The sequence below is a fragment of the Acomys russatus genome, chromosome 15 (genome assembly GCF_903995435.1).
Source record: "Acomys russatus chromosome 15, mAcoRus1.1, whole genome shotgun sequence".
Classification (NCBI taxonomy): domain Eukaryota; kingdom Metazoa; phylum Chordata; class Mammalia; order Rodentia; family Muridae; genus Acomys; species Acomys russatus.
The window spans coordinates 9551682-9623770 of record NC_067151.1 but is presented as its reverse complement, the minus strand read 5'-3'; the positions used below and the strand labels follow the sequence as shown (position 1 = coordinate 9623770).

The 72089-nt window shown below is 44.2% G+C and overlaps 1 protein-coding gene and 1 pseudogene across 7 annotated transcripts in view; one reads left to right on the top strand and one right to left on the bottom strand.

Moving 5' to 3' along the window:
- Positions 1 to 4706, bottom strand: part of Mecom (MDS1 and EVI1 complex locus) — a 565452-nt gene extending 560746 nt beyond the window's left edge. For 4 of the 7 annotated variants that reach the window (XM_051157015.1, XM_051157013.1, XM_051157017.1 and 1 more), the window contains exon 1: positions 4542 to 4705. In XM_051157015.1, coding sequence (XP_051012972.1) covers positions 4542 to 4578 — 37 coding nt within the window. In that variant the 5' untranslated portion in view covers positions 4579 to 4705. Of the gene's footprint in view, positions 1 to 4541 lie in introns of all 7 variants that reach the window. The other 3 variants (XM_051157010.1, XM_051157012.1, XM_051157018.1) reach the window with 2 other exon arrangements.
- A 27478-nt stretch (positions 4707 to 32184) lies between these two features.
- On the top strand, positions 32185 to 59462 carry LOC127199611 (40S ribosomal protein S25-like; annotated as a pseudogene).
- The last annotated feature ends 12627 nt before the right edge of the window (positions 59463 to 72089 follow it).

Here is a 72089-nt window from a genome sequence, read left to right as displayed (position 1 = left end):
GAAATGATCTCTGTCTAGCTCCCCCCTTAGCTTGGGAACCCAGAATGTGCCAGTGACCAGACAAGTCAAGCCCCTCCACCTTGAGGCTCCCTTGCTTTCAGCTAGGATAGGCCCTCTGGGGAATGCCAGGAGAGAAGCAGGGAGCTACTAACTGTGCCCTCCTTTTCTCTGGCCCAGGTTAGATCCATGCAGGAGTGCTCAGCTGTGGCTTTCCTGTTCCACTCCATGCTGTAGCCTCTGTTAACCTGCTCCGTACTTCCAAATGCAGAACAAAATAAACTCTCAAACGCTCAGATCCTTAAAAAGAAAGTGCTTGCAAGACCCATTACTTTCAACGAGAGAGAGAGAGAGAGAGAGAGAGAGAGAGAGAGAGAGAGAGAGAGAGAGAGAGAGAGAGAGAGAGACTTGTTAATTTCTATTCGTTAATCTTCCAACGTGTTGAGCGTCAGTACACGCCGGTAGGCCCAGGCTGCAGGGAGAGACCTGCCTAAGGAAAGCGTGAGATGGGGCTATCCTCAAACATTACAAACTCAGTAAGGCACAGGAACAGAGGCACACAGTCGCTGAGGCTCCCAGTCGGCGGCTCACTGAGGCTCTGCAGCTGAGGAACCATCCTCTTCCCCCACAGCGTTGGGGATGCGGGGAGAACAGAAAGCGTAATTAACCTTCCCCTAAACACAGATCCAAGAGGAGGTGCGTGCGAAACGCGGCAAAGCGGTGCCTCAACATGCCAAATGAAATAAAAAAGCCCTAAGCCAGGGTAATGATCAAATAATGGCAAATGAAACGCCTTCCTAGAAGGGGCCTCAGCCTCCGTCGGGAACAATTTTTTTTCTTTCTGCGAAGCAGCCTGAAATAAACAAATAAGCCTGCACTTGAAAGCTAGGCTGTATCTGGTTATGCGAGTCTAGTGTAAGGAGCCGGCCTAGCCGGGCTATGAACCCTCATTAGACTCTTAGGTGCTGGGCCTCCAGGAGCGAGTTTAAATACGGGAGGCTGAGCTGGGCTGGTGTGTGCCTTTCCTACTTTGGAGCCTGTTTTCAAAGATGAAGCACAGAAGTAACAAGTGCTTGCCCTGCGCCAGGGTTTTTGATAATGTCACTGCCTTCTGTGTTTTGGGAGACTTCTGGGGTGGGGTGGGGGCTGCAATAAGGGAGTTGCTGGATGCAACTTGTTAGTTGCTTTGGTTGAAACCCTGAAGGCTGGTACTTTGGCAAAGCGGGGTGGGTTTCCTTTCCCTATTCTGGACTATAGATGAGCACGGCAGACCCTGCCTCACTTCCTTCCCACCCTTGAGAAGAGTGACAACTGGAATTTCTGGCAAGGTCCAGGTGCTTCTCCAGCTGCCCCCCCCAACACACACACACCCCAAATTAAATGGCTGAGAAGTCTCCCAGCAGCCAGAGTGGGCTTGCATTACTTAGTTTTCTTTTCTTGAAGATGGAAACGTAAGTGAAAGGTTTAAAGACAGTGCACATGTCAATTTTCTTGCTTTTCCCTTTTAAAAAAAAATGTGGTTTTTTACATTAAACCTTTATATCCTCCTATACGCCTTACAACGAAATTATCAGTTTCAAGTATTGTGTAAAAACAAATCCTTATAAGTTAGACCCAAGGTGGTGCGTTCAATCTGTCCCAATTAACATTAGGAAATATGTTCAAGGTATGTGATCTCTGGACTACTATGCTTTAAATAAAACCGAGCTAAACTGGCATCCACCAAAAATGTACACAAAAAACAGAAAGAACAATCAACTTATCGGTGAAAGAACTATTTGTGCATGGTTTGTTCCCCGTGTAGCGCTTCCATTTGCTGCAATTTACGGCAAATCGGTTTTGTCTTGTTTTCTTTCAGATATGCTGGTTATTTTGCCTCTTCCTAACTCATGGGGGTGGGAGGAAGGCGGAAAAAAAAAAAGAAAAGAAAAGAAAAGAAAGAAAGCACCAGTGCGGGCAAGCAGCTAAGTTTCCGTTGGATGATTGCACCGCAGGGGTCAGCCGCCACCTCTGCCACGCGCAGTTCGGCGGCGAAAGGAAATAGCGCTTTAAAATACAAAAATCCGTAGTTTTGATATGATTTCCTTTATTGCTCAGACCGTAGCTGGAAAATTGCACAAAGCAGCGCCCGCGTCTTGGGGAAGGCAGTAAAGCCCTGCTAGTGGGAACCTGGGGCTCAGCAGGAAAAGTTCCTAAGGCTGGGGTCCTGCTCTTTAGAAAGCAGACGGGCATCCTTACCCACACCAGATAAAAACCAATGTGTCTCACATGCGGTGACAAGTCTCATCAGATCAGAAAAGAGGCTCAGCTTCTAGACCGTGAGTGGGCTGCGTGGTGTACAGCGTGCTCAGCAATTAAAATAGCTAGGGCGCGCGCGGGACTTGAGGTGGGGGGTGGGGGTTGCTTAAGAAAATTCGAAGGGTTTTGCGTTCTGCTTTCGCTTCGTCGGATGCCAGGCAACCAGGCAGGGTGCAAAGCCTTAGGCTTTCATTTCACAACTTACTGCTCTGTTGAAACGATCTCCCCGCCTCCTCTCAAACACACACACACACACACACACACACACACACACACACACACACATACACACACACACACACACACACCTAACCTTTGAAATCTTAAAGCCATCAAGCATGTGTGCATTTATTCCCTCTCAGATGAAAATAAAAAAGGCATCGGGCTCAATGAAAAGCCAACGGGAAAAACAGTTCCGTTGGCGCACTTTACACTGTTGCAACGAAGTGAAGTGAGCGGTATTAGCCGGGAAAGAAGCAGGCTGACTGATGATGAGGCAGACGGCCCTGTAATAAGGTTGATTCCTGCAACCTGAGTTCCGAGGGAAAAGATGCCGCTAGGGAGTGCGTGAGTGCACCACTCCGGTGCGGGGAAGCTGAAGCTCGGAAAGGCGCCTGGGAAGACTGCGTCTCACCCGGCGTTACGACGTATTCTCCACGCTGGGAACGCAGTGCACCCGGGGTGCTGCGACTGCTGCGGGCGCCGCTGTGCCAGGATGCGACCGGTGGTGCCGCATGGAGCGCCTCCAGCCCTAAATTCCAATGAGCAAGGGATGTGTGGGGTGGGGGCTCTTGGGGACATCACTAGGGAAAACATATTACCCACATCCTATTTTTCGTCTCTCTGGTCCGAAACAAAACAAGTAAGAGAGTTTGAGATTTCGCAAGTCCAAGTACGAGGGCCAAGGGCCGCACGGTCTGTCCCTCCCGAAGCAGCTCTGACAACCAAAGGAGTACGCTACAAGCTGCTCGCCGGGTCCCCTTGACTCTGGGCAGAAGCATTTGAACGGACCCAGCCGAATCGCCAATTAGTCCGTGCTAAGCAACGCTTCCTATCCAACCCTGTCTCGGCGGCGTGTCACCCAAGCTCTTTGCTGAAAGGGTGGGGGATGGGAGTCCCATCGACCCTGGCCCCAAACCCCACTACCCTAGCCCCGCGTGACCAAGGCTGCTCTGTTCCGGGCAGGCAGAGGGCGCCGGGGAGATTGAGTGACCCGGGACTCCGGCTGCACCCAGAAAGTGAGCAGCAGGCTGAGCTGCGCCTTCTCGACGGCCCCAAGTTCCGACAGCCCGCCCCCTGGGGGTCACTCGGCGACCTGCCAGCGCGGGGTTCTCGGGTCGGTGCGCGCCTACACGGCCTGGTCTGTGCAGCATTCGCGGCTGGCCTCGCGCCTTCTACGCCCGGGCCTGACCCTGCTGGCGCAGCCTTCTCTCTCTCCACCTGCCGAGTAGCTCTGCGGAGCCGGGAGCTCAAAGCTGCCAGTGCCCCAGCCCCCACCCCCAAATCCCCAGGACCACGGCCCCGCTCTGCCTTCCCTTCTCCAGGGCTCCCGCCTCGCCGCACACGCCGCCGCGCAAAAGGACCAAGTGCACAGCGCCCACTACCGCAGCCGGGGCTCGGCGCAGCGCCGATCGACCGCGCAACTTGCAAGCGGCCGCCTCGCAACTTTTCCCAACTCCAACCCGACCGCCGGCCGCTGCGGCTGCCAAAGCCACCCCGGCTCCGTCGGAGCCCGCCACCCATCTTAAACCCCAGAAACAAACCGAGCCTCGGAAAGGCGCCCTTTCCCTACTCGGCCCCCCACCCCCGCTCCCCCGCTCCCCCGCTCCCCCCCTCCCGCTCCGGGGACTAGCTGGTTGGCCAGAGGCGACTCTCCCCCGCCTGGGGGGAAGGGAGGGGAGGGGGACACATTCTCCTCTCCCCCCACCCCTTCGCGCTCACTCGCGCGCGCTTTCCCTCCTCCCACCCAGCTTTTTGCTGCCCCCACCCCCACCCCGGAGTTGCCACAGCTGGTCCTGGTGCCGGGTTTAGGACTACCGCGGCTCCTCTACGCCCAGAGCAGGAGCCATGTCGCGGAGGCTGGAATCGGCAGGTTGCTCCGGCTACAGGCTGCCCTGCGCCTGCCTTCCAGCCACCCAGAGGCCCCGCGCCAAAGCAGCCCGCGCTCTCTCCCAGAGCGCTAGACACAGATATGCAAGATGGCAGAGGAGGGGGAAAAGCCAATAGAAAAGGGATATTGCACCTACTTGTGGCCAGTTTCCTTGCCCTGCCTTTGGATCTCATGCTGTGCCCAGTCCTGCAGCCGCTGCTGGGTGGTTGGGTTTTGTTTTTTTTCCCCCTTGGATCTTTTCCTTCTTTTGGTCTCTCTCTCTCTCTCTCTCTCTCTCTCTCTCTCTCTCCCTCTCTCTCTCTCTCTCCTCTCTCTCTCTCTCTCTCTCTCTCTCTCTCTCTCTCTCTCTCTCTCTTCTCCTTCTCTCCTCTCTCTCCTCTCTCTCTCTCTCTCTCCTCCTCTTCTCCTCTCTCTCTCTCTCTCACGCACACACACTTCCACACTCGGTCTTTCACTCTCTCTCCCTCCCTCTCTCTCTTTCTCTCAATCCACACTCGCTATCTCTAGCATTGTCAGTTTGGACACCTTCGCACATGCGCGCTAGACGCCCCTCCAACATCTCAGCGCCGCCAAAAAAAGTTTGGAGCGATTTATCACTTTGATTTGGAGATCTTGTCAGATGGCAATCGCCGAGGAGGCGGAGAAAGGGAGCTACGGGGAGGGTAGCAGGGGGCGGGAGCGAACGCGGGGAGCTGGAGGGGAGCAGACAGTTTGCCCAAAGGAGGGGGGGGGAGAAAAAGAAATGAAAAGTCTTGGACAGAGAATTGATTCGTAGGGCAAAGGACTGTGTCTGTGTGGGAGTCAACAATAAACCTGCATTATAATTATTATTAATGTTTTCTCCACCATAAATTATACTGTCTATAGGGGAAACAAGAGCGGAGTAGGGGGAAAAGAAAAACTTCAGGATAAGTCTTTCCCTCTACAAAAGAACTAAGTTGAGGGCTGGACCGTGAACTCATTATCCAGGGGGGGGCGCGAGAAGCATCTGGAACTTGAGAGGTCTGCTGTTGCTGCTGCTCTTCTCCTGAAGTTCCTGGGACTTCCGCTTTGGATGAACAACCGGTTCTCGATTTTAGTTGTCACACGAACGGTAGCCGCTATCCTTGGAACATTTCAGTAGTCTGTTTCCATGAAGTAGCAACAATCGCCCTTGATTCCCAGGTCCCGGCGGGCTGGGCGTTTGACATCCAAGACCTCCTGCTTCGCCTAAGGTCGGCTGTCACCTTCCGGCCTCCTGCAGCAGCACAGCCCGCCTGCCATTTCCACTCACTCACTGAAACCTACAACCTCTGGGGTTACCAGAAGGAGGAAGGGGAGAAATTCCATACGCATACCTAGGAAATACAAAAAGCACATTGTTGAAATGTGCTTAATTACAGAATTAACTAATGAAGTGTGCAGGCAGAAATGAGGACGCAGAGGCTTAGGTGTGTTCTATGAATCACTCCCAAACCAGTATGGATTTTTTTTTCTCTTAGTACAACCTTCTTGCACTAAACAGTTGTGCTCAATACCTTCCACGTGCTATTTACGTCGCCATTAATATCTGCCGCCAATCCTGCCAGACACCGTAAAAGAGAATTGCAATCTTTTCCATGCCAGTGCTGCTACAACGCATCCTTACACTCGAGTCAGAAGAAACGGAACGGGAAAGCTGGTTCTGGTCTCCGTTCTGAGAGAGAAGTGGGGTACTAGGGGGATTGTTGAGAACGAGAACGCTCAGTTGCACCTGTTGACACTCTTTTTGTCGGAGCTAGGACTGCAGCTGTGAGAGAGCTAATATCTAGGTTCAATTCCCAGGGGCTTCAGAGGAAAAAAAGAAAGAAAGAAAGAAAGAAAGAGAGAAAGGAAAAAAGAAAAAAGAAAGAAAGAACGCCCCAAAGCTCTCTGGACCTACCCTAGCTAAAAAGACCCACCACCTTTCCTTCTGCAGAGCTGTGTAATTCCAGGGGCATTCAGATGTAAAATACAGGTCCCTAAAGAACCAAGCAACAGTTCCCAAGGGAGACAGATGTGTTGCCTTGAAATATGAGGAAGAGAAAGAGGAGGTAAAGACAGAAATGACCAAGAGCAGGAGTGAAGCCTTCCAGAGGAGAAAGTTCTGGTGCCCACACACAGGAACACCGAGGAATTCTGCCATCTCCCCTCCTCCACAGAGGCACCTGGGATTTTACAAGACCCACTAGAGCTCCAGTTGCCTATTGCATGCAGGTGTGTGTGTGTGTGTGTGTGTGTGTGTGTGTGTGTGTACACGTTTAGTATGTACAGAGAACAGAGACTACTGTATGTGTCAACACAGATACACAAACCTAAAAATCCCCCAAGTCTACTAGCTCCTCTCTATTTAGGGGTGTCCCCCTCTGACCAGTAAATGTTTGCATGGGAAAAGGAGGCGCGAGGCTTGAGAGTGGTTTGGGAAGGTCAGGTTCTCTAGGGGAACACATCAGGCTGACCAGCAAGGGGTTCATACAACCACTTCTTGTCCAGAAGCGATTTTTGGGGGGAGAGCATGACTTAGGCCAGAAGACAGGGCAGACAGTGCAAGAGGACCCCAACTTTCAGAACCTAGAGGTCTTTGACCTCCCCAAAAAGGAGGTAGAGTTCTCCAGGGCCTGGCACCTAGGGACAGCAGAGTATCCTCAACACAAGAAAGTTCTGGCTGGGATATTTCATTCACTGGACCCCAGTGGAGATTTAAAATTAAAAAAAAAAAAAAAAAAAAAAAAAGACACGGTGAAGCAGCCACCAGTGTCACCTCCTCAAAGGTTCCCTTCACCCAGCCCCTAAAGAGTCTTTCAGTACCTGGCTTGGATCTGGTGGAATTTTCAAAGAAAGGAAGGGACCGTGTTGCCAAACTCTGAAATTATAAACAAGACCCACTTGGACACTGGACTTGTTTGCACTGCAAAAGTATAAATCTTGTGGTTGAGTACAGAACAGGATGGTTTCAGTGAAGAGCAATGGGCAGGACCGAATCAAGACTATCCAAATCTCCAGATGCAAATATTTCAGTGTTTTAAACTTTTACAGAAGGCCAGGAGATCTGGGCAGTGGTACGTGGCTGGGTGGTACCCAGCCCTTCTGATGCTTAAAGCCCCATCTTTCAGTGTACCCATCTTTCTCAACGGTCTTTCTAAAATTTCAGAAGTGGTTGAATCCAGCTTCTTCTAAGTAGCAAATACAGCAGTTGTGTCCTTAAGCCGAATCACTATGAAAAGAGATGTGGCACCGTTTGTTTTTTTTTTCAAAACATAAAAAATAAAATAGCTGAAGAGATAAATAAATCAAAGTATTCACAGTATCATTTTTTAAATTTTCAAACTTCAAAGTTGGTTTCTGTTTTCTTTTCTCTCCCTTTTCTGCCCCCTTCTCTAGTTTCTTAACCTAAGTGTGCAGTAATAAAAAAGCTAAGATGCTAGTTCAAGTGTGTTCAACCTGATGGAGCAAATGCCCCTCAGACTGCTGTGCGCCACCCCCTTCTACAAGGTGGTCACCCCCGGGTCCCCAAGGCTGCCCCAACAGTTCCATTCCCAAGCTCCTAGTCCGGTGTCAGTTCCACCTGTGCCTAGTCCCAGGCGTGAGATCACAGCAGGTGACTTTCCGCTGTGGCCTCTGGAGTTGCTAACACCTTCTGACCTGAAGTCTAAGCCGTCCCTGGATAAAGGGGGTGGGGTGGGGGAGGATTGGGGGGGGGCTGACAAACTGTCCCTGCAAACCCACCGCCTTTCCTTCTACTCAAATTCGTTGCCTGGGGCAAACCTAAGTTTTCCTTGCCTTTCCATCCAGAAAAGCTGACATCCTGGAAGCTGTGACTCCTGGGAAAAACTCACGAGTCTACTAACTGTTGGGGTTTGCTTGGGGTGTGTGTGTGTGTGTGTGTGTGTGTGTGTGTGTGTGGTGTTGAGTTTTTTGTTTGTTTGCGCAGAAGCGGGGAGATAGAGGTGGGAAGGAAGATGGGCTATTTAGAAGGTAGAGGCAGATCAGTATGCCCCTCTCCCAATTATTTTTTATTAATCCTAGAAACGGCGAATAACTCATTTTCAAGACAGTACATGCAACCGGAAATGTTCCTTTCCTTTCCTGGCACTACAATTGAGCCACCCCACAGGACCTTTAGAAGAAAGTTTGAGCTCTTTATGGAGGTATTTCTTGGCCTATTGTCTTTGTGCAGTGAACTTTACGTGCTATTGAATCGAAACCTATATTTGCCTGGCTACCAGCAAGATTAATTTAATCATTGTAATGTAATTATTAATACTGTTTACCCAACGCTGGGTTTCAGGTTGGCTGTTAAGAAATTAAACTCTTGCTGGGTGACCAGAGGTAGGCAGGAGTTTCTTCATGTTGAAAGGAAACAGTTCTCTTTATTTAGTCTTAGAGCCCAGCTTTCGGCCAGGGGCTCAATTAGCCAAAATGGAAACAATTTTCATTCATTGCAATAACTCACTTGTTCTAGGGATCGCTTTCAAAATATACACTTTATTATTATACGCTGACCTCGGTGGCGTGGTGTGGCAATAAAAGAAAGAGGCAGGGAGATCTATCTAGCCCCCTTGGGCTATAATTATTAGAAATTAATTGGGTTCAGGACCCTGGGTAGCCTAGCTAAATTAATAGCTTGTCTAGTGGTTTAAATCCGAATTTTCAGTCCACAGGAGAGAAAAGGAGAGCGTCACGGACATGAAATGCAGACCCAAGGGACGCCTGAGTTTACTTGCAAGACACTCATCTATTAAACAGTGTCCAGAACACATTGGAGCTGGGGAGAGGGGGCAGGAGTAGGAGGGGGCTGGGGCGACCAGAAAGAAGAAAGGAGTAAAGACCAGGAGGGAGGCTGCGAGTGTACAGAAAGGTCTCGAGTTGATTTTATTCGATTTTTTTCTTGTCTGCATTGTTTTCGGGAGGGGTTGCATTTAGGGGTTAAAATCAAAAATAAAGATCCCGTGCATTCGGAGCTGTCGTACTGGAGTAAAAGTGAAAAGGGAGCCTTAGGCAAAAGGAAATTACTGCGAGCCCGCGTGACCTTTCAGGGAGGTAATCAATCAAGTGATCAACAGGGATATTTATCATCGCTATATAGGACGACTTCGACCGGCAAGGGCGGGGTGGGGGTGGAGGGGAGCAGGAGAGGGTGGAGACACGCGTACATTCACACACTCGCGAAAGTTTGAACAAATCCGATGGGCCTCCAGAATGCGGAGGTTTTCGGAAATGTTCAAACTCTTGGTTCCGTGTGGGCATCCTCGGAGAAATGCACGCATTCGTTGGCGTCGCCAGAGGCCCGGGCTCGTTTCTCCCCGGCCTCAGCGCTTTACGCAAAGGTGTTAGCTCTCAACCACCCGCCCGGCTTGGCCTTGAACACGAAGCTGCTGGCAAGGAATCCGCGCTTCGCACCATTGCAATGCGAGAGCCTGGCGCCAGCTGGGCTTTCGCTTGCATCTAACCAGAGGCCTGAGGATGCTATGTCGCCCCTCACGGCCGCAAGCAAACCTTGTGCCCTACAGTCTCCTCTTCCTACGAAATCCTCGCCCTGTGCCGGGACCACAGCCGAATCGCGCCTAACTACAGGGCCTCCAGCGCCGATCACACAAGGCGGCTACCAGAGGCCGGCCTTGGCTGGTCAGCCACCTCCTCCACCTTGTAAAAGTCGCCCTTTTGTAAACTGCGTTTTTTTGATCCCTGGCTTCTTAGCAAACTGATCCTCCCCCTTCTCCCTAGCGCTGCAACATCCACCTGACTCAATTCCAGAAACCTACCAAAAAAAAAAAAAAAAAAAAAAGGGAGGGGGGTGCTAGTGTGTAGGAAAAGTGCGGTGCTGGTTTTAAATTGTCAATGTATCATCCCTAACTTCCCAGGCTCCCCATCCAGCTCCGGAACGGTAACCGGTTCTTTCTCAAAGCGTGTAGGCTGACTACTGGCCCTCGAGGGTAGAAGCTGTGCGCCTAAGGGCCACAGATCCAAGAAAATACGCGCCGCCTCCTTGGTGTGATCAGCGACTCGTGAGTTACCCGGCCGCGCCAGGGTGGCGCAGGGACCTCTCGAGTTGACAGCCCACGCGGAGCTCGCGCTCCCCCGCGCGTCTCTCTGAGCTCTCCGCGCGGGGCGCGGTCTCCTCCCGCACAGCCTAGTCTGCGGCGCCCCCGCCTGGTTTTCCCCACCGCCGCAGCTTCGAAGCTCCAGCCACGAAGGGCTCCAGCTGTGCACAGTAGCTGCCTAGGCTTGGGGGCGGGAAACAGCTGGGGCGCCCCAGGGAAGCGCGAGTTGGGGTGGGAAGGAACCCAGCGAGGAGGATTACGAGGCAAGCAACTCCCAGCGCTGCTACCGGCTTAGGATGAGGAGGAGCTACTACGCGGGGCACAAATCTTTCTGCCCTGGGGGATACCGAGCCCAGAAAGAAGCCAGACTGCTAGCGTGCAATGCCAGAGGCCCCCTTTAGGCCTTTGCACTGAACAAAGAATCATCTAGAAGGATGTTGCCAAAGTTTAAAGTGCGCACGAATCACCTGGGGATCTTGTTAACTCGCAGGGTCGGATCCAGGAAGTCTGAAGTGCTATTCTAGCACTCCCCATTTCTGAGCTCACTTGCAGGTTGTGTGGATGCTCCTCGAAGCCCAGAGTTACTTGGACTTGATTAGAGACTCAAAATCTCAGGCCCCGGTTTAGCCCTACCAACTTGAAAAGACATTTTCCCAGGCGATTCCCCCGAAACAGTGCAGTTTGAGAAGCACCACTCTCCTGAAAGTCATCTGGCAAGGTTTTCTGTCCTGTTGAATCAGGGCACTTCTGCAGCTGAATTCCTTTTTCCTACGTTGGTCACTTGGTCACGGAGAGGGTGTTGGACCGTCTGAAAGTATTCACTTAAAGCCAACGCCTCCTCTGGCCTTTGTAGAAATCGCCGGTCGCCCAGTTTTGTCGCCTTTGGGTCTTAGAAGCCAAAAGCCTCTAGAGAGGTCTCCCGGATCCCCTCCCCCTCCCCCACTTTCCTTCCTTTGCCTCCACATTTTTTTCTGCTTTTAACGCCCTCCTCAGCCTTAAAGTTCTATTTACTCATCATTCTTTCTTCTCTTGGCTGTGGCCACCCTGAACCGAGCCTTAAATTGGCCAAATTTTGAATTTTTCATCTTCAGCATGGACGAAAGTCACTCTTCTCTGCGTGGTCCTGCTTGCTGTTGGGAAGAGGTAGCTAGCCATATTCAGATAAATCCTCAGCCAGCAAGATAGGTCTTAAAGGTTTTTTTAAAGAAATAAAGTCACACTATGTAGCCATGGCTAGCTCAGAACTCACAGAAATCTCCCTGCCTCCTAAGCACAAAGATAAAGGTGACAGTCACCAGACCAGGCAAATGTTAAGGTCTGAATACAGTACTCCATTTTAACCAACTGTGTGAATTCACACAAATGACTGAGTTCTTCTTAGTCCCCACTGCCTTCTTTGTTTGGTTGTAATAATTATGTACATCTTGCACAATTGTTGTGGGGGACTAAGGATAATTTACAAAGCACCTAGTGTGAAGCTTGCTTTGCGGAAGAGACGTAATAAGTGGAACTATTTATAATTCTGATGCTCTGAAAGTTGGAATAGTGGCAAGGCCTGGGTGTGTGTGTGTGTGTGTGTGTGTGTGTGTGTGTGTGTGTGTGTATGTGTGGTCTTTGGGCTCTGTCTTTCTCGTTCACAGCTGTAATGGGATATTTTTCCCCCCTTTGGTCAGCTGGCTGTCTCTTCAAATAGCGAAACCCAAGGGTTTGATGTATATGAAATTGCTGTAACTGGATCTTCACTTTAACAGTGTAGCTTAAATGAGCACCAGTGTGTGTATGGGTTTGGGTTACACACTTTTAGAAGATTGTGTACGTGAGTACTGACAAATCAGTCCCTAATAACAAGCTACTGTCAATATGTGACATCAAAGAAGGTCAGGGCCATCTCCCAGACAGGCTGACACAGCAGAACCCAAACCACATGGTGGGGACCAGAGACTAACTGAGAGATGCCTCTCTCCTCTGCTGGCCTCATGACTCTTTCTCCACAACACACCCAGAGAGGGTATTTGAAAATGTCTAATGTTTCTAGGTTACCCTGTTCTCTGTCTGTAAGTTGAAAGCCACAAAGTAATTTCAACAGAAAGCCATTTTTTTTTTAGAGACATTAAGTTCTTTTTCTTTCCTCCTTTTAAGATTCTTTCATTTAAACTCTCCATGAGTCTAGCTGTGGCCTTTACTTCCAGTACATGAAATTATTAAGGTCAGTTCGCTGGCAGTAAATAAAACATTTGTTATATATTTTACATAAAGTGCTTTAATATTATTTACTCAGATACATGGTCATGGTTGACACACATAATCAAAGCATATTAATTTGCTTAATGTACTTTAAAAGTTATAGTTGATTTCCACATTTTTTAAAAAGCACTTTCTACAGAATCCATGCTGAGACAGTTATGAACACGGCTGCCTTGTAACAAGAGCCTCAGTACTCAATAACTTAATTCTCTTGAACTGAGTCCAAGGCAGAGCTGGCAACCTTCAAATTCCTCTATGGAGTGAGTGCGTCCTAAAACCATGACAGGGTGACACAGGTGTGCCTGGGCTTATAAAAGCCAAATCACAATATGATTATTTGCCCTGTGCTGTTTTATTAAATAACGAGTCCTCCAGGACATTAAAAAATATGATTTGACTTACAAAAAAATTGATTTATACTCATTTTCCCTAGAAACAGAGCTATTGAGGTAACATTTTATTTTTTAAATGGTGATGCATGTCCCATTTCAAACATTTCCTAATCTTTTCAAAGATTAAGGTCAAAAAGCATATGACGGCTCTGGGATGGGGAAAGCAACAATTTCTACGGAGATTCAGTTCTACACAGAAGAAACTGTGGGACTGACCTACTGAACCTTGGCTCCCGTGTAGGGATGTTAGAGGCCCAACTGGCCTTGTTCTAGCAAGCACAATGATCTTTCCTAGGCATAGCTTTGCAAATCCACTGTACCCACACCTTTTAAAAACACTTCTTAAAGCTGAGAAGGAGCCAGGCTGGTAACACAATCCTGTAATCCCAGCAGTGTGGAGAGGCCGAGGAAGGACTGTGGCGAGGTCAGAGCTGCCTGGGACCACATGATGAGACCCTGTCCCAAAATGAAACCAGCAGAACACTAAAAACAAACCAGGAAAACTTGGGAGGACTTTTCTGTTTTTGTAGAAGGACTAAGGAACAACTCTAAGAGTAGCCTGGATGTGCAGCCACATGCAAGTCATACCTGGGTTTTCCCTTAGCTGTTTGGAGTTGGACTTGAACTCTGATCTTGGGCACTCCTAGGTGCCTTGGAAACACAAGGAAGCCAAGATAATGAACAGTGTCTAGATGTCTCTGCTTTGGCTGTGGTAGTGTCCTGCTGTGATTTTCATACGTGCACCCCAAATCTCTAAGATCGAACTGGTATGCAACCTTCTTCAGTAGACTCAATGAGCAATTCAGTGCCTTAAGTGCCACCCAAGTGGCAACAGTCAGGGATGAAGCATTGTCCCAGCCACCTCCTTTTCTAATCTTCCCTCTACACCCCTGTCGGCTTCCTAGGAGGCATTTCTTTCTTTCTTTCTTTCTTTCTTTCTTTCTTTCTTTTCTTTTCTTTTCTTTTAAGTATTTTATTGATTCTCTGTGAATTTCACATCATGTACTCTAATCCAGTCAGTTCCCCATCCTGCCATATCCACCCTCCATCCTTGCAACCTCACCCCCCAAAAAAGCAGACAAACAAGAAACAAACCACACACACACAAAAAAAAAAACAAAAACAAAAACAAAACTTTTCACCATGGAAGCTACCATGTGTCACAATGTGTCAAACAGTGTACCGTTTTGCCAAACAACTTTTCTTGTCTTGTAAATGTTCATTAAAGTGAGTCTTTGGCCTGACTGGAGGCCCCAGGCTCCTGCCACACTATCAGTACTGGGTCCTTGCTGGGACTCCTGTCCTCTCCGATGTCCTGTTGTTGCCCTGCAGCTTTGGGTCCCTGACACACTGCAGCAGTTCATAGATGGGATAGATGTTGGCATGGGTGGGTGGTTGCTGGGCTGGGCAGTAGCTGAGTTTGGTCAGCCTGACAGCTCTTCCAAACCTATTCCACTTGGGCCAGCTCTCCTGCACTGCCCATGCGAGGAGCAGGGAGAATGCTTGTGAGTGCTCACAAGGGGTTGGGCAAAATGTCCTGCTCTCACATCCTCAAGGCCGGTTCTCTAGGGCCCATGCCACCAGATCCAGCTGTACTGGCCCGCTCACTCAGAGTCATTACTTACGGCATATTTTTCCTATTCAGAGTAGTTTAAGGGTAGAGTGGTTCATGCCCTGTAATCCCAGGAGTCTGGGAATCTGAGGCAAGAGGATCTCAAAAGAGAAGCCAGATAGTGCTACACTGTGATAACCTATGGGCGGAAGGGGGCGGGCACAGAGTTAGAAATAAAAAATGTTCAAAATTTGTCAGTTATTTTTAAGATGCAGACCCCAAAATCTTGCCTTTTATTCACAGGTATTCTATATTGGGAAACAGGAAGAGGAAAAAAATCAGGTACAAAGCAAAAGCACAAGAAATCTTAATCTAGAATGGGGTCTGACTTTCGCATGAACTCTGGTGCCCCATATTTGACCACGTCCCCTGGAGGGGGAGACCTGGTGGCACTCAGAGGAAGGATAGCCGGCTACCAAGAAGAGACTTGATACCCTATGAGCATATACAGGGGGAGGAGGTCCCCCTCAGTCACAGTCATAGGGGAGGGGAGTAAGGGGAAAATGAGAGGGAGGGAGGAATGGGAGGATACGAGGGACAGGATAACCATTGAGATGTAATATGAATAAATTAATAAAATATATTTTTTAAAAAAGAAATCTTAATCTAGGGGTTAACAAAACGGTTCTGTAATTAAGGACACTTTTACTCTTGCTGAAAACCCAGGTTCTGATCCCAGCCTCCACATGGCAGCTCACAACTATCTTTAACTCCTGTTCTTGGGAATCTGACACCGTCTTGTCCATCTGTGGCAACAGCTGTGCTTTGCAGCAGGTCCACAGGCATATACGCAAGCAACACACTCATGCATGTAAAATAATAACAAATAAACTTTTTTTTTAAAAAGCATAAATCTGCCTGAGTTATGGTATTGAGGAAGTAACTTAATAAGAAATAAGTTTAGGAATATGTATAAGGTGTATATTAGGGCAAAAAAAAGTATTTATGGATTTGTCTTGAAAAATGAAGGGGTCTTGACTCTTAGGAGGGAGTGGTGTGACATCAGAACTGTGCCTTAGTAAAGCTAAACAGACCTATCCAGTGGATTACCGATTCTCTGATCATGCTCAGTCTAATCATCTACTGAGAGGCAAGATAAGCTCCACCTGCTTCAATATCTTGTGGATATAGTTCTTTCGTCCAGAAGTAAAAATCAATTTCCTGTGGCATACTTGCTTTGTATGCTGGTTTTGTCTGTTTTTGTTATTTCTCTTCATAGACTTCAAATCCATTGAGGAACTATTTGTGTCTAACTCTTGTATTTTCTTTTTTGTTGTTGTTGTGTTTGTTTGTTTGTTTATTTGTTTTGGCTGTCCTGGACTCACTTTGTAGAGCAGGCTGGCCTCGAACTCCTAGAGATCCGCCTGCCTCTGCCTCCCAAGTGCTGGGATTACAGGCGTGCACCATGGTACTCATTGGTGTCTAACTCTTCTTGAATCTAATTCAAATGCACATGGTGCTTAGAATTTGCACTTTCTACCTGTAATGACCTTTTGTTTTGAAAGAACTTTAGCAGATGCTCAGCCATCTCCTTAAATCCTGACTTCCTTTCAGTCTTTGATGCCTTTCTTTTCTCTAATTAGGAATACACTGAATTTTTCTTCTTAGTCTCTTTGTCATAAATTCTATCATTTTTCTTATGCTTAATTCTGAATAACCTCCTCCGATCTATATTCAGGTTCAGTGATGTTTTATTTAGCTGTGTTGAATAATCTACTTAACCTTTCAATTAACTTTTAAATGTTCTAATATTTATATTTGATTGCTTTTAAAATGTTCTGGCTATCTTTTCACAGCCTGTTGGCTTTTTGTTTTGGTTCCCAAGGTTAAGTTTTTAGACATTTTAAACATGTTCCCTTTATTTGACAGTTGTATTGGTTCTAGGCCTCTAATCCAATTCTTTGTAATACTGGGCATTGCTTAGGCACTATGTTGGCAGGTTTTGTGTCAACTTGACACAATTTAGAGTTATCTAAAAAGAGGGAACCTCAATTGAGAAAGTGCCTCCATAAGAACTGGCTGTATAGGGCAACTTCTTAATTAGTGGATGATGAGAGAGAGCCCAGAGCATTATGAGTGACCTCATCCCCGGGCAGGTGGTCTTAGATTCTATAAGAAAGCAAGCTGAGCAAGCCAGGTGGAACAACCCAGTAAGCATCAGCACCCTTCTGTAGGCTCTGCATCAGCTTCCGCCTGCAGGTTCCATGCCTGCTGGAGATCCTGTCCTGGGTCCCTTTAATGATGTGGAAGCAAAATAAACCATTTCCTCACTAACTTGCTTTGGGTCTTAGTGTTTCCATATAGCAGTAGTGACCCTAACCAGGACAGGCACATTGTTTCCCTGTGTTTTGGAACTGTAAAATGTGGTTCACTTTTAGCCACATCCACCCTCCCGCCCAATCCCTTACCCCAGCCTCCACGGAAACTATGTTCAAACTTACTTTAAGGCGTACCCTTCCAAGAATGGATCCATCCCTTTTTGTCGCTGTCTTCTTCGGGGTTGTCATTGGTCATTTTCACTAACTTCACAGTCTGAGGCTTTCTATAGTATGGAGGAAACGCCATGGGAACCACAGCCAAGCCATAGGTTCCGTGGGGACAATTGTGTTGTAGCCTCTTGCTCATCTGTTTGGAATGAGCTAATCACTTGCTGCAACCGTTTCAGTGAAGGATGCTGTTTTATCTTCCAGGTGCAGCTTTATCCTCGTAGTCTGAGTCCTGTCTTGCCATTCATGGTGGACCAGAGCTCTGTGTCCTGATTCCACGACCGTTTTGAAACCTAAATCGTGAGTTTTTAAGACTTTTGTCTTTGCTTCCCGCAACCTAAACTGCTAGACTTTGGACCCCCTTTTAAAGTTTGGTCCCAGAAATTTTTTCTCACTTTTAGTCAAGAACATGTGTGGTATTAAGCTGGGTACCTCAGTGATTTGTAAAAGTAAGAACTACAGATTATTTCATGCATCAAAATACCATTAAATCAAGACTTGAAAAATACCTGTGGCAATATACTGTTGAAGGATTATTAATATTTAATATGCCAACAATATATTGTTAGTGAACTCCAATTTCAGTTTTTTTCTTAAGTCCTTTTTATTTTAAAAGAAATCTCTGAGTCCCAAAGTGATTGTCACTTGTAAATAGGATCACAAAAAAGAAAGAAAGAGAGAGAGAGAGAGAGAAAGAAAGAAAAGAAAGAAAGAAAGAAAGAAAGAAAGAAAGAAAGAAAGAAAGAAAAGAGCCTTTTCACGTGTTTTTGATCACTTTCTCTCAGCTTCCCTTCTCCACCTACCAAAAGCACAACCAGCCTTCAGGTGACGTCACAGACCCAGCCCTCCCCCTAGTGGTTTCCATGATAATAACCCCAGAGCAGCAATGACAACAGAGTGGTTGCATGTTTGCTCTGTTTGCCACTATGCTGCTGTTCTTGTGGCTGTTGTTTATACTGCTTTCCTTTTTCAGAATAATTCTGTCATTTCTAACCTTATTTTATAACTGGACTAACGGAAGTTTCTTAAATTTAAATAACTTCAAAAAGGGACTTAAGTGGTAGGTCAGTCATATGAAATCTCTGGTACCCGTCTGGGGTTTTCTCCCAATAACAAAACAATATTGCATGGTTAACACTAACAAAGAGTGAGGGGAATAAAATTATGTACAATTAAGAATGCAAAGAGTTACAGTAGCTGCCTGCCAAAGAAGAGAAGTTTAGTGAAGAAAATAAAAATGTGCCCCCTCAGGAACAGTCATAGGGGAGGGGAATAAGAGGAAAATGGGAGGGAGGGAAGAATGGGAGGATACGAGGGATGGGATAACCATTGAGATGTAACAAGAATAAAGTAATAATAATTTAAAAAAATAAGGAAAAAAAAGAAATAGCAGACTAAACTAATTACTGGACAGAACAAATGACAACTTCTAATTGAGAAAAATTCGTATTTGAGCTAAACTTAAAATGATATTGTTCCAAAGACTTATAGATGACTTTATATTTAAAGACTTTTTACAAATATAGAAACATTACTTATCTTCTAGCAAAGTAGGTAAGAGTAAATAGAGGCAGACAGAGAAAACTAATGAAATTGTGAATAAACTAAATAATGTTATCTATTTTGAACGGGATTTGGTCATGTTCCTACATGCTGGTGGCTATTTTCTTTATCAAATAAACATGTCATAAGACTCAAACAATTAATAAAAAATCTTTTATAAAAAAATAAAAAATAAAAAAAATAAAAATGTGAGCTGTTCATTGGCACGCAGGTGGGAGGGAGGCCTGGGAGCTGGAGAAGGTGAATTTCCAGCGATTTAACTAGCTGGAGGCCAGTGGTAACTCAAGTAGTTGTCTGGTTAAATCAAAGCAAGTCTGACCAACTATGTCCTTGAATATTAGACAACAAAGACTCTACCAGGCTAATTCTTTCTTTTTCTAGGCTATTGCCCTACTTTTATGCCACTCACTTACCTCATCTGGTCTGGAATTCCAACAGTGTGTACACTGAAAACAAGTAACTTGCTTCCATGGGGTTTCCCACCTCTCCTTCCTCTCCTTCTTCTCCTTCCTCTCCCTCCCTTCCCTCCTCTCCCTCCCCTCCCTCCCCTCCCTCCCCTCCCTCCCTTCCCTCTTTTCCCTCCCTTCCCTTCTCTCCCTCCCCTCCCCTTCTTCCCCTCCCTCCCCTCCTTCCCCTCCCCTCCTTCCCCTCCCTCCCCTCCTTCCCCTCCTTCCCCTCCCTCCTCTCCCTCCTCTCCTGAAGGGTTACAAGAGCCTCAGTTTGCAGTTGATAAACTAGACCTCTCTCATTTTACTGCTCAAGAAGCCAAGACCCAGAAAAGAAACATGGTTGTGTTTAACCCGAAGACTGAATTGGAGCCTAGCTTCTATTTCCTGAATGCCTTCTCGGCTCAGAGTCATCCTATCATAGGAGATTATTCCATTTACACACTTACAAACCACGTTGGAAATTCTCTTTGTGCTGCGCTGCTGCTGCTGCTGCTGCTGCTGCTGCTGCTGCTGCTGCTGCTGTTGTTTTTGGCTGTTTGGAAATAGGAGGCTGAGGAGTATCTGAAAAACTAGAGAAAAGTGTTGAAGAAGCTACTGGCCCATGCTTCCGCACCTGGAAGCAGGGCTGCTCCTGTAAACGCATTTTAAGGGGGTGTGCGTTGTGCGCTTTGTTGGTTTTCATCAAGTGAGTCTGGATTGGAGGCCCGGCCAAAGGGTTCCCCTGGAGCCCGTCACCAGCACACTGTCATCTGATGGAAACACCGCCGCATTGCCCGAAGCCCTGGGCTCTAGTTCACACATGTGGATTCTAACTGGCAAAGAAATAAACTACAGCGTCTACAAGCTAGTATCTCTGAACTTCGCCGCGATTGATGACAGTGGTAATAAAAACGCTCCTTGCCCTGACAAACACTACCAGTAAGTCAACACTTAAAAGGGGATAGCTTTAGGAGTAACCAACGCATTAGCTCTTGTCACTGAGATTCCTTTTGGCAGTAATATATTCTGGGAATTAAGTTAAACCAAATGTTGGAAACAATGAAAACGTAGTCATGTTAACAGCTAAGAGTGCTGTCCCTGGCGTTAACTGTAGTTACATTCAAGTTTGCCCTTTTGGATGTGGTTTGGTCGTTTTCACCTCTTTTCAATACATTCTATTTCAGTTTTAAAAAACAATAAAAAGCATTTTTAAACGTCTCAATGTCTTATAGCTTATTTTCTCTTAAATATACATGCATTTTTATGTTTGGTGCAGTAAGCAATAAAAGCCCCATTTGAACAAATTCTATACTTTTTTTTTTTTTTTTTTTTTTTTTTTTTTTTTTTTTTTGTCTACACTTATTCTCATTTGGTGCACATAAGTTTCAGAACCAATCATAGCTGGTTGTCACGTGCCTTTTTTCTTCGATTACTCTTTGATTTCCCATCTGTTTTCTGCCACTTTGTTCCTTTGGGATTGCATAGGTGAGTAAGAGGCCCCATGTGAATTTTAAAGACTGGGAGCATATCTCTCTGGGTACTATCAAGTGTCCGCCTGAGAGCTCCTGAAATAACCCTGGCAATTCCTGTTTGAATAATTCAGCGACACGGGCAGCTACTGTTAAGTTGCCCATGTGCAAATGTACTTTGATTTTCACAGGACTTTGCTCTGAAATTATTCTGACACAGTGTTTTTGTTGACAAGTGTGAAAGAAATCACTTCTATCTCATTGAGCCATGGGAATAACAATAAAAACACGCAGCAGGCTGTGTTTTTTCATTTAACTTTATGTGCATGTGTTTTGCTTACATGCATATCAGTACACCACATGCATGCAGTGCCAAAGGCCAGAAGAAGGCACTGGGTCCCTTGAAAGTGGAGTTATAGAAGGACGCACCATTATGCGGGTGCTGAGAATCGAACCCAGGTCCTCGGGAGGAGCAGTCAGTGCTCTCAATGTCCGCAGCGTCTCTCCAGCCTCTTGCTGTGAGAATGAGGAACAGAGATTATGTGTTTGTTTTGATCCAATATTGGGTGCTTTTGCTGCTTTGGGTTTTATGCACATAACGTGTCTTTTACTTCCACTATGTGGAAAGGTGAGAGAATTCATGGATGGCCTCAGAGATACAGACTTCTTAGAAATCCCACCAAACTTCCCTCCTGGATCCCATTTAGGTCCTGATGTTGTCCGGTGAAAGCAGCATAGAACCATTGCTCCAGCATCTTCCAGAGTTTAGCAGTCCTGGTGGGTGAGTTTGTCATCTTCTCTCCCAGGACCCCGCCCTACAGCCTGCTCGGAGCAGATCCCCAATAGGAACGTTGTAACCATGGAAACGTCTCCCTGGATGCTGACTGTCAAAATCAGTTTGCCTGGGTTTACACTGAAACTTCCCTTTACGGACACTGATCAATCAGTAAAGGACAAAACTCTCAATCCTTCCCAAGTCACCCCCAAACCATTAAACTACCAACCTTAGTAGAAACAGATCCCAAAAACCTCAAGCCTTCGTGCTAACTCCAGCCCATATAGTGCATACAGTGCATATGGTGTACAGACAGTACATACAGTGTAGGGAGCAAGGGGGGGGGGGCCTGAGTAAGTGAAGTCCCTGAGTGGATGTGTGTTATTGACATGGGCATGGCTGTGACCATGGGAAACTGGCAAAAACTTTTTACATGTGGATCAAGCAAAGCTTTCTTTGTCTGGTCCAAGTGCAAGTGCTTCTGAACCCTGTGCGTAAAATCCAGCAATTGCAGCTTCCTCCTCTGTGATGGGCACAGCTTGAAACTGATCACCTACTGAGACCTCCTACCTCAACTATCTAATCCCTCCCGTCCTGCTGTGCCTGATAAATACCAAGCTTCTGGCTTACATCAGCAGTGAGTGTGGCTCCTCAATGTGTGCACAGCCCATGAACCAGCTTTTCTGTGTGTGTGTGTGTGTGTGTGTGTGTGTGTGTGTGTGTGTGTGTCCTTTCTTCATTTATTCTCCACCCACAGTCAGAGCCCCAGACCCAACACATGGTTCACAGCAGAGCAGACCGCACACAATGCCTTTTAACCAGAGACGTACCTGTGAACACCTAAGAAGCGCACCAAAACACTCATCTTGAACATCCAACCCAAGTGAACCAAGTAGGAGGCTTTGGGGCTGATGTTTAAACACCTCTAGAGTTTAATATACCCCTAAGTGATTTCTGTTCACTTAGTTAAGTGCTGTCTTTGCAGTGAACCACTGGCTCTCTAAAGGTCTTCATGCATTTGCGATAGTGTCCTCTTCACTGTCCGTCACTCCCTCATGTCCTGGTATTCAGGCTCCAATGGTCCATCCTTTGCTGGAGTCCCCTAGCATTGTTATACCTCTAAACATCCCCAGCAGAAAACAATTAACCTTGATGATGTTCTAATTTTGAGTCAATAGCACAAATATCGGGTGAACACACAACACAGCTCAAAATTCCATTGTGCTTTGTATTTTCAGTATCCCACATTCCGTGCTCCATTCTATCCTAGATGAGTACTTTTCTGCCCCCTCATGACTTGTGATCTGTCTCATCATTTGGAGGGAGAAATAGAAGTCAGAGATAACACTTACCTTCTGTCGTCCATCTCTACAAACTCACCCACACAAATGGCAATGCTTTAAAAGAAAAGATTTTTATTTTATCTTTAATTACATGTATGTGCATGTGCACATGAGTGCAGGTGCCTGTGGCAGCCAGGAGATGGCAGTAGAGCCCCTGGAGATGAAATTACAGGCAGTTGTGAGCTGCCCAATATGGGTCCCAGGAACCAAACTCTTTAATCTTCAGAGCAGCAAGTGCTCGTAATCCTGAGCCATCTCTCCAGGCCCGTATGCCCAAGCTTCTGCTTCTGAGCTGGGAAGTTGGCTCAGCTAAGATCACTCGATGTTCTTCCTGAGGACCCAAGTTTGGTACCCAGCATCCACATCAGGTGCCTCACAATTGCCTTTAATTCCAGTTCCTTCTTTTGGCCTCAGTGGACACCTTTATGCATCTGACAGACACTCGCACAAACACATACACATGTATAAATGTAAAATGAAGGTTTGTCTTTTTTTAATATGTCAGGGGCTAGAGAGATGGCTTAGTGGCTAAAAGCACTGACTGCTCTTCCTGGGGTCCTGAGTTCAATTCCCAGCACCCACCTGGCAGCACACAACCATCTATAACTGTAGATTCATGTAATCTGATGCCTTCTTCTGGTGTACAGACACAGGTGCAGACATAACATCAATATACATAAAATACATAAATAAGCAAGCAAGCAAGCATATAAAGGACAACCATCCACATTGCCTTTTAGAGAACCACATTCTTCCATCATAGGAACCCATTGGAGTTTTTCTAGTAACTTTCAAATAGACTTCAGTATCTTCCATCTCAGAACAAGACAAACCTCTTGGCCTCCACATCAACTGTAGCCACCAAGTGGTGCCTCTGCTTCTCTCTGCAGTAGAATTTCTGGGAAAGAATTGCCTTTACTGACTCTCTCAACTTAACCAATACCCTAGGGAATGTGTTATTATGAAGCTCAGCCTCATCTTCTAAAAAAAAAAAAAAAAATTTCTGTGTGTCTCAGTTCCTCATGTTTATGCTCTTCTTTTCCAGCACCACAAAAAATTACTTGGATCTTTCCAAGTCTTCTATTTTCATCCATGGAAGCCCTGCCCACTGGATTGAAGCTCTGTTTCTTCTCTTTCTTCCATACCCTAAGAGTAATTCATTAACATATCTCCCCCCCTCTCCATATACACATATATATTATTCTTTATCTTTATTCTTCCAAACTATGTCCTGGATCCATTCACCCTGCCCCGGCTCTCCACACCTCAGTCTAAGTGCCGCCATTCCCACGCTCTGCATGTCCTCCTCCACTCTTGCTGCATGACATCCACTTTCTGTATGACAGTCCACATCACTATATAAATCCACAAATCAGATCATGTCTAGCAAACTCCCGCTATACTTAGAAGAATTCAAACTGAGCCAGAGTGGCATGGCCTTTGCTTCTGTCATCACCTTGAATCACCTTCCCCAGGGCTTCCTCCGTTGTTACAGAGAGGGGGAACCATATGTTCCGAATGTAATTCACACTCCAGAAAACAAAGCCCTGAAGATCTACTCCTGCCTGGCTTCCCTAGCCTTCTATTGGACAAGTCTCTCTTAATAAAGAAGTTGCTTCTGGTCCCTGGACAGTCACTCATTCATTCATTCTGTTAGCCTTCATCCAACCCATCACTTTGTATGATTCAAAAGTCTCTTCCTAACTCAACCATTCCTTCTAAACCAGCTGTCATCCATGCTATTACGCTGCTAAATTTTCTTGTCTTTGTGGCATTTGCTCAATAATTAAAGGAATTTGAGTTGATATTCCAAGAGCATCAACAGCTACATTAAAAGATAAGCTCTATAGATCAGTGTCTCAGGAATACTAAAGTCAACACTGTCTTTAGAGCACTGTCTGCATTGCACAGTGCTGGATTTCCTTCCATGTCCTCTCAAGAAGCCTGAACTATGGTGTGGTTACTCCCCCCACTTTAGCTGGATGCCTGGGTTCTTTAATGAGTCTCAAGGACCAGAGGATTTTGGACCATGAATTCTATGTTTACCCACCAACAAGGGCCAGTGACTCTTCAGTCTGCTTTTGATAGACAACTGAGCCCACCAGCACACAGACCCTGCAGCAACTTAGGGATCTATCTACACATTGATCTGGTCCTTTCTGCTCATACTGTCAAAGCTTTTTTGCCACCACTCTAAGAAATGGCCGTTTTCTCCGCTGAACTTTCTCTTGACAGAAGACCGTAACAGAAAGCACTCTCCTTCTAAGTGGCAAACCCTCTGCTTTCAAAATCTCATTGGGGGAAATCTGTTTTGAGCTCTTATACCAACGGCATGGCTAATCTTCCTTACTTGCAATGGGAGTTAAGCATCAGGTGTCCTATGGAATCGAAGTTCCATCTCCAATATAATAATTGCGCTTTTGTTTTAATTTTACAAATTCTGGAATCCGTTTTCAACTAATAGTACTCGCTGCTCATTACAATAATCATCACCACCAGCCTGACTGGTCCCTGGAACATAAGTCAGCCTAAGGAATGCATGCTTAGCTAAGATGATGAAGTCTACCTGAGTCCTGGGACAGCATCTCTGGGAGCCACAGTCAATGACTCTTCCAGCCACTTGTTAATACATTAAATTCCTAAGGTCAGGATTCTGGTTTTTAGAATTTTCTGAGTGAAACCACATTTAAAGGAACCTGAAAATTCTATCTCATGTATAAAACAGAAATAAGAGATGGCTAAATGTTTAGATATTTATTAGACAAAAAGAGAAATAGCAATAGAAACATATATCACAGATCGGTAGAGACCACCCAGTGCTTCTCAACTCAGGGGCTCCCTGCAAAAGAATGCATATGGAATGGCTAAGATGTTGGCAAGCACTGTAACAAAAGTGGGGACTAGAAGTGGTTCCCAAAATAAAATCATGCGTCAGAGAGGCTACCATAATTACAGCACTTGGGAAACTGCAGCAGGAAGACCCTGTGTTTGCCCCTGGGTTAACATTGCAAGTCCAAGGCCAGCCTAGGCTATATAGCAAGAACATAATTTGGTTGTGATGATGATGATGATGATGATATTGATGGTGGTGGTGGTGGTGGCAGCAGCGGCTGCAGCATCTTGAAATGAATCAAAGGAATATCATTTTCAGTAGTAGGGTGATTTTTTTTTTTTTTTTTTTTTTTTTTTTTTTTTTTGCCATTTGCTGAGAAGTAGGCATATGTGGCATCAGAAGTATAGCTGTTTCTTAGTCCCCAAGAAGGATAGGCCCATGATGTCTCCTCTCCTGGACTCCACATTCTGCAGATGCTCAAGTCTCTTATACAAATGAGGTGGTATTCATCTACAGCTCATAACAATTTCTTCATATACTTTAGATCATCTTTGGATTAATTATAATACCTGACACAATGCAAGTGTTAAATGCACAGTTGGTAAACAAAGCTACAATTGCCTGACTAGATAGCCTATATATTCCTCCCCAAAATTAAGTTCCAAGAAGAGCAATTCAAAACCATCCTAGCCCTCACTATATCTCTGTGCTCTGTTATTGCTAGAAATGATGCCTCCACAACCATCTTCACCCCAGGCTGCCAGGTAGCAGCTCTATCTGCCGCCTCCCGAGAGAGAGAGAGAGAGAGAGAGAGAGAGAGAGAGAGAGAGAGAGAGAGAGACAGAGAGAGACAGAGAGAGACAGAGAGAGACAGAGAGAGACAGAGAGAGACAGAGAGAGACAGAGACAGAGACAGAGACAGAGACAGAGACAGACAGACAGACAGACAGACAGACTGGAGACTGGGCCTGTCTTAGGCTTTTGAAACCTCAGAGCACACCCCTAGTAATATAACCCCTCCAACAAGGCCATACCTCTTAATCTCTCTAATCTGTTCAAATGGTGTCACTCCTTGGTGACTAAGCATTCAAATATATGAGCCAGTGGGGTCCGTTTTTACTCAAACTACCACAATTATAACAATAAATCATCATGTCCCATTAAATAATGTTGAACGTGGACTCTGGGAACAAGGAGGCCTTCTGAAACAAGCTGTTCCCTGCCCCCCCCCCACCCCCAACTCTGTTACAAGGACAAAGGAAAACAATGGCCATCTTAGGACATTAAAAACACTGTCCTTGAGAACAGCCAGAGGGTAAACATTTTCAACTGTGGTCTATCCTATACTATTAAAATGCCTATAGTGAAACTGCCTCTGTCGTATTCGTATTCTCATTTTGGAAGCTGCTAACCTGCACTTACTTTCTACTCAGATAATCAATTTTATTCCTTCTCAAGTCTCTGATGGGACTGGAGACCAGATAGTTTAGTTTCACAATTAAGCTTAGTTGTTTAGGGGTTAAGAAGTTTTTAGGTCTAGATAGACGTTTTAAGCTGATAGAGATGAGATACGATAGATATTGATTTACATTCAGAATTTTAGACTCACCAAGATAGGAAAGATGTCTTCTTCAAGGTTGCCAAATACAAATAGTCAAAACACTATGAATGTAACATTTATATAATTCCTGATTGTTTCATGGTTCTTGCCATAGGTAGTTCATTGTGTATATGTATAATAATATAAATGTATATGAAAAAAGAAAAATAGTTAAAAAAGAAAAAGAAGGGGAAAATTGCTTGTAGTGTGGGAAAGAGAAGGCAATGTGGGAAACATAGCCATGGAGTGTGCATGCGTGGAGTGTGCATGTGTGGAGTGTGCATCCATGGAGTGTGCATCCATGGAGTGTGCATGCGTGGAGTGTGCATGCGTGGAGCTCAGCCATCTGCTTCAGCTTCTTCAGGTGGTTTCTGCTGATGTGTGTGAGCCACAGCTTGATGTTTGCTGCTGTTTGTTCTTTCAGTTGGGTTATTCCAGCCATCCCCACGGATCCACCTGATTTGATGATGATTTGCTATCTACCTAATATTTGCTATTTATGATACTGCTGCTTGTTGTACACTTAATAAACCAGTTCGTTCAAGACAGAAACTATGGGGCTGGAGAGATAGTTCAGGTGGCTAAGAGCGCTGGATGCTCTTCCAGAGGACCTGAGTTCAAATCCTATTGTAGGATTTAAATACCACATAACTCAAACACCAGGTCAATGCAGGTGACAAAAATTTATTGTGATCAAACTGCTGCTGACCTATCATGGACATAGAACAGACTCGGGAGCTAAACTGAAGGGACGTTGTGCAGCATATTTAAAGGATGAAACCATAAAGGGAGCAGAGTGAGCTGTAGCACTACCCAATCATATTTTGACATAAGGGATTGAACAATAGAGTTTCCATCACTCAGTGTGGGAGTAGTTTCCTGGGTCTGAGAACACGAACTTAGTTGGAGCCTGCCACCAAGATGAAGACGTTGTTTTTGAGATGTCTGGATTCAGACAACTGTCTCCTTACAAGTTGCCCCTGAGGTGTCTGGACTCAGACAACTGTCTCCTTACAACTGAAAGTGTTCAGCTATCAGGAAATCCCCAGCTCCCCTAGGGCCTGGAACCTTGAACTTAGTTTCTCCCTATAATTAAATGGAGTCTGAAAATGAAGCAGTAGGACTTAGATTAAGATTCTTTTGCTCGTTGCCAACAATCGCAGCTTAATATGTCAGTTAACCATCTGTACCTCCAGTCCTAGAAGATACAAGGACATCAGGAATCCACATGATGCATAAACACACATGCAGGCAAAAAAAAGAAGAAAAAAGAACCACACATATAAATCAAAATTAAATTAAATATTTAAAAACTTTTTTAAAAAATCACTTATAGCTATCATCCTCTGCTTTCCTGACCACATAAGACAGGTAAGTTGGACCATCAGGAAAGATCAGGAGGAAAAGGCACTGGTTGACCTGATACTGCTCTCCGGGGTCCACACGGTGGAAAGACAGAAGTGACTCCTACAAGTTGTCCTTTGATAACCATTCACTTTTGCCCTTGCTATGGTACACACACACACACACACACACACACACACACACACACTTCCACACTCGCATGCACGCATGCATATGTGCATGAAGGCATACACAATAAATTATTTAATTAATTAATTAAATTTATTTGTTTATAAATAAAGCTGACATGTTGTCCCTCTGAGCAACACAGAGGCTATGCTGTGAGAAAGAAAAGGGAGGAGGGAGATTGGTTAGTAGCAAACAGTGTCTGCCACAGACTCACAAATACACTGACCTTCACACTACAGTGTGATTGGTACAAACTGTTGTTTCCATATTGAGGCAGAGGTAGTAGAGGGCTGTACTTAAGATACACCAGGAATTAGTACTTAAACTGAATTTCAGAGGAAAAAAAATACAATTGCCAAGGTAGAAAAAAAGGAAATGGCTATTTCAAGAGACATCTAAGGGAGCTGAGTGGGCCTACAAAAGGGATTGCACGTCGAAACACACTCAGCGACCCTGGAAAGAAGTGCAACTCAGATGAGAAGCACAGAGGGGTGCCTAGGCATGGCTGGCACAAGAGGTTCAACTGATGTCACCAAATCTCATGTCCCTCTTTCTGAGTCCACCCTTGATTCCACATTGGGCGGTAAGCCACCGCAGGCTTGAACCGCACTGGTCAGCACCCGCAGCAGAGCCAACGATGCTAAGCATGCATCTCCCTGGAATGACTCAGGTCTGTTCTAGCATCCTGGAGAGGAAAGCAGTATATACTGACTGGACAAGGCTGAGTTCATGCCTACCCGAGCACTTAAATTCAGAGCAGCAAAGGAGGCTGTCTAACAGAAACCTGGGGGTAAATAAAATCTACCAATCTGAAAATGTCTCCTACATGCAAGATACTGATTTTAGTTGAAGACTGAAATAATACTAGATTCAGCTTGGTGAACTTTGGCATTAAATAAGCCAATGACCATCCACCACCCACAGACGACCAAGCTGAGGATGGGAGAAGGATGCAGAGATGAGCAGCAATAGTAGCAGCTGTAATGGTAGGAGCTCCAGCTGCTGAGAAACTTCAGGAAGGAAAAGCAAAGAGCTAGAAATACAGATCTAACACTGTTGTGTAATAGTTTTCTAAGAAATTGAAACATTCCATTCTGCAAGGAAGCTCCTTAAGCAAGAAGGTAAGCAACTCAGAATAGCTTCAGGAAGTCCCTGAAACTGAGTAAATTCACTAGGCCGCTCCATGGCATAGCACAAATAAAAGCCTCAAAGAAAATTCTCAGACAAGCCAAGATGCAAAGAAGACTCTGCAGCCAGCGCAGAGGCATGGTAGAGATTTGGGTCAACTGAGTCACATGGAAGGGACACTCTCCAACCTGCTGAGCTACCTGCATGCTGTGCAGTGTGTGCCAGGTTCCCAGCTTTTCTGAGCTGTCACTCATGCTGGGGTGGGCTTTGGCGATGGAGCTGTCTTTGAGTCATTTCTGCTCCTGTAAGTAACTCCTAATCAATATTCCTGTGAGGAACCTCGATAAAATTAATTGCTTCACCAAGTTGGACTTTGCTCTGTCATGGAATCCCTATCTGGGGTGAGTATGTGTGTGTAGGGTGTCTCCTGGAAAAGTACTGTCACGCAGCAAACACTTAGAACAAACCAATGAGCTGAAAATATTGACGCTGCAAAAGGCAGGCCCATCTTGTTTAAGTACGAGCTCTAAATTATTCTTATTTTAATGCAAAGAACTCTTAATTTGAAAACTTTACAACATAATTTACCTTAGCTGTCTCTGTTATATTCAATTCCCCTGGGTCTTATTTTCTTTTTCTCTTAGGTAATTCAGGTCCATGTGACATTGAAGTAAAGAGCTAAATTAACAAGAGTTGAGGGTGAACAGTGACCAAAACAGCAGCCACAGTGACTAGCAACTACATCTCTACGCACATGAAGCCAATAAGCTATACCTAGGTACACTTCAATTACTGTGCAGCACCTATTCACTCTACAGTTATATGAGTGTATTTTAAAATATGAGTTGCAGCTTACTGATGGGGACCGATTCAAGATGGTGGCACCGGCAGTCACTCTGGAGATCTCAGAGCTTCTCTGAGGAGCCTGAGAGAGCCATAGAGGCTTTGGGGAGAGACAGGGCTGCAGAGGGCAAGTCTGCAGACCAATGATTCTTTGCAATAAATATTTGTGGAAAAACTAGATGATTGTGACACACAGAGATGTTCGCAATGTCACTTTGATGGATGAATGTGCAGTGGAGAGATGGGAGAGAGGACAGAATGGAGTGGCACGCTCAAGACAGTGACAGAACTAGAGAGGCAGTGGCTGAGGCGACAGGTACGGACCGGAAGAAAGTCCTTGCTGAGCGGAGCTCGCAGGGTGGGGTGCAACAGCATGGAGCTCACACATGCTCTGCCTTGGAACAAGCTGCCCAGCCGCACAATCCCCTGGCTCTGAGCAACAACAAGATACTCGCGATGATGAATTTTCCAGATTAAGCCCCCATGAAAGACCTCCAGGCTCTGTGCTGCCACCACTGGCCATGTGGACGTTCCTCTCTCTGTTGCCGCCATGTGGACGCTCACGGTCTGCTCCGCTCCCGCTGGAGGCCCATGGTCTGTACTGCCCCTGGCTACTATGGGCAAGGAAGCTGCTTTTCCAGTAGAATGAATGACTGCAGACTCATAACTGAGAATGAGAGACATTGAAAGCTTCTGTGGTAACCTCTCCCCAAATTAAAATTCAAAAAGAAAAAAAAAAAAAGAAAAGAAAAGAAAAAGAAAATGAAACAGTCTAGACAGGAAGCCATTGGAGAAAGCCCTCAACATTTGTGATAAGGATGCTGAAACGCAGCTCTTTACGGTGGGTTGATGGCTTCTGCAGGGGAGGGAGTAGGGAACGACTCGCTTATATTTAAGAGGCTGGCCACTGGGCACTTGAGCATGCTTAGTGAGTACATGAACAACACATATTGAACTCGGTGTATTTTTTTTTCTTCTTCTGGGGGAGGGCATAAGGCTGGGATGGTGGACCTGGGAGGAACGGGAAGCAAGCGTGATAGGGTTATTACATGAAATTATCAAACAAGCAATTATAATATTACGTTGGAAAAAAGAAAGTTGTAGTGTCTCCCATTATATTATGTTGGTAACTTGATAAAAATAATTTAATACTGTAGAATTATCATCTATTCCATTTCTTGATTTAATGCTTGTTTAGGCTTTCCAGGCAGTCTCTGGGAACTATAACAAATGTTTCTTCTAACTTTACTTTTAAAAACAATGTTTTGTTATGGTATTCATAAATGTGGAATTAAAGTTAGGTTAAAAGTTTGAAAATAAAAAAGTATGAGTTTGTCTAATAAACCATGAGTTCATATGCTAGCAATCTAAGATTTCATTTTCATTTTGAATTAGTTCACTTTAAGACTTACAAGTTTCTTTTTCTGTCCCGCCACCCACCCTGACATCTTAGTGAGGCTGCGGTGGTCTTCGTCACTCTCCGAGCTTCGCCATGCCACCCAAGGATGACAAGAAGAATAAAGATGCTGGAAAGTCGGCCAAAAAAGACAAAGATCCATTAAATAAGTCTGGTGGCAAGGCCAAAAAGAAGAAGTGGTCCAAAGGCGAAGCACGGGACAAGCTCAACAGTCTAGTCCTGTTTGACAAACTCTGTAAGGAAGTTCCCAACAATAAGCTTATTACTCCAGCTGTGGTCCCTGAGCAACTGAAGGTTCGCGGTTCCTTGGCCAGGGCAGCCCTTCAGGAGCTACTTAGTAATGCACTTTCAAGCTGGTTTCAAAGCACAGAGCCCACGTACTTTACACCAGAAACACAGAGGGTGGAGATGCCCCAGCTGCTGGTGAAGATGCAGAAGGAGGTCCAATCAGCTGTACATTTGGGAAAATAAAACTTTATTAAAAAAAAAAGAAAAAAAAGATTTACAAGCTTTTCAGTGTGGCTGCTGGAACAGAGACCAGTGACCTGGTTTCAGAAAAGCAAGGATAATTTTTAACTATCTTTTTTTTTTTTGCATGTATATGTGTGTGTGATATTCGTGAATATTCATGTGTGTGATTGTATGTGGTTGCACATGTATGTTCATGTGCATGTGTGCAAGAGTGTGGGGGGTCCAAGGTGGACACTGGGAGTTTTCCTTTTTTGTTCTCCAGTTTGTTCATGGAGGCTAGGTCTTTCAGTTGAATCCAGAGCTTGCCAATGTGGGCAAGTGTAGACGGCAGGCTTGCCGTGTGGCTCCCCCATCTCTTCACCCTGAAGGCTGGGATTACATGTGGCTGGGATTACAGGTGGCAGGGATTACAGGTGGCTGGGATTACAGGTGGCTAGGGATTACAGGTAGCTGACTTGACACTTAACATTTACAGGAGGCTCTGGGACTTAAACTCTTAATTCTGTTTTGGCTTGGGGGGCTGGAAAAACAGGGTTTCTCTGTGTATCCTTGGCTGTCCTTGACTCGTAGACCAGGCTGGCCTTGAACTCACAGAGATCAGCCTGCCTCTGCCTCCCTGAGTGCTGGGATGACAGGCATGTGCCACTGTGCCTGGCTTGTCAAAGAAAAAGTTATGTCTTTCAAAAAAATTCTGACACAAAGCACTCAGGCAATCTGGGACACCATGAAAAGACCAAATCTAAGAAGGAGAAGAAACCCAGGGCGAAGGCACAGAAAATAGACCCAACAGAATCTTAGAGGAAAATGTTTTTAACCTAAAGAAAGAGGTGCCTATCAAAGTACAAAAGCATGCAGAGCACAAAATAGACTGGACAGGAAAAAAAAATCCCCTCTGCACATAATAATCAAAATACTAAATGTAGAGAACAGAAAGGGAATATTAAAAGCTGCAAAGAAAAAGGACCAAGTAGCATATGAAGGCAGACCTCAATGAAGACTCAAAAAACCAGAAAGGCCTGGATGGGTGAAACTGGAAAGCTTCTACACATCCAATAGAGGACTCATATTTAAAATATATAAAGAACTCAAAAAAACTAGATGCCAGGAAAATAAATAACCCAACTGAAAATGGAATACAGATCTTAACAGAGAATTCTCAAAAGAGAAAACTCAAATGACTGAGGAACACTTAAAGAAATGTTCAACATCCTTCGTCATCAGAAAAATGCAAATCAAAACTACTTTGAGATTTCTTCCTGGGGCTAGAGAGTTGGCTCAGTGGTTAAGAGCACCTGCTGCTCTTCTAGAGGACCCAAGTTCAAATCCCAGCACTTACATGGCTGCTCACAATTGCCTGCAATTCTAGTTCCGGGAGATTTGATGCTCTCTTCTGACCTCCTGGGAGACCGATCAAGCACATGGTGCACATACATACATGCAGGCAGAATATTCATATACATAAAATTAATTATTTGTTTAAAGAAGAGATATTTTGCCAGGTGTGGTGGCACATGCCTATAATCCCAGCACTCAGGAGGAAGAGGCAGGAGGATCTCTGTGAGTTTGAGGCCAGCCTGGTTTGCAAAGTGAGTCCAAGATAGTCAGAGCTGTTACACAGAGAAACCCTATCTCAAAAAATGAAAAGAAGAAGTAGGAGGAGGAGGAGGAGGAAGAGGAGGAGGAGGAAGAGGAGAGATTTTATCTTAAAACATTAGAATGGCTAAGATAGAAAATAAAAAATAGAAAAATACAGCTCATGCTAGCCAGGCTGTGGAGTAAGGGGAACATTCATCCATTGCTAGTGGGAATGCAAACTTATTCAGCCACTGTGAAAATCAGCTGTGAGTTCCTCAGGAAGATTGGAATCAATCAACCTCAAGATCCAGCTATACCTCTCTTGGGCACATACCCAAAGGACATTTCATCCTACCACAGAGACACTCACTCAACAACGTTCATTACACCTTTATTCATTAATAGCCAGAAACTGGAAACAACCAAGATGTCCCTCAACAAAAGAATGGATAAAGAAAATGTGCTATAATTACACAGTAGACTACTACTCAGCCATTTAAAAAAAATGAGATCATGACATTTTCAGGTAAATGGGTGGAACAAGAATAAATAATCAGCACAAGTGAGGAGACCCAGACTCAGAAAGACAAGTACGGTATGCGTTCACACATATGTAGGCATTAGCTGCAAAGTCAGTGATAGCCAAGCTACAATCTGAGAACCACAGAGGATAGGTGTAGAGTTAGGGACTGCGGTGGAGTGGACAGACACATCTCTCTATGAAAGGAAAGTAGGATGGATAGTTATGGGTGACCGGAGGGGCTGGTATGGGAGGATCACGTGAAGAGGGGAAGGGAAGAGGGACAAGGGAGAGACAAGTGAAATTAGGCCATTTGAAGGGTATCACAAAAACCTAACGTAGTAGAAGGTTCAGAAGGTGTGTCTCCCTGTGTGTGTCTGTGTGTGTGTGAGTGTGAGTGTGTGTTTGTGTGAAGGTGATCTAAGTGAAATTGCCAAATACCAGGGGAGACAGAGTCCCAGTTGTCCCTCTCTTGTTACATCTAACTGAGTTGTTGGCCAAGGTTGTCCCATGGGAACCCACAAACAACTCAGGATTTTGCCAAGATTATAGGTTGCTCTCCACAAACTGATGGTAAGGCCCTATTGCTGAAGAGGTCTACACAGCTCACTGAACATGAAGAAGTCGAGCTGGCGCCTACATAGAGCCTTCACCCTCACATGCTAGCATCTGTGGTGCAGGATGGTACTCTGTACACTACCAAAGGAGAAAGAGAAACATCAAGTCAACCACAAACCCTTTGATCTACAGTGGTGTCCTGCCTTCAAGATACGTTAGAGCAATGGTGGCGTAAAGCCTGTGGAAGTAACCAACCAATATTTGATTTGGCTTAAGGCCCACTCCACAAGAAGGAACCTATACCTGACACTAAGAATCTAGATAGCTCAGGGACCTGTGGCAAAAAAAAAATTATAATTTATTCAGATTACATGCCAATTGTTATCCCCTCACCTGTACCTTCCCTGTTCCCTCCCTCCCTCCCTCTTCTGCCCTATTCCCCTCCCCTAGACCTCTGACTGAAGGGGACCTCCTCCCCCACCATATGGCCACAGCCCATCAGATAGCCTGCATCCTCTTCCTCTGCGTGCCACCATGCGTCCCCGCCAAGGGGAAGTGATCAAATTGGGGGGGGGACCCAGAGTTCATGTCACAGGCAGTCCTGGCTTTCCCTACAACTGCAGAGAATGAGCTGTCCATTGGCTAGATCTGAACAGGGGATCTAGGTTTAGTCTATGCATTGTACTTGGCTGGTACAACAGTTTGTGCAGGCCCACCTGGGTCTAGATCCACTAGCCTTGATAGTCACCTTGTGGGGCTCCTGAACCCTCTGGGTTCTTCTATCTATGCCACTCTCAAGTGGAATCCAGCAGTGAGTCCCAGCATCTGCCCTGATCCTGTGCTGGGTAGAGTCTCTCAGAGGACATCTATGTTGGACTAATATCCACTTATAAGTGAGTATATACCATGTGTGTCTTTCTGGGTCTGGGTTACCTCACTCAGGATGATCATTTCTAGTTCCATCTTTGCTGCAAATTTCAAGATTTCCTTGTTTTTAGTTTCTTTGTCCCTTCAGTTGAGGGACATCTAGGTTGTTTCCAGAGTCTGGCTATTACGAATAAGGATGCTGTCAACATAGTTGAGCAAAAGTCCTTGTTATATGGTGGAGCATCTTTCGAGTATGTGCCCAGGTGAGGTATAGCTGAGTCTTGAGATAGCACTATTTCCAATTTTCTTAGGAAGCACCAGATTGATTTCCAAAGTGGTTGTACAATTGTGAACTCCCACCAACAATGTAGAAATGTTCCCCTTTCTCCACATCCTTGATAGCATGTGCTGTCACTTGAGTTTTTGATCTTAGCCATTCTGATGGGTGTAAAATGGAATCTCGGAACTGTTTTGATTTGCATTTCCCTGGTGACTAAAGACATCGATCATTTCTTTAAGTGTTTCCTCGGCCATTTGATAGTCCTCTGTTGAGAGTTCTCAAGGAATCTCCATCCTTGATCTCAAGCTGTACTTTGGAGCAACAGTAATTAAAATGGCATAGTACTGGCATAGAAATAGGCTAGTTGAGCTGGACGCGATGGCACACGCCTATAAGCCCAGCACTCTGGATGCAGAGGCAGGTGAATCTCTGTAAGTTCAAGGCCAGCCTGGTCTGCATAGTGAGTCTAGGACAGCCAAGGCTACATAGAGAAACCCTGTCTCAAAAAACAAAACAAAAACAAAAACAAAAACAAAAAAACAGAAACAGAAAAAAGAAAAGAAAAAAGAAAGAAATAGGCTTGTTGATCAATGGAATCAAATCAAAGACCCAGAAATAAATCCACACACCTATGGACACTTGATTTTTGACAAAGAAGTCAAATCTAACCATAGCATCTTCAACAAATGGTGCTGGTCTAACTGGATGTCTACATGTAGAAAAATGCAAATAGATTCATATTTATCACCCTGCACAAAACTAAAGTCCAAGTGGATTAAAGACCTCAACATAAAACTGGACACACTAAATCTGTTAGAAGAAAAAGTAGGGAATAGCCTCGAACTCGTTGGCACAGGAGACAACTTCCTGAACAGAACACCAATAGTGCAGGCTCTAAGATCAACAATTATTAAATGGGACCTCAAGAAACTGAGAAACTTCTGTAAGCCAAAGGAGGCTGTCAACAGAGCAAAGTGACAGCCTACAGACTAGGAGACGATCTTCACCAACTCTGTATCTGGCAAAGGGCTAATATCCAAAATACATAAAGAATTCAAGAAATTAAACACCACCAAACCAAATAACCCAATTTAAACTGTGAATGTAAAAGCAGCTTTTTTTTTTCTGCCTGACCTAATTGTTTTCTTATAGACCCACTGCCTCCATCTGCTAACCGAGGCCTAGTCCTGGAAGCTTCTAGCTCCCTACAATCTAATCTACATGTCTTCAGCCTCTGAGACTTGCTGATGAACAAGATCACCCTTTCTACCTCTTTCTGAGCTCTGGCTGGTTCAACTCAGCTGCTCTGGCTCACACTCCTCTCCTAGCTGACTGATTGAAATTGGCTTCTCAGTTTCTGACTGAATTGCTCTGTTTGGCCTCAAACTAACTCAAGAAATCTATTCTAATCTCCTGGCTCCTTCTCATCTCTGGCTCATTCTGTCTTCTCCTGTAGCTAGCTCATTCTCTCTTCAACCTGTCTGTCAAATTCTCCTGGTAAAAACCGTCTCTGAATTGTACAAACTCAACTGCCACAAACTCAACTCCTCTGCCTCTCTACTAACTGACTCAACCAAACTGCCTGAACAAGACTGTCTGTAGCTCAGAGATCTGCATGACTCTGTCTCTCCAGGGCTGGGATTAAAGACGTGTACTTTTTTTTTTTTTAAACCTGAAACTTGCTCCCTACCAGGCTGACCTTGAACTCAGAGATCTGCTTCCCTCTGACTCCTGGGATTAAAGGTGTGTTTGTGTTCCAGCGTGAATGCACAGTCCTAGAAGGTCCTTGAATGTGATCTCTTGCCAGAGCAGCCATGTTCTGAACGAAAATTCCTCTCCAGAGAAGATGGAGGACACCAAGAACATAAGATCCTCTAACTTAACAAGATGGATGCATGTGTGAACTCACAGAGGCTGAGGGGGCAAGCACAGGGCCTGCATGGCTCCACCATAGATGGGGTCTGTGATGGCTGTTCTTTACTGACTTGACTGTATCTGGAATTACCTACATCTGGGTACTCCTATGGGAGGTTTGTTTTGTTGTTTGTTTGTTTGTTTTTCTTTCTTAATTAAATCATTTAAAGTAGGAAAACCCACTTCTAATCCAGACCTTTAAGGTAGGAAGACCCACCTTTAATCTGGACCACACCTTCTCCTGGCAGTCATTATAAAGGACATAGAAAAAGAAATATAATATCTCTCTCTCTCTCTCTTTCTCTCTCTCTCTCTCTCTCTCTCTCTCTCTCTCTCTCTCTCTCTCTCTCTCTCTGCCTGCATCCTCTCATTTTTGTTAGCAAGTCCATTGAAGCCGACTTTTGGGGGATTCTGGAATAAATGAAGACTGGCTGAGACATCCAGCCCCATGAACTGAGCGACTATTGGACACTTAGACCCTCCATTGGGGCAGACATTGTTGGAGTATCTTGACCACAGCCTGTAATGCTGTAAGTCCTGCTCCCCTCAAGAACCCTGACTAATTCAGAACCCTAGAGCAGAAAGGACAAGTGGATGCAGGCCCCATTCCCCAACCCAGAAGCTCTCCCCAATTTATAATCACTTGCAAGTAAACATTTTGTTTTCTCCAGGGGAGTCTCACTAGGAAAACAAACTACTCTTAAGTGTAAGCTGCATGCCCAGCAGCAATAACAAAACAAAAAAAGAACTGAAAAACATCTTTGGAGATTTCCTGTCTCATAGCGTCATGTCAGGGCTTTTCTCCTCCAGCCTCCTCTTAAGTGTGATCTTACTTTTTATTATTTTTTCTCTCTTTTTACCTCATAAGTACTTTGCATGTACATTATGGCTTCCAGTTTAGTGTTTTTATGGGATTCCTGAGTGCGCAAACACATGGGTCTCTGTGTCTATATCTGTTTTTTTCCTTGCATTCTTTTCCTTCTGTTTGTTTTGTCCCATTCTGATGTGTTAGTTTTTGTTTTATCTTATTATATAATATTTTGGTTTTATTATTATTCCTTAGATGCCAATTTGTTTTCTAATGAGAGACAGAAAAAGGGTGGATCCAGATGCACGGTGAGGTGGAGAGGGACTAGGACGAGTAGAGAGGGGAGCCATCATCAAAATATATTTTGTCCGTGGGAAAATAAAGCTATTTTCAATAAGATGGGGAAAAGGTACTAATCCTGTTCATAATCACCTCCCAAACAGACCACCTGTGATTACTGTCACTTAGGGATTTGGGTTTTCAGTTGTGAATTTATAGGGGAATGCAAACATTCAAGACACCGCACCTGTATTTCCTCCATACGTAGCTAATATTTAAATCAAATTATAACCAGGAAGTCAGTTGGCAAGCACTTAGGAATATAAACTGAGGAGCTATTGGTAGGATCCAAATGTTCAATGGCACTGGATTCCAACCATCTAATTCAGTCATTTTCAAGTCCTACTTTTATTTTATTAGCAACAGTGCACGCTGCAGAAGAAAGTGTTATAAAGAATACACATACATACCTATAGATGCATGTGTGCAGACCTCCGTTCCTCTCTCTGTGTTCTGGTTGAGTTATGGTGGCCTGAATCCTCTACACCAGCAAACTCACAGCTGGAGGAGACCAGAAGTAGGGGAAAGGGAAGTCAAGTTGTCAACTTGTCTGGTTTTACATTCAGAACAGAAACTAACCTCTGGGTGAGTCTGTGTTTCCAGATAGGTTTAGCTAATCATGGAAGGACCACACTGAATGTGGCGCGGGGCAGGGGTACCATTTCATGGACTGAGACCTCAGACTGGATTTAAAAAAAAAAAAAAAAAAAAAAAGGAAAAAGCAAGCTGAGCCACATAATGTGTCTCTTTGCTGGCTGTTTTTTGCATACCATGATCAGAGATCTCCATTCCTGCCACCAGACCTCCCTTACCATCACGAACGTTCTTTCAAACTGAGAACCAGAAATACCCTTCCTTCCTTAAGTTGCTTTTTTCAGGAGTTTTGCCGTAACATTGAGAAAAGCAGTGCATGCAGAGGGTGTGCACGGACACAGAAGCATAAAAGACTGGCGTACACTCAAACCCTGAAATCCCAGCGCTTGAGAGGCAGAGGCAAGACGGACGATCTTGACTTTGACGGTGCCTAGGCTGCATAGGAGTTTCCAGATCGGTCTCAGTTACACAGGGAAAATGCGAAACCAAAGTCTCAGAAAAACAACCCAAAAACCCACAATAAAATTTCCTATTTGGTAAGGAGATACTAAGAAGGGCTTGTACGAAAGGCTGAAGTAAACAACCACCCGGCCTGTAATCCCAGCTGTCCAGAGTGCAAGAGGCAGGAGAACCAAGTTCAAGGCCAGGGGTGAGGGAGAGATGGCTTTGTGGTAAGGCGCTTGCCCTGAAAGCGCAGTGGCCCGAGTGTTTGGATTCCTAGCGCACAGCCAGGTGGGACAGTACGTGCTGGTCATTTCAGCACTGGGGCGGCAGAGACAGGAACCCCCTGGGGCTTTGCTGACCCACCAGGCCAAAACTGGCAAGCTCCAAGGTATGAGAACTTGTCTCAAAAAGTAAGGTGGACCATGACTGAGGAAAATACTTGATGTTAACCTGTGGCCTCCACACATTGGTACTCCCCCCCCACACACACACACACACACTAAAAAAAGCAACAAATCCAAAGTGAGTTCAAACGAAGGCCAACTTGAACGCCTTAGGTCTTATTTCAGAAGCAAGTTTTTAAAGAAGTAAAAATAAAGAGAAGGCTGTGGGCGTAGCTCAGCGGCAGACCTTATATGCACATGGTCCTACGTCCAGTGCCCACTATGGGGGTTAGGAAGAAGCAATACAAAAATAATGAAAGAAAGATCCAAAGCATCGTTTGGGCCATTGGCAGAAAACTATGAAAAGCCTTAAAAGGAACTTGTCACAGTCAGATTTCAATTTTAGAAGTGTCAGTGTCTTTAATGGGAAGGTGCTGCGTATGCAACAGTGGTCGTTGGGATCTGTAGCTCACGCAAGCTTGGCCATCCTTCACCCCTCATGCGGGAGGCCACACCATTAGGCCTCCAGCAGCCGACACGTGCATTTCATCACCAGCAAGCTTTCTCCGCTGCTAAAAATGCACCCGGCTGCCTGTGTCAGGCAGGCCTGTAGCGTCAGAAGATGAGTGCCCTGGCACCATTCTCAGCCAGCAAGGCCAGGACTAGTGAGCATCTCCAGAGCATCTGTTCTGCCTCCATTGGGCTGTGCTCCCTTCCACGCCTCACTCTTCCTTGTGTTCTTTGGTGGGAAATGATGTCCTCACGTCACTCACTGCTCAGATAAATAACGTGCACCCGAAGCTTTCTCTCAGTATACGCTTTTGGTGGAATCCAAACTAAGTTGAGTCTGCTGTGGGCAAAGAACATAGGGCTGCAGAGGGAAGGTGGTTCTGGACAGAGCACAGTTCAATCCCCAGAACCCACATAAAAAAAAAAAAACAAAAAACAAAAAAACAGCCAGGTGGAGTGCTGCATGCTTGGACACTCAGCACTGGGGAGGGAGGGAGAACATGAGGGGTCAGGGCTAGCTGATCAACCAGCCTAGCTTAATCGCTGAGTCCCAGGCTACCTCAAGATCATCTCAAAAGAAAGATGAATGGCACTCCTGAGGAGAGACACATGAAGTTGCTTTTGGCTTCCACATACACAGGAGCACGTGCGCACACACACACACACACACACGTGTGTATGTGTGTGTGTGTATGCGTGTGTGTGTGCGTGTGTGTGTGTGTGCATGCGTGCGTGTGTGTGTGTGTGTGTGTGTGTGTGTGTGTGTGTGTGTGTGTACATACTGCACTATAGACAAAGGGAATAGGCTAGAGACATGCACCAACGATGTTACAACTGGTTAGGAAAGGTACTAGGAAGAATGGGATGGGATCCAGGTTTCTGGTTTGAGTGACTAAAGGACTCACCACGCAAAGCAGTAGAGGAGAGGGTAGATGATGGCTCAGCATCGAGAAGCAGAATTGGGCATCTTAGCTGGAGCTGAGAAGACTGGCTAAAGGGAGATTGGTATCTGGAACAACGACTTCTATCATTTCTGTGGCTAGTATACACATTCCTTTTGTATTGGAGAAAAATAAAAACTAAATGGAGACAGGAGCCTGTGGGGTGGGGTGAGGGAGAGAGAGAGAGAGAGAGAGAGAGAGAGAGAGAGAGAGAGGGAAACACTGGGGGTCAGATTTCACTTATCAGAGCTCATTAGCAGCCAGGCCAAAAATCACGTGTCCTGGACTTGGCCAATCAGATGACGCCCCACCAAAATTTTGCATATTGGGGAAATGGTGCTTGGCTGGCTCATTCTCAGAGCAATGACAACAGCAGATACACTCTCCTCCCTTCCATAGCCTCCCTTCCACAGGCCATCTGTGGAGAACAGCACCGAGAATTAAGACTAGTTCATGCTCACAGTCAACTGTGAGCCAGTTGGGGGGAGGGAGGGCAGTGTCCAATTTCTTATCCTGGGGTGTCGATTTGTGAATTTGCTTTTAATTTTTTTTTTTTTTTTTTTTTTTTTTTTTTTTTTTTGTAGTAAGCATAACCATGCATGCAGAATATTCTTCTAAAGACAAGGTTTCATGTATCCCAGGTTGACCTCAGACTCACTGTGTAGCTGGGAATGACCTTGACCTCCTGATCACCCTGCCTATACCTCCCAAGTGCTAATGTCATAGCTATATATACCACCATGCCTGCTCTATACAGTGCTGGGGGTTGGACCCAAGGCTTCATGAGTGCTAGGCAAAGACCGTACCAATGGAGTTACATCCCCAGGCCAGGAGTGGCTGACTTTAAGAGTAATGCCCTATACTTCATATTTGCCCACTGATCTCCTAGGAAGCTAGTATCTAACTAGAAATAGGATTAAAATTATTTAATCAGAAAGCTAAGGCTTTGTGTACAGCTGAGGCACGTGCAGCTCCCAGCAGCCCCCAGACCTTTCGTTTTCACATTCTCCACTCTCAGACCACCTACCCACCCACCAGTGTGCCACCAACATTCTTTGGTAAACCCTAGACATTTTTCTGTGCTTGGCAGCTACCCTTGAAATATTATTAATACTGCCTGTTGCTAGCGCTCCTGATGCTAAGGAGGGTCTGTCCCCTTGTAGTTTTCCAATTTTGTTGCCAACCTTGGACAGCCAGGATTCCTCAGTGGCACTTTGTCACTTGGTTCTTTAAACTTGTAGAGTCACCTCCATCCCACTCACACCTCCCCCTCTTCTTCCCCACAAAGAGAGACTTGGAGTCCTTTCTTAAGGGATGTCTAGGGGGGTATGTGTGGGACATCAGCTCAGGCTACTAAAAGGAACCCTTTCCCACGGCTGAAATGAAACTTCTGTCTTCTGGCGCTCCCTCCTGTCCTATTGGTCTTGCTTGCTTGGACATACTGTGCTTCCCAGTGTCGTTTGCCATTTTATCCCAGCATCCTCTAGAGAGTTGGATCAAAAGAGAATCTCAGAATATAAACTAGCCACACCTGCACATTTCATTACAAGTATGCTGTCTGTTTGCTTGATTCAGATGGGGGGAAGGGCGGTGGGAAATTAAGAGCCATAGGAAAGCTGTCTTCACAGCTCGGTTGCTCTGCTGCTGTGGGCTTCTTTCCAGTTGGTGCCGCAAGAGATCTGGGGCCTGTGTTTGCTTTTCTTGGCATCTTCGGAGGTGATGTCTGTAGCTGAAGACACTGGGGCCATTGCCAGAAGCCCTGCTGGAGCTGGGACTATGTCACTCCAGGTTCTAAGATCTCATCTGCTCACAACGACGGGGAACATTGTGATCTTGGCAGACACCCTCATGCCGGCACACCGTAGCCACCAGCTTCTTCTCCCAGTTCTCAGACCCCAAGCAGAGCAGCAAAGTGACCTCTGGACACACACAACTGGGCCGCAGCAGCAGCACCGTCTCTGGAATTCCTTGTGTCTCCCTGGGGAACTTGTCACTGTGGACACAAACATGATTACAAACTGCTAGTGACCTGGCAGCACATTAACACATTCCCAGGAGGGGGCCGGACAAGCAAAACTTCCTTTCCTGGTAGCTGGCCCCGCTGCCCTGCCCACTTCAGACCTGGGGAAGTAAATATTTCAGCTGTGCAGATGAGCACCGGCTGAACACAGCAAAACAAAAGTCATCCCTGGAATTTATAGCCAAAGGTCTTGATCTATAGCCTCTGATAAATATCTATACTCTGGCCTGCTCTCTCCTGTCTCTGACACTCTTGTTTTGTGTTTTTCTGCTTTGTGTAGGCTTTGAACTTTTTCAAACCTATTTTATTTGGGGTTCTTTAATGCTTATACCCCCCTTCCAATACACCTACCCTAGATAGGAAAGAAAGGATGTTAACGGAAACAGGAGAAGTAGACCTTTTTAGACTCAGTTCCTTAGAAAGATTTCACTAGCATAGTCGGCAGGATTCCAGCAAACCCATTAAACAGCAAACCAGCAATTCAACAAAAGTGACTGCAACCGCAGCCTCTGGAACCCAGAGCAGCAGCTGGAACCTGGAGCCTTGAAGCATCTGCTGGAGTAGTTCTCTCTAGGAGTGTCTCAAAGTAGAGCGACGAACAGTCAAGAACAAAAAACCCCGCCTCTTGTTTTGGGCTCATATATGTGTCTCCGTTCAGAGTCCATACTAGGATGTCTATCAGTTGGCAAAGACCATGCTCCCACAAGAGGTGGGTCCTCTTCCAGTAGACAAACATCACCTGTTCTCTCACAAGTCTGTTTTCAGAGGAAAAACACCGCATACCCTTACACAAGTCTGTTTCACATCCCACACTTGAGATCAAAACAAAAACATGTTTACATCAAGTACAGCTATGCCTTATTTTTCCCCTCAGGATCTTGTTTTGTTGTTTCTCCTATTTCTAGCAACTTCTTCCCCCACTGCCCATGTTCCTAAGCAGTATTTGCTGCATTACTATGAGAACAGACAGAGTATTTCCGAAAGTATAAGAACATGGATAGTTGGGGGCGGCCTTCTTCTTCTTCAACTGAGGATAGGAGCTATACTGCAGACGTGGAGCAAGCAGCTTGCCACAGTCCTTGCACAAGTCCTTGCATGTCCCCATGTACATATTCTGTAAAGGGCATCAGGATCTTACCTCCACATTCATTGTTTCTCAGGCTGCTAGTCCCCACTTTCTGGAATTCATCTGTGGCAAACAAAGATGTCAGGCTGAGTCCTCTGTACCCATATGTAGTAACTGCAGATTTCGGAAGACTTGGAACAGGAAAGCAGAATCAGGCCTAGCTGTACTCTAGAACTTTCTACCTCTCAGTTAAGAGCTTTGGGGTTTTTTGTTGTTGTTGTTGTTTTCACTTTCTTTTTTATTTAAATTTGTCCTAAATAGATACTGTCTTCTCCTGGCTTAAATTTAAAAGTATACGACTGAAGAGACAGCTCAGTGGCTCTGAGCATCTGCTGCTCCTGCAGAGGACCTGGGTGTGGTTCCCACCACACATGGCAGCTCACAACTATTTTGAACACCATTTCAAGTGTCCTCTCTGACCTCCACTGGCACTGGGCATGCACATGGTGTAGGCAAACACTCATACACATAAAATAAAAATAAATAATACACAAAAAGACATATTAAATAATTTCATTAACCTGGCTTTCCCATCAAGTTTTCTAAATGTTTTCATTCTACTTGTATATAAGTTTTCTTTGCTACAAAGCAAATTACTAGAAAGTAGCTTAAAACAAAGCATACATGTTATCTCATAGTTCATATAGGCCAGAAGTCTGAGCAATCTTACCTACATTTTCTGCTTAAGGTATCCCAGAGCTGAAATCTTGGCACTAGGTGGAGCCTCCATCTCCTTAAGGTTGGGTCCTCTCCCAAGCGCACCGGTTGCTATAGAGTGTAGGACTGAAGTGAGATTCTTGGGTTTTTGTTGTTTGTTTGCTCGCTCGGCTGTTTTGTTAATCACTCGCAGCTACCCACAGCACAGACCTGTCTCCATATGCAGTTTGGCAAAAGGACCGCTCTCTTTTTTTCTAGCCCCACAGGACAGACAGCATCATATTAGTTCGTCCCACCCACACTCAAGGAAAAACCATACAAGGAATAGGATTGTGCCAGCCCGCTCCACAGATGTTAGGCTATCCACAAAACAAGAGTGTACAAATTTCTCCTTAAGGCAAGGATAACACCTCCCCCATCTTGTCTTTGAGGTCAACCTGTCTGGAAAGCACCCCACAGCGGTGTGCATGGTCTTTGTACACTCACAGAAACTAGTACCCTGTTACACTGGTATGCACACTTCTGTTCCACCTCTCCCTAACGGGTGGCCACTCAGACACCTCCCAGTCTTCTCTGTGCTGGATGAAGTTGTCAGTGACACAAAGCTTTGAATAAGCGTGTCTTTTTCTGAGTCAGAGAAATTTGCTACACATTGCCAAGTTCCCTTTATAGAGATAGCTCCATTTTCTTTCCCCGATCTCCAAATATTTTAGCACAGTTTTCATTTTTGAGGCTTTTTTTTTTTTCGTTGTGTGAGTGAAGTTGAATAACAACATAATTTAAGAGAAAATTCACATTTCTTTTTCTGTGAACTGTTCGTGTTCTTTTGCCAATTTCTTTGATTTGTGGGTATTCTCTCAATTTCTAGAAGCTAGTAGTCTCTTTTGTGATAAAACTGTAAACTAATTTTCCCAATTTGTCCCTGTCTTTTGACCTCCAATGTTGTTTTTGCCATAAAAAAATTTCTCAAATATGTAACTGAATTTGTTGATCTTTTGGGGGCGGGTTATACTATAGACTAAAAGGCGCTATGACTCAGTTGCTCTTAAGGGAAGCAATCAAGATTTTTTTATTTGTTTGCTTGCTTATTTTTCATGTATAGTTTTGTCCTTCTTCCTTCCTTCCTTCCTTCCTTCCTTCCTTTCCTCCCCGCATGGTTTCTCTGTGCAGCCCTGACTATACTAAACCTCTCTCTGCAAACTAGGCTGACCTTGAATTCCGAAATCCTCCTGCCTCAGCTGTCACCAGTTTAATTTTTTTTATATATTGAAATCTTGCTGCTCTTGGAATTTTAATCTAGGACTACCACTTTCAACTGCCTTCAAAATCTGTAGTTTTCCACTTCTCAGGGATAAAGGTCCTGGAAGCTAGTGCAGAGAAGACCCTCTTCCTGGGCCCTGCTCAAAGTGTGATGGGGTAGCCTGGTGGGATGCAGGGTCTGGCAGCGGCAGACCAACAGCGAGACACTTAGACCAGCTGAACCTGAAGGACTCAAAAACCAGGCGATGTGCAGTGAAAACAGGAAAGTGAATTGATTTCAGAGTTTGAAACTGTCTGCTCTCAGGTTGTTTGTTTGTTTGTTTGTTTGTTTGTTTGTTTGTTTGTTCAGAGCCAGAGAACGGAGCTGTGGCTGTGAGCACGCTGGGCAAGCTCCCTGGCAGCCTTGTTGTATATTCTTACTCTTGAGAAACTTCCTCCTTGTCGTCAAAAGGTTACAAAACTTTAAAGCCTTTGCCTCCTCGGGCGTTTTCCAACTCCTCAGTGCACTTTGAGGCTTCAAATTTTAAATACAGTAGTCCATACTTTTGGTAAACCATCTGTAAGTTTTGAAAATTCACAAAGCTGTGTGATCACTACAACAATCACACTGCAGAAGAAGCTCGCAGCTCTTCAAAATGTTCTCTCTGGGCTGTGGTTTCTACTTCCCTAAACAGAAAACCCCACCTGCCTTTCTCTGCTGCAGCTTTGCCTGCTCCAGGACTCTGTCACAGACAACCCTGCCCCTGGGGTCTGTGTTTCTGTCCTGAAACCTGATCCCCATTATGTTTGTGTTAAGACGTGGGAACATGAAGAGGTGACTGAGTCACAAGCACAGAGAATTTGCAGGTAGGATCAGTGGTCTGGTAACAGAGACCCAACGGCCTGCAAGGTGTTCTGCAGGCAGAGGTGCCATCGCCAAGCCAGGCGACCCAAGTTCAGTTCATGGTTCTCACCTAGCGGAAGGACAGAAGGGACTCCTACAATTACCCCTCCGACTTTCAGAGGCACCCCATGGCACACACACACGCGCGCTCACACACACACACACACACACACACATATATGGTGAACAAACATGTAATAAAAGAAAAGGAGGCCTGACAGAAGTTCCTCCTTTTACTGTGTCATCATCTGTGAGAAACTGACCTTCCATAGGCACTGATCTGTTCATGCATGGAAAGGACTCCTAAGTGTGTGTATTACACTTACATTATTTATAAATTGCTCAGTGTGAACTACTGTACTATACTAGCCCTCAGCTACCTACTGTGCAGCCTTTGAGCCTGACTTCTTCCGCTCTGCATGATACACAGGAGGTTCGCTCATGTTGTTACATGTAAAACATCGTTTTCCTTTTACTGTGCTATTTTAGGGCGCTATTAGATGGATGAGTCACTATTTGTACAAATTGAAGGTGTTTCCAGTTTTCAGTGACTGAAAATATTACATTCTTATCTGCATCTCTGCAAGATACAGCACCCCCCATGTGTGTATGTGTGTGTGGGCGTGTGTGTATATATATATATATTTTTTTTTTTTTTTTTAAACAAAGTTCTATGATGCAGCCCAGTCTGACCTGGAACTCAGGATGCTCTGCCTCCATCTTCCAAGTGCTAGGATTATAGGGACAAGCAGTCATGACCAGCTTTCTTGTTTTCTCCCCTTTCTTCCTTTCCTTTCTCTATTTTCTCTTCACTTCCTTTCTTTTTTCTTTCCTTCCCATTTTATACAACTGGTACAATTTTTTCACTGATAGTGAAACACACAGTTGATTTTTCAACATGTGTTTTTTTATATGATAGAGACATACTAAACTTAATTCTAGGAGTTTTTATAGATGCCCTTTTCCCCAAAAAATAATTAATAATTTTTATTTTTTATTTGTTCATTTTACATCCCAATTATAGCCCCCTCCCTCATCTCCTCTGGGTCCCTCCCTCCCTTATCTCCTCCCCCTCCTCCCCTATCAACTGGCCTCAGCCCATCAAGTCCCATCTGGACTGCCTGCATCCTTTCCCTCTGTGGCCCAGCAAGGCCTCCCCGCTGGGGGAAGTGATCCACCAGTGGGCACCAGAGTCCATGTCCCTACTCCCCGTATTATGGGACGCACAAGGAGACTATGCTGCCTATCAGCTACACCTGAGCAGGGGTCTAGGTCCTCACCATGAATGGGTCTTGGCTGATGCATCAGTCTTTGTAGCACCCCTCCCCGACTCAGCCAAGATTTGTTGGCTCTATTAGTCTCCTTGTGGAGGTCCTGTCCCCACCGGGTCTTTCTATCCCTCAGCTTCTCTATAAGACTCCCTGCACTCCACCCCAAAGTTTGGCTGTGAGGCTCGGCATCTGCTTTGTTCCCTTTTACGGTGGAGTCTTTCAGAGGATCTCTATAGTAGCGCCCTGTCCTGTTCCTTCTCTTCAAATGCTTCTAGGGTCTATTCTATTTGTATTCTCTCTAGGCTCCTCCTTGTTACTTAGCTTCTTTAGGTCTGCGTATTGTAGCATGGTTATCCTGTATTATATGGCTAATATCCACTTATAAGAAAGTATATACCATACATATCTTTCTGGGTCTGCATCACCTCACTCAGGATCATGTTTCTAGTTCCATCCATTTGCCTGCAAATTTTAAGATGTCCTTGTTTCTAATGGTTAAGTAGTATTCCATTGTGTAAATGTACTGTAGTTTTTTGTTGTTGTTGTTTGGTTTTTTTTATCCATTCTTTGGTTGAGGGACATCTAGGTTGTTTTCAGATTCTGGCTATTATGAAGAAGGCTGCTATGAACATAGTTGAGCAAATGTCCTTGCTGTATGGTGGAGCATCTTTCAGGTATATGCCCAGAAGAGGTATAGCTGGGCCTTGAGGTAACACTATTCCAAAATTTCCGAGAAAGTGCCATATTGATTTCCAAAGTGGTTGTGTAAATTTGCACTCCCACCAGCAATGGAGGAGTGTTCCCTTTCTCCACATTCTCGTCGACATGTGCTGTCACTTGAGTTTTTTATTTTAGGCATTCTGATGGGTATAAGGTGGAATCTCAGAGTTGTTTTGATTTGCATTTCCCTGATGACTAAGGACATTAGGCATTTCTTTAAGTTAAGTGTTTCTTGGCCATTATTGGATGTTCCTTTGTTGAGAATTCTCTGTACCCCATTTTTAATTGAATTTTTTTTTTTTGGTTTAGTAGTGTTTAATTTCTTGAACTCTTTATATATTTCAGATATTAGGCCTCTCTCAGATGTAAGGTTGGTGAAGATCTTTTTCCAGTCTGGAGGCTGCTGGTTTGTTCTATTAACAGTGTCCTTTGCCTTACAGCAGCTTTTCAGTTTCATGAGGTCCCATTTATTAATTGTTCATCTTAGAGCCTGATCTGTTCAGGAAGTTGTCTCCTGTGCCAATGAACTCAAGCCTCTTCCCCACTTTTACTTCTAACAGATTTAGCGTGTATAGGCTCAGTTCTCTTAGCAAATATATTTTATTATGAACTTATTAACTGAGAGTACCTCACTTATAACCTGACTAACCTAAACAATAGGAAAAGGAGATTAAAGAATACAATAATGAAACCATAAGGATATCAGTTCCGAGGAACGATTCTCCTGGTGTAATCAGCAGGATTTCTTCTGCTGGAACCTGGAACAACCAGAAGCCTTCCCTCGAGCAGTTCTCTCTAGGATTGTCTCGAAGTGGAGCAATAAACAACCAAAATTAACCCAAGTCTCCAAAGGCCTCACCTCTTGTTTTTGGCTCATTTTTATACCTCCTCTCAGCATTTGTTCAAGAATGTTTTTCAGCTGCTTAATAACCAATCTCCCCCACATGGTGGTTCAGCTTCTAAGGGGATAAACATTACCTGCTCTCTCACAAGTCTTTTTCTCATCCCCCACTTGTGATCTAAACAAAAGACATGTTTATCTCTCCTTCAAGTGTGTCTGGTTTTATGTTGAGGATTTGATTTTATGTTGGATTTTAGTTTTGTGTGGGGTGATAAATAATGGTCTATTTGCATCTTTCTACAAGTAGACATTCAGTTAGACCAGTACCATTTTTTGAAGATGCTATCTTTTTTCCATTGTATGGATTTGGCTTCTTTGTCAAAGATCAAGTGTTCATATGTGTGTGGGATTGTCTGGGCCTTTGATTTTATTCCATTGATCCACTTGTCTGTTTCTATGGCAGTATCATGCAGTTTATTACTGTTGCTCTATAGTACAGCTTGAGGTCAGGGATGGAGATACCTCAAGAAGATCTTTTATCCTGTGTTTTTTGTTTTTCCATATGAAGTTTAAAATTGTTCTTCATTAGTCTGTAAAGAATTGTGTTGGTATTTTGATGGGAATTGCATTGAATCTGTAAACTGCTTTTGGTAAGATGGCCATTTTTACTATTTTAATCCTACAGATCCATGAGGATGAGAGATCTTTCCATCTTCTTCAATTTCTTTTTTCAGAGACTTGAAGTTGGTTAGGGTTACATCAAGTTGTTTGTGGGTTTGGGGGGCTATTGTGAAAGATGTTGTTTCCCTAATTTCTTCCCAGCCTGTTTGCCTTTTGTATAAAGGAATGCTACTGGCCTTTTTTAGTTGATTTTGTATTCAGCCACTTTTCTGAAAGTGTTTATCAACTGTAGGAGTTCCTCGGTAGAATTTTTGGGGTCACTTATGTATACTATCTTATCCTATGTGAATTGTGATACTTTGATTTCTGCCTTTCCAATTTGTATCCCTTTGATCTCCTTTAGTTGTTTTATTGCTCTAGCTAGGACTCCAAGCACTATATCAAAGAGGTATGGAGAGAGTGGACAGCTTTGTCTTGTTCCTGATTTCAGTGGAACTGATTTAAGTTTCTCTCCATTTAGTTTGATGTTGGCCATAGGCTTGCTGTATATTGCCTTTACTATGTTTAGGTATGTGCCTTGTATCCCCGATCTCTCCAAGCATGAATGGGCGTTAGATTTTGTCAAATGCTTTTTTGGCATCTAAGGAGATGATCATGTGGGTTGTTTTCTTTTAGTTTATTTAAATGATGGATTACATTGGTGGATTTCCATATATTGAATCACCCCTGCATGCCTGGCATGAAGCCTACTTGGTCATGGTGGATGATATTTTTTATGTGTTCTTGGATTTGGTTTTTGAGTATTTTTGGATCAATGTTCATAAGGGAAATTGGTCTGAAATTCTCTTTCTCTGTTGGATCTTTGTGTGGTTTAGGTATCAAGGTGACAGTGACCTCATAGAATGAGTTTGGTAATGTTCCTTCTGTCTCTATTTTGTGGAATAGTTTGAAGAGAGTTGGTATTGGCTCTTCTCTGAAGGTCTGGTAGAATTCTGGCCCTGGGCTTTTTTTTTTTAATTGAGAGCCTTTTAATGGTTGCTTCTATTTCCTTAGGAGATATGGGACTATTTGATTTGTTTACCTGATCTTAATTCAATCTTGGTAAGTGATATCTATCAAGAAAAATGTCCATTTCGTTTAGGTTTTCAAATTTTGTGGAATATAGGCTTTTGAACTAAGACCTAATGATTCTTTGGATTTCCTTGGTGTCTGTCACTATGTTTCCTTTTTCATTTCTTAGTTTGTTGATTTGAATACTTTCCCTCTGCCTTTTATTTAGTTTGTCTAAGGGCTTGTCTATCTTGTTGAGTTTCTCAAAGAACCAGCTCTTGGCTTTGTTGATTCTTTGAATTCTTTTCTTTGTTTCTAATTTATTGGTTTCAGCCCTGGGTTGATGATTTCCTGTCATCTACTCTTCTGTGTGTTTGCTTCTTTTTGTTCTAGAGCTTTCAGGTGTGCTATTAAGTTGCTAGTATGGGATCTCTCCAATTTCTTTATGAAGGTGTTTAGTGCTATGAACTTTGCTCTTAGTACTGCTTTCACTGTGTCCCATATGTTTGCGTATGTTGTACTTTCGTTTTCAATGAATTCTAAGAAGTCTTTAATTTCTTTTATTATTTTGTCTCTTACCCAGAGGTCATTGAATAAGGAGTTGTTCAGTTTCCATGAGTTTGTAGGCTTTCTGTTGTTCCTGTTGCTGTTGAGTTCCAGCTTTAATCCGTGGTGATCTGATAACATGCATGGGGTTATTTCAGTCTTCTTGTATCTTTTGAGGTTTGCTTTGTGACCACATATATGGTCAGTTTTGGAGAAGGTTCCGTGAGGTACTGAGAAGGTATATTCTTTTTGTTTGGGTAAAATGGTCTATAGATATCTGTTAGGCCCATTTGATTCACGACATCTATTAGTTTCAATATCTCCATGTAGTTTCTGTCTTGATGATCTGTCTATTGGTGAGAGTGAGGTGTTGAAGTCTCCCACTATTAATGTGTGGGTTTCAATGTGAGATTTAAACTTTAGTAATGTTTCCTTTACAAATGTGGGTGCTCTTGCATTTGGGGCTTAGATGTTCAGGGTTGAGACATCATCTTGGTGTATTCTTCCTTTGAGGAGTATGAAGTGTCCTGCTCCATCTATTTTGATTAGTTTTGGTTGAAAGCCTGTTTTATTAGATACTAGAATGGCTACTCCAGCTTGTTTCTTTGGTCCATTTGCTTGGAAAACCTTTTTATAGCCCTTTAGTCTGAGGTAATGTCTGTCTTTATTGCTGACATGTTTTTCTTGTATGCAGTGGAATGATGAGTCCTGTTTTTTAATCCATTGTTAGCCTGTGTCTTTTTATTGGAGAGTTGAGGTCATTGATGTTGAGAGAGATTAATGACCAGTGATTGTTAGTTGCTGGTTTTTTTTTAATTTTTATGTTGGTGGAGATTGTGTGTGTGTGTGTGTGTGTGTGTGTGTGTGTGTGTGTGTGTGTGTGTGTGTGAGTGTCCTTTCTTTTGTTTTTGAGGATGTGGGTTATTTATTTCCTTTGTTTTTCTGAATATAGATAGCCTCCTTGGGGTGGAGTTTTCCTTCTAGTATCTTCTGTAGGGCTGGATTTGTGTCTAGGTACTGTTGAAACTTGGTTGCATCATGGAATATTTTGTTTTCTCCATCTACAGTGATTAAAAGTTTTGCTGGGTATAGTAGTCTAGTTTGGCATCTGTGGTCTCTTAGAGTCTGCATGACATCCATCCAGGCCCTTCTGGCTTTCATAATCTCTGCTAAGTCAGGTGTAGTTCTGCTAGGTTTTCCTTTATATGTGACTTGGCATTTTTCTCTTAAGGCTTTTAATATTCTTTGTATATTTAGTGTTTTGATTATTATGTAGTGGGAGAATTTTCTTTTCTGGTCCAATCTATTTGGAGTTCTGTAGGCTTCTTCTATGTTTATAGGCATCTCCTTCTTTAGGTTGGAATGTTTTCTTCTGTGATTTTGTTGAAACTGTTTTCTGGGCCATGGAGTTTGCTTCTTCTACTTCTGTTATTGTTAAGATTGGTTTGGTTTGGTTCTGGTTTTTCAAGACAGAGTTTCTCTGTGTAGCCATGGATGTCCTGGATTCATTTTGTAGACCAGACTGGCCTTGAACTCACAGCGATCCACCTGCCTTTGCCTCCTGAATGCTGCTGGGATGAAGGGTGTGTGCCACCATGCCTGGCTTAATATTGGTCTTTTTATGGTGTCCCAGATTTCCTGATGTTTTGCATCAGAAATTTTTTAGTTTTAACATTTTCTTTGACTGATGTATCGATTTCTTCAACTATATCTTCTACACTTGAGATTCTGTCTTCCACCTCTTGTATCTGTTGGTGTTGCTTGTGTCTGCAGTTCCCGCTCTCTTCCCTAAGTTTTCCAACTCCAGGATTGTCTTTGATTGTGTTTTCTTTGTTGCTTCTGATTCCCTTTTTAGGTCTTAAATAGTTTTGTTCAGTTCTTTCATTTCTTTCTCCCATTTGATTGTATTTTCCTATAATTCTTTATAGGATTGATTCAATTCCTTCATCTGTTTGAATGTATTTTCCTATATTTCTTTGAGAGATTTAGTTTCCTCCTGCAAGGCTTATATCATTTTCATCACCTTAGATTTACCTCAGATTTAAAATCTTCTTCATGTCCCTCAGGGGTGTTAGTGTCTCCAGAGCTTGCTGTGGTGGGATCACTGCTTTCTGGTATTGCTAAATTAGATGTCTTTTTATTCAGTTGAGGATTTTGCAGTTATATTCAGGAAGGAAACTGGCCCATAGATTTCTTGTAGTTTATGTCTGTTTTTTTAATCACAATAAAACACAAAAATAAATTAGGAAGGGCCATGCTCTTGTGTTTTCTAGAAGAGATCATATAGCACTGATGTGATTCCATCCTTCAGTGTTTGGTAGGATTTCACCACTGAAACTAATAAAACCTGCGTTTTGTTGTTGTTTTGTTTTGTGTTGCCTTGTTTTGTTTATCAGAAGCTATAAAAATACAAATACAAGGCCGTACTGTGCTGGCACAGACCTTTAATCCCAGCACTCAAGAGGCAGAGGCAGGCAGATCTCTGTGAATTCAAAGCCACCCTGGCCTACGGAGGAAGTTCCAGGATAGCCAGGGCTACACAGAGGAACCCTGTGTAGAAAAATAAATAAATAATGAAGCAAACAAACAAACAAAGACTAAAAAAACTTCTTTAAATGACATAGGACTCTTCATTTTGTCTCAGGGAGTGTTGGCTATTTGTGGCTTTGGGTGGTTGAATTTTCATATTTGGAGATGTTGACTATCATTTTTCTTTTCTTTTCTTTTCTTTTTCTTCCAGTGTTGATAATGGGAGCCAAGACCTTGTGCATGGGAAGCACATGCTGTAGTCCAAGGTGCACCCTTAGCCTTTTTACTATCCTATAAAAAGACTAGAATCTATAGGTGACATTTCTTCCTTTGTTCCTGATATTGCTAATAAGTTGTTTTCCTAGTCTTTATGAGCCAAGAATGGTGATGGGGTGGAGATTTTACACCTTTTTTTTTCCTTTTTTCTTTTTTCTTTTTTTGTTTGTTTGTTTGTTTATTGCTTGTACAGTGTTCTGCCTGAATGCCAGAAGAGGACACCAGATCTCGTTATAGATGGCTGTGAGCCACCATGTGTTGCTAGGAATTGAACTCAGGACCTTTGGAAGGTGCTCAGGACCAGTGCTCTTAACCTCTGAGCCATCTCTCCAGCCCTATTTTACACTATTTCAAGCTGAGACGTTAGGCATCTACAGCATTGTGGGTCCTTCTAGAAGACACAAAGCTTTCTAATTCAGAGATGAAGTTCAACTTTTTATTCACAAAAAATAGCAGTTGACGGAGGACCAGCATTTCTGCAGCAGGTTCTTGGCCACAGATTCCCATGAGATAGTGCAAAGGGGTGAGGTCAGCCGAGATTGTACCCAGCTGTATTAGAGAAATACTAAGCTTAGGACACCAGAATCTTTCTGTTGAATGAGAGGCTTAGTTTCTTCTCCTGTCCCTGGGGTGAAATTCTCTAACAAAAGCAACTTCGGCTTCAGAGTTAGCTCACCAGGCAGGGAAGAGTCAGGGAAACAAGAGCTTGCGGTAGCTGGTGACATCCCATCTTCAGTGAAGAGGCAGGCAGTGGTGACTCCACGAAATTCTGAGTTATGTGCCCCTCTTTCCATAGTCCAGGAATGGTCCTGCCAACACTAAAGTGGGGTTTTTCACATCAGTGATCACAATTAAGATAATCCTGCCAAGTGCTCAGAGAGCCATCTCCTAGGAAGTTCTAGATTCTGCCAAGTTGACAACACTCGCCCTGACAGCAGAAGTGTCATTTCCTTTGCTCCACAGAAACATCATCTCGATTACACCAGATGGTATTGACACTGAAGGGAGAGAAGTCCAGAACCACACATAGTCAGTGTCCTGCTCAAACACACGGCATAGCGTAGGCTAGCCCTCCTCTACCATGTGTGAGACCCAGGGTCAACGCCCAGCACGTCAAAAAGAGGTTAAAAAGGGAAGCACCTCCCAAATAACTTGCTAATTCTCTGGCTAGAAATTTAAAATTTGTATTAATCACTTCAAAACAGTGATTCAATTTATGTTCTTTGACTATTATTTTGCTGCTTTAACATAACATATTTCTGCTTTTTGGGAGGAGGTTTCACACCTAGCTCTGGTTGACCTAGGATTCACCGTGCAACAAGCTAGCCTTGAATTTGCTGCAACACCCCCGTCTACTAAGTTCTAGCATTATAGGCACGAGCCACAATTCCCAGACAGATATTTTACTTTTTCCCACTTTTATAATTTCAGAAGGGAATATCACTATGCCTTCTCTTTCATGAGAGACAAAACAAAGGCCAGAAAAGAGATCTTGGAACTAAGGTTCATGACGTACTTATCCAATGCCAGTATTTCACTAACTTAAAGACGCCACACTATATTCAAAAGCATCTCCAGCACTTCCCAGCACAGTGGCTTCAAGTGAGGGCATGAATGAGAAATTACTCCAGTGGCAGCAAGACGGAACTAGAACATACTGCACTCCAAACCCTATTCACGAAAGTAGTGTGTAGCCCTTTTACACTTGTGTTTTTGTTTTTATATTATTATTATACAGTGCTCTGCTTGTGTGTACATCTGCTGGCCAGAAGAGGGCATCAGATCACATTGTAGATGGTTGTGAGCCACCATGTGGTTTCTGGGGATCGAACTCAGGACATCAGGAAGAGCAGTCAGTGCTCTTAACCTCTTAGCCATCTCTCTAGCCCCTATACTTGTTAATACAAGGAGAAAATCCTGTTTCCCAGGAAACAGAAGCAAGAAGAAGAGAGAGAAGCAGCAAGAGATTTGAGGTGGGGCAAATAGATGAAAGAATATTTACCACACGCTCTTTGGACTCACAATCCTCCTGTAGACCCCTGGTATTATGATTCGCAAAAAGAAAAGTGAGTTTGTCCAAGTTCGCCCTGGGTAGACGCAAACCACACAGCAAATGGAAAGAAAGGATATGAGGTAGAGGAAGGGAAGAAAACTGATATTGAGTACGTTTGGAAACACATATGGAAACCTACTATTTTATATGGTATGAGCACACTAGTTGAATTGGAGTCACCTTACATAGGAGATAATGACCCTTCCAGAAGCCACAGGTTTCCAAACAGAAAACGCAGTTCAACTGTGAGAGCCCTTCCCTTTAGTTATTGGTCATGGGGTGACCCTGACCAAACACAATGATGCAAAAATGACACAACTATTGCCATTTCTTTTGATAGCTGGACAGAACATGATGCTGAAACCCTAACACTGAATACTCTGGTTACAGGACTCGGAGAAATCAAGTAGGTACTGACCAGAAAGTTCCCTCCTGCTTCCTAGCACAGAAGGTGCTATGTAGGCTAGGGTCAAAGGTCATCAGCAGTCTTACTGAGCTACGACCCCTGTGAATTAAAATAATGACCAACCTGGCAAACTACACCAATGAGTACAGTAGTAACATGAATATTACGGATGTAACCGTGCTGGCTAGTTTTATGTCATCTTGACACAAGCTAGAGCATTTGGATAGGAGGGAGCCTCGATTGAGAAAGTGCCCCCATAAGATCCAGCTATAAATCATTTTCTTAATTAGTGATTGATGTGGGAGAGCCCAGCCCACTGTGAGTGGTGACATCCTTGGAATGGTCTTCCTGGATTCTATAAGAAAGCATGTGGGGAGCCAAGACCATAGCCGGCAAGCATCTCGGACCTTGGCATAATACATCGAGTGGACCTGGAGCAGGCTGCCTTGGGACCTCTTTCCCTCCTTGCCTCAGAGTACATTCCAGAAGGCTGCCTTGTGACCTCTTCCCCTCCCTCAAGGTACTTTCCAGCTGTTCTCAGTGTTCCTGGAATTACAGAGGCCTTCAGAGGACGAGCAGAACAAAGTCTATAGATAACATCTTGTGGTTCCAGATGCCTAACAATTCCACCCAACCCTAGAACCACAGGGGCCCTCACCCTGCCAAACTTCCTCACTTCCTGATATCTTGCAAAAACTGCCCACCCGGGTCACCCCACTCAGCCTCCTGCTTCAATGGTATATAATTGCCTGTGAAAAATAAAATTTGGTCAGCTTGATCAGATTCCTTGACTTGCTGTCCATTCTTAGCGTCTCTTGTGCCCCATTCTCTACCTAGGGGTCCGAGGGTCCCAGTTGATTGTCCAGCGGGTCCGGGCAAAAGCAGGCTGAGCAAGCCATAGGAAACAAGCCAGTAAGCTGCACTCCTCCATGGCCTCTGCGTCAGCTCCTGCCTCCAGGTTCCTGTCTTGTTTGAGTTTCTGTCATGGCTTCCCTCAGTGGACTGTGTGATTCAAGCTCTGTAAGGGGGAAACGTGGCTGAGAAGTCATGAGACATGGATTTGCTGTTTACTAAACTTGCACCATCTCTCAGGATATGGCACAGGAACTGCAGCGTGCTGAGGAAGACACCCTGGGGAGCAAGACCTAGTAACAGCACCTGAGGTGGCACAGATCCTGAAATCACAAGAGCCACTGAACGCTTCCTTGCCTTTCCACCTAAAACTTAGATTTCCTTGACTCTTGCTCCTTGTCTACCGCCTACCCTGTCTATCCTACGCTGTCTACTGCCTTGATAACTGTTCTAAATGTTGTTCAACTTAAGACAAACAAAAATTAATTCTCACCACTGGGATACATAGACTACTAGAAAAACTGGAGAACTTGTTTTCCTGGAGTTTTTTTGTTTGTTTGTTTAAGATAATTGTTTGTTTGTCTAAGATCCTTAGCAGGAGGGGCTAGCAAGGTGGCTTAGTGGGTAAAGGCACTTGCTGCCAAGCCTGGTGGCGTGAGTTCCATTCGTGGAACTCACCTAGTGGAAGGAAAGAACTGACTTCTGAAAGCGGTCCTCTAACCATAAAACACGCACTGTGGCGCATGAGTCCCTGTACAATACATATACACAAACTAAACAAATGTAATAATTTAAAATTTTTCAACATTAAAAATATTATCTCTGCTCTTATTCTCCCGATGACTTTTTCTAGCTATATCTGATTGTATCTGTTCATATTTATGAAGTATTACATGATAATTTAGTATATGTGATAATGCATAATGATTAAATTCCAGCAACTAACATATCCATCTCTGCAAACATTAACCATTCTGTGTTTGGAATCTTCCCCCTCCTCTGGATATTTTGAAATCTACGGTAAATAAGTACAGACTGTAACTATGTTACTGAGCTATAGAAGAACACAGGATTTCCCCAAATATGTCTTCTACTGACCCTTCTGTAAACCTCGTCCATGCTTCCTTCTTCCTTACCTCTCTCAGCCTCTAGTAATCACTACCCTTTTCAGTTTCCACAAATAAGTGAGTACATTATAGTATTTCTACCTTGGTTCTCTTAACGTGAAGCCCTCCAGCTCTGCCTTGACACAACTCTGCTAGGGTTTTGTTCTCTTTCTGGCTGAATAGCTCTCTATTGATTGAGTCCTTAGCTTGGCTGTTGTGAATAGTGCTATGTTCAACCTAGGAATGCAGGTATCACCTGGGCATGATAATTTAGGAAGTCACAACAGGAACTCAAGCCCAGCAGGAACCTGGAGGCAGGAGCTGATGCGGAGACCATGGAAGAGTGCTGCTTACTGACTTGCTCACCAACCCAAGGAAGACAACAACCACCATGGGGCTGGTGTGACCTCATCAGTTATTCATTTTAAGACACGCCTTTCAGCCTGATCTTATGGAGGCACGTTCTCAGTTGCGGTTCCCTCCTTTCACATAACTCTGGCTTGGGTCAAGTCAACATAAAACTACCCAGCAGGGGCATCATAACTGGGTAGGACTGTTGGTTGTTTCTCTCTCCCTTGAAAGCTTGCATGGTACATGCAGAAAGATTTCTTAAAACATTGTCACACTTATGGCAGGGGGGGAAAAACGTCTTCTTTTTTTAATAAAGATTTTTTCCCCCATTTCAATAGCCCTCTCCATTAGATCAGGCTGAGTGTGTCTGAAAGTACCTGAACATCATAGTGCAAAAAAGTTTGTCTGTAGTTGGCCATGAGTCTCAGTAGCACTTACCACAATCTGTTTAATTACTCCAGCCGGGCTGTGTTGGCTGCTAGACTGGGGTCACTGGAAAACTCAACCCTCTGGCACTTGGGACACAGAACATCTTCCATTGATTGAAGCCTGGACCCCCGCGGAAATGTTTTAATGGGGTCCTCGAAGCGTGACCTAACAAATGCTGTCAACATGTATCCTTCTTTGTCAGGCCCCTGTTGTGTTAGGCGCGCTCTAGAGTTCTGTCTCTCTGCCTGTGCCTTGCCACTGAGTCTCCTGCTCTCAAATCTGCTGTGGCCCTGCTCACCAAGGCAGAGGGAGCTGATCGGAGAGGAACATCATCAACACTACTCCCCGAGAGACATCCCCCATCCGATAAATCACTAACACAGCCATCGCATGCTGGTACACAGACATCACACCCTTGCCACCTGCTCATCCACTCGGAAAAGAACACAGCAGAGAGAGAGCAAAAGGCATATCCAGCCAGCCGCATGATGATGCTTGTGGGGCTGACTGTAAACCCCTAGCAGGGAGGATTACAAAAGAGGAAAAAGGCTGTAATAAAAGGACAGCTTACTCAGAACACTCAGACTGCAGTGTAACAACAATCACCACAACAAAAATCTTTGACTCTAGTCAAAGTAAAAGATGGTATACCCATCTAAGAACCCACAGCTGAGCCAGACACATCGGCAGCTTTGTTTTGCTGTGCCCCGCCAGCCCAGGACTGAGGCTAACAAGAACACTGTGCATTAGCTCCATATATTTTTCATTTGTACATTAGAATGCTTCTATAGAGGGCAACAGTAGAAAGCCTGTAAATTACAAACATATATTATTGACCTATCAGCTATATGCAGATATACTCACATGTGGGCAAATGACTCCAGGTAGATGGCTGAAACACTCTTCACAATAGAAGACTGTATAGAGCCAAAAATCATGGTGCACACTTAGGAGGCTGAGGCAAAGGGATTGCAGACCTGAGGTCAGACTGGAATACACTGTAACACTCAGTCTTAAGGGGGGAAAATATTCTGTGGCCAGTTAGGAGTTTTAGATGATGGTTGCCACCAAGTCTGATCATCAGAGTTAGATCCCCACGTCCCACACTGTAGAAGCAAAGAGCCAGTTTGTGCAGGTTGTTCTCTGTTCTACACCAGCACACACACGCACACACACAGACGCACATGTGCACACACACACACTAATAAATAAATGTTTTTTTTAAAAAATCAAGTCAAATGTCATGTATTTTTTACTAACTAAATAAATTAGAATGTATCACACAACTGACTACATCAGCTGGAAAAAGAGAGTAAGCATTCTTTTTTTTTTTTTTTTTTTTTTTTTTTTTTTTTTTTTGGTTTTTCGAGACAGGGTTTCTCTGTGTAGCCTTGGTCATCCTGGACTCACTTTGTAGACCAGGCTGGCCTTGAACTCACAGCGATCCACCTGCCTCTGCCTCCCGAGTGCTGGGATTAAAGGCGTGCGCCACCACGCCCGGCTGAGAGTAAGCATTCTTTTTGGGGCTTTTTGATAATAAAGTCTTCGTGACTTCCTGACCAAGTCTCCTGAGTGCTGGCACTACAAGTGTGTGTCACCATACCCAGATCAAAATAAAACAATTCTTTATGGGTCTGGGGATGTAGCTCAGTGGTACAATAGTTACTTAGGATACATGCGGTCCTGGATTTGATACCCAATAGCAAAACACACCAAAAACTATTTACATGTTAATATGAGGAAAGTTCCATGATACAATGTTAAATGAAGAAAGCTAAGTACAGGAGAGTACATGTGTTCCCTGCATGCTCTAGTTTTACGCAGCTCAACCTAGGGAGGAAAGGTTTATTGGACTTACACTTCCAAGTCACAACGTATCATTTAGGGAAGCAGGAGCAGAAGCCTCCAGGTGAACTGTAGGAGGACTCTGTTTGCTGGTCCCCTCTTCTCTTTTTATTTTTTATTTATTTATTTATTTATTTATTTATTTATTTATTTATCTATTTATTTTTGGTTTTTCGAGACAGGGTCTCTCTGTGTAGCCTTGGCTGTCTTGGACTCACTTTGTAGACCAGGCTGGCCTCGAACTCACAGCGATCCACCTGCCTCTGCCTCCCGAGTGCTGGGATTAAAGGCGTGAGCCACCACCACCCGGCGCTGGTCCTCTCTTCAGCCCCCTCTCTGGTTTATGTTTAACTAGCTTTCCTATACAGCCCAAGACTACCTGGCCTGGAAACAGGGACACTCACGGTGGGCTGAGCCCTCATACATCAATTAAAACAATCAAGACAATCCCTCACAGACAAACCTGGATTAGGCAGGCTACTCACTTGAGATTTTTTTCCTAGGTGTTTCTAGGCTGTGTCAAGTTGACTGTTAATACAAACTAGGACAATTTGTTATAAGTGAGGAAGAACACATTAAATTTATATGCTTATAATTTATATGTTGCTTTTGTATTTACTTACAAAAGATGACCAGAAGTGGAAGGGAAAACCTTTACCATGTGTTTTTATAACTTTGGATCTTTAATCAATATTAATTTAGTACCTATGTACCAATTTAATTCAAATTTGAATTGGATGTTTTCTCTATGAAAATGAGCCTCTTTATGCTATGAAATTATCTTATAGTTTTCTCTCCTTTTCAATTTATTTCTATGTTTTGTTTTGTTTAGTTTTTCAAGACAGGGTTTCCCTTTGTAATAACCCTGGCTGTCCTAGAACTTGCTTTATAGACCCAGGCTGGCCTCAAGCTCACAGAGATCTACCTGCCTTTTCTGGGATTGAAGGCCTGAACCACCATATCCAGCTATGAAATGGCTTTATGAATGTGTGTGTAACAACAATGCCTTGCTTTTCAGAGGGGTCGTGGTAAAGGCCATCATGTCCCAGCAGTATCAACTGCTCTTTCCTGTTTAACTTCAACATAAGGCTTATCACATTAGTGTAACCTAACAAGAAAACCTTTCCAGATAACTCGATTATACATAGTTCTCTTGACATTAAAGTAAGTGAAGGAAAATGTAAGGGCAACAGAATTTGCAGTAAATTGTGCATCCACGTACAGTGCATATGTACAAAGGAGCTGGGGTGAATTTTCAAACATGGCTGTGCTCTGAATACCTGGTTCAGATTTCTCACACACTAACACATATCACAGCCAAGCGATCATGTTTACATATAAAGAAACACTGCACAGTGAAATAATATCACATTTGCACCCCCAAAAAGCAGCACAATGAAATCAATGGACCTCTGCCATAGAAGAAATGTCACTAACCATCCTATGGAAGACACACGCTGAACGTCACTTTAGCCTAGTGATGAAGGATTTCGGAGTAAGCCTAACCTAAACTGGAACCACTGCAGGCATGGCCGTGGGTGGCTTTATTGTCACACAATGGCTTCCTCCTTACAGGGTTTGTTTATATATAAATGTATTGTCACAGACATCCAGCTAAGAGGCAGTACAAAGTAAGAAGAACCCAAGATCTGTAGGGGGAAAAAAATGGCCTCTGAGGAGCAGTTTTGGAGAATGAAAATGATTCTGCAGATCAAACACATCTCAGTGAAGTAACTCGGGGACGGTCCAGGGCTCTGGGAATTTGCTGATTTCCTTTATGAATCTGCAAATACGTCACAAAGAGATTAAACTATTCACATCTAGCGTCGTATCCTGAACAAATGCTAGTTTCATAGAGAAAGGCAGGGCTCATTACAGATAACTGTCTCCAAAGAAATACAGGAAGACAAGTGATGAAACCGTTCTGCACCAGGGGAGGAAAAGTGGGCTTGGAGGGAGTGGGGGATGCTCTTCTGAAGGTAGAGAATCCTGCAGCTGCCCAGTGGTAGAAACAGCTAAGGGCTGTTGAGTGTAAATATAGTTAAAATTCAATTATATGTTGTTTGTGTAGCCTGATTGCATGGCCCTGAGCTGTCATGACTTTGGGCAGAGAAAGAATTGGGGATATGTGTGTGTGTGTATATAAATACACACACACACACACACACACACACACACACACACACACATACACACACACACACACACACACATATCCGGAAGGAAGATGCATGCAGAGGTAGGCAGAAGAAAAAGTAGGATACTTGGCACAGTGGCAGAAGAGACTTCCAGAATCAGAAAGGTCCAGCCAAGAGTCAAGGCGTAGATTCCAAGTTCTCCCATATGACCCAGAGAGAACATGGAAAGACTAGAAAGGGCCACCCCCATTCATGCCCCACACAGAATGAAGCACTGCATTTGTTCATCAAACCTCAAAGGATCAGGTGAAGGCAACACTAAAAGCACCCAAGACTGACAGGACAGGGGTAACACACACATTTAGGGCATTGGAATATAAGAGGTGTCAAAAGAAGACACCTTTTCAGGAAGATGTTCACAGAGCCGACTCAACCCAGATTACTAACATTTTTAAATATTAGTCATCTAAGCAGATTGCACATATTTTTGAGTAATTAAATATCAGGTTACATGCTGCTGAGAGGAAAAAACTCATTCTACAACATGACAACTACAATAGGGAATTTTTTTTTAATATTTTTTTTCAAATGAAAATAATTCCCACCAAGCGGTCTGCATAGAAAAATTAAAATTAGGTCACGAAATGATCGTATCAGCTCTCTTTCTTCTCAGGCGCTAACTGAATGTTTTTGTGGATCAGTCAGATACTGGCCACACCTTAAAGAATATAAGGTAAGAGCGAATGCAGCAGTACCAGCCAGTCATACCTCCAGTGTCACTCTCAGTCCTCACAGCCTGCAGATGTGTGCTATTACGCTGAACTTGTGTAATGCTTCCTGGTGTGGAGAGAAGCCTACAGTGTGGAGGTCTGTGCTTAGGGCCACACTTACCTTTGTATAGGCTGCTGGGCAACAAGATAGGTGTGCTCAAATGAAACTCAAGCAGCTTCCTATGATGAGAAGCAGGTGGGCGCACACACACACCAATGGTGTCCCTCACAGTGCATCATGTGGGCGCACACATGCACCAATGGTGTCCCTCACGGTGTATCCTGTGGGCATACACACACACCAATGGTGTCCCTCACAGTGCATCATGTGGGCACACACATGCACCAACGGTGTCCCTCACGGTGCATCCTGTGGGCGCACACACACACCAATGGTGTCCCTCACGGTGTATCCTGTGGGCATACACACACACCAATGGTGTCCCTCACGGTGCATCATGTGGGCGCACACATGCACCAATGGTGTCCCTCACGGTGTATCCTGTGGGCATACACACACACCAATGGTGTCCCTCACGGTGCATCATGTGGGCACACACACGCACCAACGGTGTCTCTCACGGTGCATCATGTGGGCGCACACATGCACCAATGGTGTCCCTCACGGTGTATCCTGTGGGCATACACACACACCAATGGTGTCCCTCACAGTGCATCATGTGGGCGCACACACGCACCAACGGTGTCCCTCACGGTGTATCCTGTGGGCACACACACGCACCAACGGTGTCCCTCACAGTGCATCTTAATATGATGAGAGAAATGAAATGTGGACCTTTGCCTAAAGTAAGGCTTGTTATAAATAGTAAAGGCTAGATGGCAGTGAATCCTAAAAGTAAAATACCTTTTGCTGGGAGACCCATTGCCTCACAGAAAACAGAACCCACAAAGACTGACCCAAAATAATTCCCTTCACTTAACTATAAACCCATCAAAACTTCACAGAGTACGATAACTTTATTTATTATGTAGTACCTTCGTTCAGCAGACCACAAGACATCCACAAAGCAAGACCCAAAATAACTCCTTTCACTTAACTATAAGCCCATCATGGACTATGATAACTTTATTAATGGAGCACCTATGTCCAGCAGACCACACATTCTATTTCCTTCCCAGAATTTCATGAGTTCCTAGTCAGAAACTTAAAAGCCAATGTAAATCTTCAGAATCCTAAAGAATTCTGTACTGAAATTAATATTTCCAATGCTAGCAGACCTAGAAAGAGATTAAATCTTACTCCTTCACGAAATTCCAAAACATTTACTCTTGAGGTTGGAGAGATGGCTGAGCAGTTAAGAATACTTACTGCTCTTGCAAAGAATCCGAGTTTGGCTCCCACCCTGAAATGGGGCAACTCACAACCACCCCAACTCCAGCTCCCAGGGATCCAATGCACTTCTCTGGCATCCTCCAGCACTGAGCACACACACAAACACACACACACACACACACACACACACACACACACACACACACACCCCACAAATAAAAATATGAACTGTCTAGGGCTGGAGATATGGCTTAGCATTTAAGCATAATTTCTGCTCTTCCAGAGAACCCAGGTTTGAGTCTGAGCACTCACAGGGTGGTTCACATCACAACTTCTATAACTCCAGTTCCAGGAAATGCGATGCCTTCCCTTGGCTTCCAGAGTCACTAAGCACAGACATGCATGCAGGCAAAACACTCATAAGCATAAAATTAAATTTAAAAATATAATATATTTTAAATTTTTACCCTTAAAATTTAGCTACTTAACATAAATCATTTCATCTTTTAAAATGAATTCAAAAGTATTATAGTTAGATTTATTGGCTCTGAGAGTCTCATTATCAACACTAAAAATAGAGAAATAAAAAGTAATCCATTATCAGTTTGTGCTGTAAACACATGATGTCTTAGTTTAATAACATCAGGTATGATGTTATTATCCTCTTTTTCTCCGCATTTTGTATATAGTTGGAAGTTCTGTGGTGAGTGGAGACGTTTGCCTTGCTTCCTGTCTGAAAAGGGATGTTCTACCACCCACTCTCAGATGAAAACTGTCAGTGGGATGCTGTCCACAATGGGTGACTTGTTCTAAAGCTACAACCAAGTCAAGGGTGGTGGTGAGCACCAATAACCCAAACACTTGGGAGACTAAGCTAGGCAATGGCAAGTCCAAGGACAGCTTAGGCTGCACAGTGGCTCAGAAAAAGCAAAACCAGACAAAAGCATAAAATAGAAAGCTGAAAGTAATTGCCAATAAACAACCCACTTAGTATCAAACAGTACGTATAAGAAAAGATGTTAAGCCTGATGCAGTGGCACGCGCCTGTAATCCCAGCACTCTGGGAGGTAAAGGCAGGTGGATCTCCGTGAGTTCAAGGCTGGCCTGGTCTATAAGGTGAGTCCAGGATAGCCAAGGCTACACAGAGAAACCTTGTCTTAAAAAAGAGGAAGAGGAGGAGGAGGAAGATATGCTAATGAAAATAACACTCATTATGGACATTCCTAAAATATAAAACATATTCTAGGTTCCTTTATCCTAGTGTACAAAATCATATAGCAGAGCTTTCAAATGCATAGATGATTCTGGAGGTTAAGTTGAAGAAGACAGCATTTACTCCACTGACATACACAGCACTCATTGGATACTGAGTAAGCCCTTTGACTTGGCTGAGAGCTATTTTAAACCCTCAGCTGGGCATGTTTTTGAGGTTCTTGCCACTGTGGAGACACTCATTCAGTCTAACCCTGAAAATGCACTAAGGTATAACAGGCTAGGCTGAGGGCCTCAGGGCGACCTCTCACAGACACTTTTTGAGAAGGAAAGAGTAATTTATCCTAGGCTATGAAATTGAAATGCTTTATTTTTTATAATATTGATTGAAAATACAAAACGTGTACTCTTTTACAGAGTACGGACAAGATCACACCTTGTAACTTAAAAACAATAAGCAAAGAAACAAACCTTAACAAGTGGAAACATGATTTGGCAATTTCAAGAGAACAACACCAACCTTGTTTGCTTACCCTCTTCGCCATTTGTCTGTTCCTCTGTCCAGCCTTGTCCACCCACATTCCCAGCAACCCTACCCTGAGTCCCCTTGTCCACCCACACTCCCAGCAACCCTACCCTGGGTCCCCTTGTCCACCCACACTCCCAGCAACCTTACCCTGGGTCCTCTTGTCCACACTCCCAGGAGCCCTCCCGGAAGCCACTGCCTGGCCACAAAGCAATGGGAGGAAGGTTTCTATTTTAATGGACTCACAAACATTAGTATCTCTTCAATCAAAATTTTAAACAAAAGATCACCAGTACACAAACCATTTCATATTTATTTGTTTTTGTTTGTTTGTTTTGCTTTGTTTTGGTTTGGTTTTTGGTTTTTAGAGACAGGGTTACTGTGTGTACACTTGGCTGTCCTGGACCTGCTTTGTAAACCAGGCTGACCTCGAACTCACAGTGATCCACCTGCCTCTGCCTCTGGAGTGCTGGGATTAAAGGCGTGTGCCACCACGCCCGGCTGTCATTTTTAATTTGCAACGTTAAATAGACCAATTTCCCAGCACTCAAGAGGCAGAGGCAGCAGATATTTATGAGGTTGAGGCCAGCCTGGTCTATAGAGTGAGTCCGGGACAGCCAAGGCTACACAGAGAAACCCTGTCTCAAATAATAGGGGGGAAAAAATGAACCAATTTCACTCTCCTGGGTGACAGGGTGAAAAGAACAATCAAATCCTACAGCTATTGGAAGAACTGGAGGCTTTGCCACAGGTGAACATACATTGCCATCTACTGCTGAGAAAAAGTAAAACGGCCGAGCCAAAAGTGTTTTTAACTTATTAAGGTTTTAGACATATTATACAATTAAAATGAGAAAAAACATAGCTCAATATTGTCATTTTCTTCTTATTGGTTTGGATATTTGGTATGCATAAAGTAATTTGAGAGCAAAACAGAGCAGGTATATAGTAAACAAGGAGAGTTTGCTCCTAAGATCAGGGAAATTGTATGAATAACTATTCCTACTTTTGATTAAAAGTTGAAAACAAGCCACTTTTTATTGGTTTCCATCTGACTCGCCATATTTGATACTACATCATAGGAGAAAAAAACATACAGAGCTGGGTGTGGTGGCGCACACTTTTAGTACCAACCGCTCAGGAAGCAGAGGCAGGCGGACCTCTGTGAGTTTGACGCCAGCCTGGTCTACAGAGCAAGTTCTAGGACAGCCAGAGCTACACAAAGAAACTCTGTCTCAAAAAACAAACAAACAAACAAAAAAGCTGCCGCTGGAACAACACATCCGACTCAGAGAATCCAGCCACATTCCATGTCACCTGCTGGCCTCGGGAGACGGAGCCCTGAGCCCTCAGATTCAACAGTAGGAAAAAATGGCCTGCCTACATTCTTGGGGCCAGGGCTGAGCTGCAGGGAATGGCTTGGTGGTAGAAATTCAGCTGGTTTTGCACATCCCCTTTAAAGAATATTTCTTAAACTCCATCAACAGCCAAACCTTGCTCCATTTTAAATTTCTCATTTATTATTTTTATTATCACTTTCTGTGTATCTGAGGATATGCTGCATGAACATGTGTGTATGGCTGGTTGTGAGGGTGTGAGGGTGTGGGTGTGTATGTCTGATGTGTGTGCACATATGTATGTGCGTATCTGTGTGTGTATGAATCTGTGTGTGTATATGTGTGGGTGTGTGTGTCTGTGTGTGTATCTATGTGTGTATGTGTGCATGTGTGTCAGTGTGTGTGTGTGTGTGTCTGTCTGTTTGTGTGTCTGTGTGTGTGTGTGCGTGTGCCTATCATTCCCTGGGTATCAAGGGGCAGTTCCTGGCTGCTGATGGAGAGAGAGACATTGTCCTCAGTAGTGGAGCCTCTGGCGAACTGCCCTTGCTCCTGTAAACAGCCCTAATGGAACTCCAGGATCACACACATAGAAAACAATTTGCTTTTTCATGCACACATCTATATAGCACCTCCAGAACTCAATACGTAACTGTCTTTCACACTTGGCCACCCACACCACAGAGTTTAAAGATCTCTTTCCTCTGTCCTCACACATATTCATACAGGGGTTTGCTTTGTGCAATCCACACGTCACACTTTGCATTTGCCTCTCTCTTCTAGGAGAGAGCTGACATCAAAAACGGAGTGAGGTATGACCTCTGAGGCCAGACACACTCCAGTGGATGTCCTCACACCCATGGGTACATAGACAAAACAAATTGGACTGGAGTGAGTCATTTTAAAAAGAAGATGAGATTATGAGGGGCGTTTTGGGTGTGGATCTGAAAGGTGTTATACAGAAAGGTGGGGTGACATGCTGAAACAACATTGTATACACGTATGAAGGATTAATTTTAAAATATTATAATTTTAAATTTACCATTGTAACCTTTTTTGGGGGGGTTGGGAGGGTTTGAGACAGGGTCTTTCTGTGTAGCCTTGGTTGTCCTGGACTCGCTTTGTAGACCAGGCTGGCCTCGAACTCACAGCGATCCACCTGCCTGACTCCTGGGTGCTGGCATTAAAGGCGTGCGCCACCACACATGCTCCATTGTAACCATTTTAAGCACACAGTTCAGTAGTACTAAGTACATTCGCCTTGTTGTGATATAATTCACCAAAGATCATTTCTTGTAATAAGGAAAAAACTTCTTGATGAAAATGAAACTTCCAGCCGGGCGTGGTGGCACACGCCTTTAATCCCAGCACTCGGGAGGCAGAGGCAGGCAGATCGCTGTGAGTTCGAGGCCAGCCTGGTCTACAAAGTGAGTCCAGGATGGCCAAGGCTACACAGAGAAACCCTGTCTCGAAAAACCAAAAAAAAAAAAAAGAAAAGAAAAGAAAATGAAACTTCCAATTAATTAACTAAAGCATTATATTTAAAGAAAACATGTGTGCCAAACATCAGCTATGTGCCAGGTTTTTACATGAGTCAGGACTACAGTTTAAAAAAAAAAAAAAAGCAACTCCAGGATAAAGTGCAGAGCAGAGTATTCAC